Raw genomic sequence first — 60,948 nt, 5'->3', positions numbered from 1 at the left:
GTCTCTACATAGCCGTATAATTGATGACGTCTACACTTTGGCTATGGTTAGACGTCTACCAAATTTTCACTAACAGCCCAAATTCAGCCATGATTTAGCCTAGACGTCAGGTCTTCATGTAGACGGCTATTAGATGTTTTTTAAACCAAAAAATGCTTGCTGGGATTAGTGAACAGTTCATTTTAGTCTTTTAAATCAATCAAATCTCCCTTTTTCGTGCAGCACATGCATTGAGCACTTTATTAGGCTGTTGAACTCAACAGGAAACAGTAAGGCCACCTTGGACTCTGCCCAAAGAAGAAAACCAAACAAGAAAGAAATTACAAAGTCAAGTGATCCATTTTATGAAAGAACTGAAGAATTATAAACAACACACATTACTATTTGCATGTTTACCAGTTTATCTGAAACTAAACTTCAAATCTGTTTCTATAGATTCTGGTAATAAAGAGCATTTGAATTAATTATTCATGTAAAACATAAGTGGGATTAAAAGTTATTCTTTAAAAGTCGTGCATAGGAAATTGGGACACATAGCGATAAGGGAAAAAAACTAATGAAGATGAGAGAAATTTAGCATGTAAAAAAAAAAATTCTATACTCTGCAACAGTAAGATGTTACTTGTCTTCCACATCTTAACCAAAGACATGCAGCTAGGTCAGTCCTGACAAAATGAGAGCTGTGCTCTCACACAGGTAGTGCCGCTTGCCACCACAAATAATGTCATCCCACGAGTTCAGCCAGTTCTCCTGTCCAACATGTGATGGTGGGACAATAGCAACACAGTCCTGCCCTGCCCTGTCTTTGTCCCAGAAGGGTATGGCGTTGTTGGGCTCCAGGGGCCGCCAGTACTTGACATCTTTACGGGCTGTCTTGCCATTGACCCAGATATAGACGCCCTCCTTCACCATGTCCTGCAACCCAATCCACGCTGAGAGGAAGTGTATCTGAGGGTGCTGCTGTACAAACTCAAAAGTCATGTTGGTTAAGAATTCCTGGTCTTCTGCGTTTAAAACCACAGCCAGGTCACCTCCCATGTCCATACATATCCTGCGAGCTTTTTGCCACTTCTCTGGTGTCTGGGACATGAAGAAGCAACGTGAAGCGTGCTCGACCCAGCCAGGCAGGCAGCGGGAACACTGCAGCGTGTCCTTGTCGCAGAGTCTCCAGAGGAAGGACAGTTTGTCTGAGAACAGGATTGAATGCTGGTGTTGATTCTTTGCTTCCAGCTGATTGGAGGTTTGTTGTTCATCATGTAAAAGCAGGTGCAGCTGTTTGCTTTCTGCAGACACCGTGTTGATGATGTCCAAAGATTCATTCAGAAGCAGGTCCAGTTGTCTGTTTTCCTCCTCCAGAAGCTCACAGTTATCCAGGGTTGAATTCAGAATCATGTTCAGCTCTGTGTTCTCCACTTGCAACCGAATTTTTTCTTGCAAGAGCAGGCTCAGCTGTGCGTTTTCAGCAGACAACAAGGTGAGGTTGTGCTGTGTTGCATTTACAAGCAGCTTCAGTTGGCCATACTCACTTCCGAGAAGGGTGAAGTTTTGACGAGTGGAGTTCAGAAGTTGCTCCAGCTCACTGATTTTCATTTGCAGCTGCTTGGTGTTACTTGCCATGTGCTGTCTCTCCGCTCTCAGACGTTGCTCTTGGGTTATCTGCGCAGTAAGGACGCCCACAATACTACCAAGGAAGAGTGCTATCAAAATCCCAGCCAAAAGAACTTGCCACATGGATCGCAGTGTCTTCATGAAGTTGTTTTGTTTCTCTTCTCTAGGTATTTCATCTTCAACTTCTGTGGTAACTTTTGCTGGTTCCTCGTCAGAATTTTCAGCTACAGAACTAAGAGCAAAAAAAGAAAAGGGATCGTGAGTTTTGTGCCAAATATCAGCACGAATGTGATTATCTTCAACAGGGCCACATGATAGACTCACCACATATTTCATATGGATTAAACTGCATGTGTTGTCATATTCCTGTAAATGCTGTTGTTAGCGAACAGCAACAAACAAACCAAGTGTGCCATGTTGTATAATTTCCTTTACTCCCCCTCCCTCTCATGTAGTAGCTCAATTTTATCATAAAACATTCCCACAAAGACTACCTTGTCTCATGTATTATTGAATCCCAAAAAATATGTTGTTTAAACACTTGCAAAACTTTTAACAGACCAGTGTAAACAAACCAACTGTAAACCTCCTATGACTGTGCTCTTATAAATAAATAAATAATTAAATTAAAAATTAAATATTAAATATCCTTACCTTAGTGACACTAAAATATTTTCTGTGTGAATCATGCCGTCTCTGTGTCAGTGGCCTTTCTTCTGGCTTTTTTCCATTTTTCCAGCAACAACTACAGCAGCTCCACCATGCAGCTATAAAATGTTTGAAAATGAAAAGTTTATTTTTTGAATTTTGATTTGACCCCCCAAGTTGCCATAGCAACTTTATGCTGGAGTCACGGGAACGAGATTACGTTTCTATAGCGAGATTTGGATTAACCTTAGTTAAGGTTCAAGGTTAATTTATAAATAAGTTGTGCGACCAAACATTAATTAAAATGCAGGCGCTCTGACACGACATTATGACATTATGACATTATGTTTTTAGTATTCTGTCGTTAATGACAGTATTTATGTTATTTCCAACATCCCTTCCTCCATGACAGTTCAGACAGTCAGCGGTCGAAAGTTGTAACGTTAACGTTACTGTCCTCTACACTGTGTCCATTTTATGCTAGGCTACACATTTATTCTACTCCACTACATATTTTAGGGAAATATTATATTTTACTTAATTGCCAAAGGTGGACGGATGGTTCGTTTCATTTAACTACTTCTCCCCAACTGGCAACCCGCGTAAACTAACGTTAGCTCTATGTTACGCCCAACGTTACCTTTGGAGCGACCCTTCGGTCCAAATTTGCATCCATTCCTGAATTATTCACATCCCTTTAGTCCGTAAGGCTCCAACGATCAAATAAATCAAAAAAATGATAAAAAATAATCCAAGTTGTGGATATTGTGGTGTAAAGTCCATTGCTAACTGCGTATGCTAACTTCGCTCTTCAAGCTATTCGGACATTTTTTTCTTGTCTTCCTGTTGTTGGGTATGTTTGTTTTATTGCCTTGTCGGCTACAAAATAAAAGTGTCCCCCTGCTTTTCTGGTTATTTTTTACTCCGGGATAGCCCCTGGTATACAGCATGCGCTCCCAGTTAATGAGGCCACTAGACAATACTGCCAATTTTTAAGGGTCTAGTTTTCCCCAAGATCACATCCTGGTGACAGTCATTATGTGCTAATGTGACATATAGAAATAAAAGCTTAGATTTTTTTTCCTTCCAACAGTGTAAAAAAATAATGAAAATGCTTGTAATTATTATTTTATTAGTTGTCTTTATATTTCCACGTTTATTTGTTATGCATTTCCATTTTTATTTATTTCTCTTTATATTTACACATTTATTTACTTATTTTATTTCTCTTGATATTTCCAAATTTTTATTCACTTAATTTTTATTTTTCTTTATATTTCCACATTTATTTATGCACTTTCATTTATTCCTCTTTGCTTGTAATTACTCTTATATTTAGTTGTCTTAATATTTCCACATTTTTTATTCACTTATTTATTTCTCTTTATATTACCACATTCATTTATTTTCTTATATTTCCACATGTATTTATTTCTTTTATTTCTCTTGATTTTTCAACATTTATTTACTTATTTCTTCTCTTATGTTTCTTTATATTTCCACATTTATTAATTCATTTTTTATGTATTTCCACATTCTTTTATTTACATTTCTACTATTTACTTATTTTTTATATTTCTCTTTATATTTCCACATTTATTTATTCTTTCATTTCTGTTGATATTTTCATTTATTCCACATGTATTCATTTTTTCATGTATTTTTCATTTTTTATCTACTTACTTTTCTTTATATTTCCACATTCATTTACTTGTTCATTTATTCATTTTTAATATTCCCCCATTTGTTTTACTTATTGTTTAATTTCCCTTTATATGTATCCACATTAATTACTTATTTATTCTTTCATTTATTCCTCTTTATAGTTCCACATTATTCTCTTATTAATTATTTTATTAACCACATTCATTTACTTGTTCATTCATTTATTTTTAATATTCCCCCATTTGTTTTACTTATTAACTCATTTATTTCTCTTTATATTTCCACATTTATTTTCTAAGGTGTCAGAAGAAATACAGTTGTGTTTTGTGGTTGGAAGATTAACAAGAAAGAAATTGCAAAGTCCAGTAATTCATTCTGTAAAAGAAATGAAGATGTATTTATTTACACTTTATGGGGAACAAAAACAATTCTATTTGCATATTTGCTAGCTTATCTGAGGCTAAACTGCAAATCTGTTTCTGCAGATTCTGCTTACAAAGAGCAGTCGACTTCTTTATCTAGAATGTAACAAACAAGTGGGATGAAAAGTTATTTTCAAAAGTCAAGCATAGGAAATAGGAACACAAAGCAATAACAGATCAAAACTAATGAACACAAGACAAATTAAGCATGTCAGAAAAATATTCTGAAAGTCTGCTAACATTCCTGTTTTCCTCCCAACACCAGTGATTGTGCTTGGACTTTAAGTAAACACCAGCGAATTTAGCCTTAGAGAAAGAGACAGGATGTTCTGCAGGTCTGTTCTCAGCACAGGGCGAGGCACGGCGGGCAAAAGTGTACGAGTTTACTCAAATGGTTAGAGAGTCAAACAATTCATCGCACATATGAAATACATGTACTATAATGAACAAATGATAAAATACTCTGGGAAGTGAAGTCTCACACATTGACAGGTTGATTTAAAGTGTTCTATAGTTTAAACATGTTTTGCTTGGGCACATTGTCGCTCAGCTTCAAAATTGTTGAGAGCCGCTGCTGAAGAGTAATGTATGCATGTGACAGTCGATGAATGTGTGTGCTAGTGTCTTTGCAGGATTGGCTCTTTCAGACACAGTTCGCTGCTTCCAGAAATGATGGGCATCTGGTTCTCCATGTGAAAACGCACCAGGTGACCAACGCTCAGAAACACCTGATCACGGGTCCGCACCTGACCACACGAAAACACAGATAACAGGGTTAAGCATAAGGGGGGTTGGTCCGTGTTTTAAAGTGGTGGTGCATGAGGTACTTATCCACAGGAGGTGTGTTGCCTACAGTTGACGTCAGCACGCCTGCAGTTTGCACAAGCAGGCAGGAATACCATCATGAAAGCTAAGTAATTGACTGCTATGGACAGGGCAACAACAAAATGTATTTTAGCCACCCAAAAAAGTCAATATCAGTTTAAGTGTACGCTATGTTCAGCACAGTAGTGCAGTAGTTAGCATTGTTGCCTCACAGCAAGAGGGATTCTGGTTTGAACCCAGGGTGAGGGGTTTGAATCCCGCGGTGGTGGCTCTAGAATATGGAGTTCTATGGTTGAAAAAATGTAGTGCCAAAGAAAAGGGCTCTCTGACGGTAGGTGAGGCAGTGAAAATATTCTCAATACAGTGCACACTTAAACTGATATTGATTTTTTTAGGTGGCTAAAATTCACTTTGCTGCTAATTCCCATCCACAACACAGCTTGGCTTCTGTGTCGGTACTCCTGTTTGCCTCTCAATACTGGGAGCTTGCCGACTGACATCTACTCAAGATAATACCCTAATAAGTACCTCATACAACCCCACTTCAAAAAATCAAAACTATCCCTTTAAGGCCAGCTGCTGTTCTCCTCTCCTCATACTTTATGTATTTAAAATCCAACACCACAACCCTACCTGTCCATGTGGATCCACCAGCAGTAGATGCCGCACAGTGGCTCCTTCCATCCCGCTGAGAACGTACTGACCAGAGGCAGAGCTGCTCTCTCTGACCAGGAAATCTCCACTGCAGGTGAGAAGTGACTCCGCCTGCTCCCTTCCTAACCTAGGATGGAGGACACAAAATTATTGAGAAAGGAAAAAGGCAATGTACATTAGCAGACGGACTTTAAAGTTGGTGATTCAGTAGGAGTTAAAGTACAGGGATGCTGATTATTTACCTGCCGTGGAACCAGCCTTCCTCCCGGATCAGTGTCTCAGAGAGTGGAGTACTCTGTTCAGCAACGTCCTCAGATACCACTGAGTCTGATAGAAAATATAATAGAGGAAGAATACACAGTACATAAAAAAGGGTTATTCCAACCAGCATCACCTCTTCTTCTTCTATGGCTTTAACTGTGTAAAGTGCTTTTTGTATTCAAATGTAACTTGTAATCTAAGTGATGACTTATTATGGGCTTCTATTCATGATTGTTATAATCTGTATTTTTATTCTGGCCTATAATGTGTTCAAGCATGGTTTAACCTGATATTTCAAGTTAGTTTAAACTATCTAACTGAGTTTTAGTAAATGAGGTTTTAATTGAAATTATTCAACACAGACGGGATTCAATTTAAATCTGGTTTAATCATTTTAAACAAACTTTACCTGCGCTGTAATTATTCCTAACCTTAGTTTAAACTATGCTTTGTCATGCACGTAGCCACATAGTTACAGTTACAAACATGCATATAGAAACACACAGCACATAGGCACATTTTAAATTGGGCTGGCAGTGTGTGAATGAGTTTTACCTGCAGGTGGAGCTGGAGTTTCTTCTGCGACGGAGCAGTTCTCATACAGTGAAACAGGCTGAGACGAACAAACCTGCAACAGCACGAGATGAGTCACACACAAGACAGAGATCTGTGCATGTTTGTGTGTGAGTGTGTGTGTCCGCATTCAAGTGCAGTGATGGCTTTAAGGTTAGAGACATGTGCTCATGACCAGGAAGTCACTGTCTTAATTCCCAGACCAGTACAATGATTCAAGCAAAATAAGTTCATACCAACAACTGAGGTGCCCTTGAGCAAGTCAACTACTTCTGCTCAGTGGCCAACAGATAAAATTTGATTGTTAATTTCTTTTAAAATGTAAAATTACCTTTTGGATCATGTAAAAAACAAACAAACAAAAAAAAAACTTCTGAAATATAATTCTAACCTACACATATGAAATCACTGAGACATTTACAACTCCACTAACCTGGAGTAAATACAGAGTGTATACAATACACTATCTGCACATCCAAGGACTCACTCTAATCACTTAATGTCACAAAAAGAAGAAAAAGGCATTAACTTAATGGCATTTGCTGATACTGACTACAAAGTGCAGTGGTGGAAGAAGCATTGACTTTAACTTAAGTAAAAGTTGCAATACTTTAGTGCAGAAATACTCTGTTACAAGTAAAGCCATGCATTCAAAATTTAACTTGTAGAAGTCCAAAAGTATTATCATCAAACATAAAAGTACTTTTTATGTAGAACTGCCCTTATCAGAAGAGTTTCTATTATATTAGTGGATTATAATTAGTGATGCATTAATGTGTTAATCGCTGTAATGCTGCAGCTGGTACATGTGGAGCTAATTTAATTAACTTTATACTGCTGCATAGCTCATTCCACAATATATAATGCTTTTATAGTTGATCAATACTTTGTCTTTTTTTCTTCTTCTGGTCAAACTGCTGTTGATTAAATATTGTTCGTGTTCAGGTGTTAAAATGAACTCTTACCCTCTGTACGTCAGCATCCTGTTTGCTCTCCTCCCTTGTGATCCGCAGGTCCTCTATTCCACCAGCGGGTGGCGTCTTTCCTGGGATCACATTATAGTAGTCATGTTGCTCACTAACTTCAACTTCCTGCTTGGCCTTTCGATTTGTTATCGTCTCCTCTGGGCTCCATTTGTGACAGATCCTCACTGCTGACCTGCACACAGACAGTCACATGATGTTCACCTCACAGCACTGGAGAAGCTGTGGCATGAAGAACTTGCCATACACACACTGACAAAAAAAAACAAATACAAAGAGAGACACTCGCTCAATTCAAAATCATAGATTCCTTTGTGTTTGCTGAATAAAAGTCCTGCAGTGCGTGTCAGATGGATATCAAATTTGAATACATTTATCTTTATTATTGATTAATCTGCCAATAATTTTGTGAGTGAAAATTTTAAATTGCTTGTCTGTTCAACTAAGATCAAAACCCAAAGCTATCCTGCTACTGTCTACTATAGACTTATAAACTAGAGTATCTGTCTGTAAGATAATAAGAAGCACTAAATGCCCACATTTGGGTGCTAGAACAGCAAATCTTTGGTGATTTTGCTTAAAAAATTACTCAAAAACAATGTCTTGATTATCAGATTAGCTGTATTATAATTTTCTGTTTTCTAACCAATTAATCAACTAATCTTTCAGCTCTTCACAAATACACAAACACAAAATTGGATCAAACTCATTCATAAAAGTCAGCAAAAAAAGTTTCTGGCCAGTGTAGAGTTGCTTAATTGCACTCCTGACCAGATGATTGAAATATACAGAACATTAAACATACCAAAACTACAGCTACAGTACCAAGAAGGACAACCTGGGATTGGTGGAGAGGAGCGATGGTGTGTGGCTGAGGAGTTGGCGGAAACGAGTCTCAAATGCCTGACCGATGCTGTTGATCACCTCACTGGCTCGACCCTGAGGACACTCCAGGATGTGACATGCTGACGCGGAGAGAGAACATAATGACGGTAAAAAGTTGTGTGTTTATACAATGAAGCCAGAAAATCTGTCTCATTAAATGTAGAATTAAACTCTTACCTCTCTGATTGTTGTGATCCTTGGCAACATAAGCAATGTAATCTGCCATTTCCTGTAAAGAATTGAGAGAAAAAAATAACAAGTGTGACTTAAATGTAACTGATCAGCGGCCTCTGTGGCCCCAAATGGCAACTACAAGATGCTAAATGCTAAAATAAACATAACATACATAGATTAAAGCTTCAGTTATACTTTATGGACAGTTGCACAGAGACGAGCTGATGCAGGATCATGAAGAGGAAATGTTTGGATTTTTTGTAGTCTGTGTGGTTTCTTCAGGCTACCAAAAAGACAATATGACATAGTGGTGGAATTGTTTAACTCCAAGTTGTGGGTCCTTCACGTGATTCCACTGGGCCCAAAAAGTCTTTTTTCCATAGACTTACATTAGGAAAGAGACGTCTGTAAATCAGTGAATCAATTTTTTTGAGCGTCACAAAAAAAATTGACTCATTTCATTATCTGAATTTGATTAATTCGGTCTGATATCATTTCAAAAGTCTGGAAGAGCTGTAAGATTAAATAATTTTACCCCTATTCAAACTAGAGAAGAGAAGTCTTGCTCTAGGGGCCAAATGATGCGGAAGATCTGGGTAAATTTAAACCCGTAAAGTCAACCTTTTTTTGGCTTCATGCGCCACTGAGCAACTTTCATAGGAATGAAAAGGGCCCTGCCTCCAACACTGTATCAATTACTTTTTATACATCCATGGGTTGGAACTCATGTTAACAGCATGGCTGTCCACCCATCAGCGCCTGCGTATTTAGAAAATGTTGGATGTGTACAGAAAGACAAAAACCCGCTGCACAGCATCCCTGCAAAGGGAGAGTCTGATAGTGCCACATTACTGTGGTTGTGTGGACACTTGCAATCCTTGCAGATGCATCAAGCACAAATCTAGCATAACAGCAGCACAAGTAGATAAGAAAAAAAAGGCAACACATTCACTCAATAATGTACACAGCAGTATTTGTGTAGGGTTAGCTAACATTAGCCACCATAAACTGCTGGTCATACCAGAACAAGTAAGGCTGTAGCAGCAAAACACCTGCAGGTACTGGAGTGAGCAAGCTAAATTTTATTGCCCATGATTTCGATTTTTCATTTGTGAAAACAACAATGTTATTCCTTCTTCTGAAAGTTACATAATCTCGCTCAAAGGTTTTCTCTGTTTTTCTCTGTATGTGCACAAAGTTAATAATAAACCTTCTGACAGTGTTGTTGAGTTATAACCTGTGCAACATCTGGTGGGTTTTCTGCTTGGTGGCAGCACATTTAATCATTAAAACCACAGCAGACATTTTCAGTTATTGGCCATCCATGTGTGTTCTCTGTTTAATTAATTCACTCCCTATCAGTGGTTTTTCTGATACTAATACAAGAGCAGAGTCAGCTGAATATGTTTCAGCATAAAGCCTCTGTGACAGATTGATTTTAATTCCCCCCGCTATCTTCTATGTGTCCAAGCCAACTGAGCCGAAGCTTAGAGCGCACTACAAGATTATTTTAGCTAATTAATTAAACAGCGAGCTATAATCCCATCCATAGCTGCACCGGTGTTGTGTTTCCTAGAGAGAAGCTGCCTTCCTGTTCTCTCTAATCTTTGGCCAGCGCGACGTCGCAGTATCAAAATGGCAAAGCAAATCATAAAACAGTTTTTGTTAGTCAGCAGGGTTTGACCTAGTCAGCAGCTAATAACTGACATGTCCTGTTGGCTGTTCGGACATTAATGGAGCAGCATTGATTTTTTTTTCTCACTTAGGATGCATAACCCAAATTCTGTCATATGGAAATAATGTGGGCATGGAGGGACAGGGAAGGAAAATAGATAAGAGTAATTAGTTTGAAAGGGAACTGGCGAAGTGTAAAGTTGACGAAAGAACATCCCGGCTTTGACAGCTGTATTAAGTCTCAAGAAAGGACTTCATGACTTAAGACTTAAGAAGCCAATCAGAGATGAGAATTTACTCTACATCTGCCATGTTGATTAATCTTTTAGAAAAATACAAAAGTTTACCTGGTGAGATTCTGTCAATTTTAAGCAATTTAATTATAATACACAATAATGGGAAAATGTCTGTGATAGAAGAAAAACAAAAAAGTGCTGTAACATCCAATCAAATGTTAGGCTTAAAGGGACAGTTCACCCCAAAATCAAAAACACATATTTTCCCTCTTATCTGTGGTGCTGTTTATCAATCTAGATTGATTTTGTGAGTTGCTGATTGTTGGAGATATCAGCCTTAGAGATGTCTGCCTTCTCTCAAATATAATGGAGCTAGACAGCACTCGGCCTGTGGTGCTCAAAGTGCCAAATAAACACATTTGAAAAACTCAACAGCAGTCTCTTTCCAGAAATCATGACCTCGTAGTGAGCAGTTTCATGTAGGAACTACTTAAACGACATCCGCCATCAATATCACTACAAAGAAGGAAGCGTGCATCTGCTGCTAGCTGACCATTGAGCTAACATTTCAGTTCAGTCTCTGGTGCTGAACATCTTGCTCTGCATTGAAACTATCTTTTCCTTGAAGCACGTCTGTAAGCTCTTTCCGAACACTGATAATAGTGTGCTGTAGCCAGTATGAAGCTTCATTAAAGGGACATTTCACCCTAAATCAAAAATACATATTTTTTGAAGATATCTGCCATAGAGATGTCTGCCTTCTCCCCAGTGTAATGTAATTATATGACACTCAGCTTGTGGTGTTCAAGGCATTTTAAAAAAGACAGAGAAGGTGTATGCTCACTTCTGTTTTTGTACTGCAATCTACTCTCGAGACATCTTCGAGGCTCTCTAAACTTTCTAAGTTTTTTGAATTCATAAGGAAATCTGACACTTAGCTTTACTCCTAACTTTGCATCCAAATTTTTTCTTGGAAGCTTGATAAACACCCGCCCTGACTTTGCACTACCAAGTAAAAGTATAGAAGGACCAAGAGGAAATAATTCAATCCTCCACGAATGTCAGCAAACCAAGTAATCAAGCAGTAATTAAACTAAATCAAATTACTGACTGTGTATGTGTGTGTGCGTGTTTGTGTCCCTATCTGCCCATGTTTGTACATGTGAAACATTTGAGAATATGAACATACTGGGTCTCCTCCTGAGGCAAATGAAATGGTCTGCATGGGGTGGTGTGCAATCTTCTGAGGAGAAGAGAGAAGAAAAACAGAAGTACAGGTTTCTTATTAATACTCCATACCTCAAAAATTCAGATGTGTGACAGTTTGGTTAAGCATGGTTGAAGCTGTCACCTGTAAGGAGGAGGCAGCGATCAGAGTCACACTGTCTGTGGAGACAGTGAGGATGATCCTGCTCCCCGAAAACTGGAGGTTGATTTGACCCAGAACAGCAGACAGTCCCTTGCATACAGGCTGATGACGACAAAAAATCACAGTTATTCTAGTTATATCATGTTGATTGCGTTGGTTCGTGTGTGTGTGTGTGTGTGTGTGTGTGTGTGTGTGTGTGTGTGGTTGCATGTACCCTTTTAGTTTTCACTGCTGTCTTGGCTGAAGTCCTCTCACACAGTCTGCTGATTGCCTCTCTGCACACACAAACACACACACACATATTATAAACATGTACGCATACACACACCAAACACAGAGATACCTTTGTAAATAACTGATCCAGTGCATCCTGCTAACAAATGACTTGCATGTGAGAACATGAGGAAGGAAACCACATCACAAGAAGCTCATCTGCAGTATATCAGTGAAATAAAATACACTGTAAAATTACTTTGAATAGTAATAATTCATGCAGTGGTGAAGTGTAACTAAATACATTTGCTTATATGATACGATGTAGTGCCATATTACTAATCTACACAAAGCGTCTAAAATTGGCTCCAAAGGGTAACTTTGATCTTTTTCAACCTTTGTTTTCAGTCGGTTCTCATTCCGAAATAGTCAAAGGTCCCCTTTGTCAGTGATTTCAGAGACAGACACCTGATGCCAAAAGCCACCTTTGGTCAGACGTCACCTAACACTGCAGTTTTTTACGCGGGTGGGCAGTGTCAGTTCATAACACTGCTGGACGGCACCTGTCACCTTATGATACACTGCTAGACTTTGTCAGGTTGAAACGCTGCCATTACCAATGTCATTTAAGGAGCTGGAAAGCCCCTATGAGCCAGGTAGAAGGGTTTGTGAGACCTCAGATGCTTTACCTGGAATCTGCTGGAGCCACTCTCCCAGTTTGCATGTGTCACAGCCCCCAGTGCTCCAATTACGACCGGCACCAATGTCATTTTTACTCCCCACATCTTGTCTAGCTGCTATTTCAGCTTCTGGTGTTCCTTCTTCCTGATGCCTGGTTGTCTAGCCATCACCAGTTTGTCAGTCTGGATCTGGAAGTTCGACAGGATCTTAGCTCTGTCATTCTCAACCACCTTAGGAGGTGTCATCCATTCTGACCTTGGGACTTCCAGCCCATACTCAGTGAAGATGTTCCCGTGCACTATGCCAGCCACTTGGTTATGGCGTTGCATGTACGGTCTTCCTGTCTGCATCTTACACCCTGCTATTATGTGCTGAACTGTCTCAGGAGCATCTTTGCACAGCCTGCACCTGGGGTCCAGTCTGGTGTGGTAGACCCCTGCTTCTATTGATCCTGTACTAAGTGCCTGTTCCTGTTCTGCCATGATTAGTGCTTCTGTGCTTTCTTTCAGTCCAGCCAGGTAGGATTTCTTGATGTCGGCCACCTCTTCAATCTGTCAGTGGTACATGCCGAGCAGGGGCTTGTCCTTCCATGATGGTTCATCCTCCTCTTCTGCATTCTCGGGTTTCTGCTGCCTGAGGTAGTCACTTAACAGCTCATCTTTGGGGTCATCTTCCTGATGTATTCCCCCCCTTGCTACTCTCAGTGTACAGTCTCATATATGTATATGTACGCATATTATATCATATGTATGTATATATATACACATACATATAAACAGAGATAGATTCGACCCAAAAGAAACACAAAAAACTGTTTGAAAAATAATCAAAACAACATCTTTAGTCAAAAAAAAAATCTGCTTGATCTATAATTGACCACAAATATACTCCTGGTATGTGTGCCCATAGAAAGACTGTAATTTTTCAGCTGCTTGTTTTCCAAGAGCTGATGCTCAGGTCAGAGAGGCCAAACTATACAAACAGCCGCACACACACAAAAGTAACATCCCATTATCTAGGAAGCAGGACTTTTTTTCCAGGAAGTGCTTTTCTTCTCCTTGAAAACAAATTGTATGTAATGGATTGAGGTCCCTCTCCCTCTCTCTCTCTTAATAAGACTATGAGAGATCATTAGGAGGAAATTCATCTAATTGGATTTTCTGCCCCATCATTCAGCAGTGTTGTTGTGAACAGAAGTAGCTGTGTCCTTCGGCGTTTTGGCATCCTGCACAAGGATGTCAATATCAAATGATGAGGAGAAAGCTCCGCTTTATGAAACATTATACATCTAATTTGATTTCCCTCTTTGAAACATTTTTATAATAAATCTCATATGTATTGCTCGGCAAATATATGCTGTAAAAAAACTTCCTCTTAACTCTTCCTTCTTCCATGCAAATGCAAAATATGAACTCATTCATGGATAGTTTTATTCTGAGACCACGTCAGCACTTAGATGTTCATTCTTAAGTGTCTTATGTTACTGTGTGTGTGTGTGTGTGTGTGTGTGTGTGTGTGTGTGTATGCAGTGGGACGTCCTACCGTGTGACTTTCATTCTCGTATCAAAGTCGAGGGTTCTCATGGACTGGGTCACCTCCACACTGCCCATGTACTAGAGAACACAACAAAACACCAGTCACTCACTGATTCCAGTGTAAAATATCTAGACACAGTCATAATAAAAGTCTTAAAGAGGATCTTTTATGTTCATAATGAGGGTTGTACTTTGGGTTTCTACTAGAACATGTTTACAGACATTAATGTTTCAAATATTGAGCACAGCGTTACTTCAGGCAGGACACGATGTCAAGCTCAGCTCACATCCCAGCTCACAGTCCAATCAACTGATGGAGCAGCTGATTGATGAAAGGGAGTCAGCTGACAAATCACATGATTCCTTTCTATGCAACCAACTGGCATATCTCATTCAGGGCGCCCTATTTAAGCTGCTCTGGCCTGCCTACTGTTGCTGCTTCCTCTACAAGCTGCTTTGCAACCTGCCTCCACTACAGCTCCTCTTTTTCATGTTGTGTCTGACTTGTTAATGTCATTTCTGTTTTCTGTCACTGATGCTGCTCTGTTCTGTTTCAGGGGGGTCTTTGCTGCTGCTCTCTCTGCCTTAAGGCTTTCTATACAGGCACAAGGAAGGGCAGAGAGGTGTGCTCTCTCTACCTTAGTCTTTCTGCATAGGCCTAGGAAAAGCAGAGAGGCCCCAGTACAGAGCCATAGTGCCAAATATAATACTGCAAATGGAAATAAAGTTTTCTTTGCTTAAAGTAGTCCTGACAGAAATACTACGTTCAATTTTAACGCCTGTCTCTTTAAGGCCCCCTACTGAAAAAGCCCAGTCTGCTCTGACTGGGCAGTATTTCCAGGTCTTCCGCTTCTGCACTCTCGGCACCTCTGCACCATTATTGCAGCCAGGAAATGACTGTACTAGAGTTTAACAGCACTTTCTACTGTGAAAAATCATTAATAAAAGCTTCTAAACTAAAATCTTCACAAGCGGACATGTTGCAGCAGAAATATGATCTGAAACTGGGGAGAATTTCACAACATAGGCAACCAAATTTACATGTTTCCCTGAGGCTAGCATGTAGCTTCATGTAGCAGTGTTCACCACCCATGAATGTCTGTACAGAAAGTGGTGCCAGTTCATCCAGTAAATGTTCAAATATTTTACAGTGTAAGAAAATTTTGGCCTGTTAGTGGTTCTAAGGGAGAAATAATCAAATACATTACATACTTTATTCTCTGGGCAGAATAGTAATCAATACCAAAAGAATCCAAGAGTTGTCAAGCCATAACAAAAAAACAAAAATTTCAACCTCAAGGTGGCGTTAAAGAAACAATCAGGACATCCCTAGGTTTCATCCTCTGGAGACCATGACAGTATGTATGTAATTTTCATGCCAATCCATCCACTAGTAGTTGAGATATTTCAGTCCACACCATAGTGGTGGACTTGACCAACTTTGCCATCCTTTAAGGTTGCTAGTATAACTAAAAAAATCACATCACAGCTTCATTTTCTCCGTGCCAAAAGGTTGCACCTGAACACACTGCAAAGACAGCCAACTAGGGCATATATTCTGCGCCTGCGCAAGAGAAAATAATTCTCCATACCAGTAGGTCACTGTGATCTGTATTCGCCATTAAAAAAGGGAAACTGGAAGACTGACAGGACGGATTTACGATGCTAGTTCGTCAGTTAGCACATTGATAACACAACATGATATTTACCATGTGCTAGTGAACAGTACCACAAACAATTACGAACCATTTATGCTGAAGAGCTCAATGGCTAAAAACAAATTCTCAACTAATAGAACAAGTTTCTGTCACTCTCACGCCCTCTTATTTAATAAATCATAATAATAATAATAATAATAATAATAATTATAATACATTTTATTTATTTCATTTGCTTTCCTCACTTCCGTTTCTCTCCTTGTGCACTGAGCTGAACCGCCAGTCAGAATGATTTCATTCAGAGACGGGCTCCGCCATCTCCGAGACCAATTCAACATGCTGAACTGGCCAGACAAAAAAAAAAAAAAAAAGGTGAAATGGGCCTACAAGGTACTACAAGGGCCAACTAGTGCTGATGGTAGGGGACACATTTCAAAAACTAGGGCAACAAATGGTCATCGATGGCCAACACTGACAAATGGTTTAGTGTGTCAGGGACCTTAGAATTTAAAAAAAAATTGTTTTAGCACCTATATGCATATATGACTGTGTCCTCTTTTCCACTCAAAACTGCTGGCAGAGGTCACAGAGCGCTGGAGTATTAACGTACATGCAATATTGCCTGTGGACCAAAATGATGCAGCGGCCCATCCACAGTTATCCAACATGCAACTTCAGCACTTAAGGAATCGTTTCAAACATTCTGACATGTATTTAATGCACCCAGGCAACCTTTAGGCCACATGCTCAGATATACTTTGGCCAGTCCCACATCTATTGGCCGTGAGCATCAGCAGAGCGGACCCTATAGGCTGGAGGCAGGATGAGTAAGTCCACTGATGAAGACCAGACTTAAATCAATAGGTGTGTGTGTATACTGTATGTGTGGGTGGGGTGAGTGGGCGAGAGTGTGTAATGTATGTGTGTACTTGTTTATAGAGGACAATCAAACAGTCCGTTCTCATTTCCATCAGTGGCCAGCTCACAGGCCCTGCTCCTAATCACCCATGCGGACACACCTCCGGTTCTAGGACAGCATGGGCTCTGCTGATACCGGATACATTCACTCACACACACACACACACACACACACACACACACACACATGCAGAAGCAGAGCAGATCTAGAGAGGAGCAGAGAGCCAGGATGAGTCACTACTGCCTACACAGAGAGCTCTATCTGAGAGGGAGGGGATGAATGTACGAAAGTGAGTGTGATGGTGTGGATAGAGCACAGGCAGACAAAGTGTGTGTGTGTGTGTGTGTGTGTGAGTGTGTGTGTGTGTGTGTTCACATGTATGTGTAAGTATTGGCACTGGTAATTAAACTGCGTACCTCAACTCTTGGATGGGACCCTGAATATGATGTTAGCTGCACTTTCTTGCAATGCGTAAAGTGAAGAAGCTTTACTGACATGCAATTATTTTTTTTAGTTACAAAACATGAAGAATTTTAATCAAATTTTCGAAGGAAAATTGTCCGGCAAAGAACATCCCACACACTCTTAAAACCTGTCTAAACATGTGATAGGTACCTTGATGTGATGGTGAACCGCTCTGTTTGCTGTACAATCATCTGCTGCAGATGAAGGCTTCAGACGGCACAGACTGTCTCTGTCTTGTGAGCAGGGAGGACAGTCGGGGGTCCAGGGGAGGCTGGCCATCCGGTGCAGGGTGATGGGTCTTTTTGTGCAGCGCAGAGCCGAGTGAGTTGGGTTCTGGCTGGTGGATGGGGGCACACTGAGGGAGGGTTGGCTACAAAATCTCTGGTTAGGCCCTGAGCCCCACTCTGCTCTGGACAAAGGTCCGTCAGTGTCAGTGGTTCTATCCTGAGCTGTTTGTCCCCTCAGGCCCCTCAGGGAAATAGGACTTTGCAGTCGGATGTTGGCCACATGGGGGATGAAGTCCCTCAGGGTGGACGGCCCGTGGTGTGAATGCGTCCCCGGATTCAGCTGGGCAAAATCTAAGTCTGTGCAAAGGTCGCTCTTCAGGGGCTGATCCTCCAGAGACGTCAGCGAATCGTTGCGCAGACGGCTGTATTTGGTGCGCTTCAGCATGCCTGGGGAAAACAAAACAGAAAGTGTGACAATCAGATATACAGCACAGTGATCCCCATTGTCAGTATGTCTGTAAAGTGATGAGCTACCTGGTAAGAGTCCTTTCTGTGATTTGAACCTGGGTATGGTTTGCTCTCTCATAATCAGGGAACTGGACAAAGGACAGCACTGGGACAAAGTAGAAAAGAGAAAAGGAAATCCTGCCAGGAATTAGACCAACAGTCACAGTTATTACACACCTCATAATGTAGATATGGCTACAGACAGCAAAAAACAGGAGAGGCATGAAATGCATTAAGTTGATCAGCTGATATCTTGGAAACTATCTTAGCATGTAGCGTACTATGTCCTCAGATAATTACTGTTCGTTACAGTAGATTCAACTCACCAGTGTGGGACTGGGGATGTCCTGTGTAGTCTAAAGTCCAGTCTGCTCCGCTCCAGTCACGCTGAGCACAGTCCCATCATAATGACCCATACACTTTCTCAGTCAGTAGCCCGGCTTCCAGGTCTGCTTCACCTCCACATCAACTTTCCTCCCCTCTGTCTTTTTCTTTCTGAGGCACAGCAGCTTTTATGAATGAACTTTTCTCTTTTTTTTTTTTTATGAATGAGAGGCTCTCGCTCACTTCCTCTGTCTCCCCTATGACGGTGCATGCAGATGAATGTGTGAATGGAGCGGAGGAAAGATTGACAGACGGCCCCTAAGGCTCTCTTCCCCTCCCTCACCCATAAACTACCATCCAATCACAGGCGGGTAGGGTGACTCATGCTGTACACACAAACACACTCACACTTATACACTGAAGCAGAGCCAATACAGTACATGAGTGCTCTATTCTTTTATTCTAACATCAGTTCCACCTCAGAGATGCTATTAAGGAGTGTTATACTCTGGCTTTCCTCCTAAAAAAATGAGGATTTAAAATGTTTTGATTTGCACAATTACACAGTGTACAGAATGCATGTAATATTAAAATGACCTGCATTAACACACAGGAGGAAGAGGATTTAACTGTAACATTTGCATTTCCGTTTGATTCCAATCAGAGCATAATGCCAGGCGCCTGACCAAAGAGTGTTTTACATACTGTACTCATTCCTGATTACAAGATTATAATCTAACCACCGCAAAAAAGGCAGGCAGAGCGTAGAGGGACTTCTACATGTACAGTAGGCCTGGAAATACAGGTTAAATTTCAGAAATATAAGAGTGTAAAACAATTTCTTACTTCAGGATTTTTCTTTAAAACAAATTATATACAGTTTTTTTTCTGATTGCTTTGGCAATATCTTTGAAACTATATGCTAATTTTGCAAAACTTGACATTATAACCACAAAACCTTACAACAGACCAGTAAAACATTATACATCTGTTGCAAAAGCAAACAATTCTTGCAAACCTTTTTTTAAAAAAATGTGTTTTGCATCAAAAGAGCACAACTACACAGTATAAATAAGAAACACGTAACATTTCTATTAGAAAGGAAAAAGTGAAAAATTAGGGTAAATCTCTCCTTCTCTTTGGGTCTAGCTGTAAGACTTTATCCACATCTCTCTGTCTCTCTGACCTCCATTTCTGTCAAAATCTTTACCTGTGGCCTATTTATAGTGCTCAAGCTCGGATTTGCAAGCGAACTCATTATCTAAAAGTGTTTCACATGTGTTAGTGTGGAAAGGCAATAAGCAAAATAGTGTAGCAATGTAGAGACCGATGTTCGCAGTTTTGCTAGGCATTAATTATATTGCAAACCATCTTATATCGTATATCTAGACTCCCTATCACCTAATGTTCCTCCATGAACCCTGAGATCCTCCACAGCTGCACTTTTAAATGTCCCTAATGTCACTACAAAAACCTTTGGGGATGCTTCCTTTAGTTACTCAGCCCCCAAAAATATGGAACACCCTGCCTTAAAATATTAGACTTGCTGGCTGGACAGTTTTAAACAACAACATATCTTTTTAATATAGCCTATAACTAGCAGATATATGTTTTAATATTTTAATAGGCTATGTATTTTTCTAATTACGTGACTAATTGATTGATTAATTTATTTATTTATCCCTCCCAATTTTCCTTGAATGGGTGTTGTATAATTGTATGGTTTATTTGCTGTCTGTCTCTGCTGCTGAATTGTAAAGTACTTTCTGCGCTTTCATGCATTCTGTCCATGAAAGTTGCAGTATAAATAAAGTTAATTAATCAATTGATTAATTTAAGGGTAACACAGTTAAATGTGTTCACAGTTTTGCAAAAAGTTTGTTATAAAGTTACAAACTGAGTGTAAAGCAGATAATGTATATTCAGTTTGGCACACTTGCTACCAGTGTTAATGGTTTCAGAAATAGTGCTCACTGTTGGTGTGTAAGCATTCAGAAAGAAACTATATTACAGATTACTTGACAATTGCATACTAGGCAAGTCTTCAAGTCTGAGTGCAATAACAGTGTACAGCTGGGATTTGTCTCCTCCCAGTGGACGTTTGGCAAAACTGCAATCTAGGCCTACAGTAATAATTATTTTAATGAGCAATTATCTGAGGACTATTTTCCTCAATTAACTAATGCATTGTTTGTTGCAAAATAGTAAAAATGATGAATAAAAAAAATGATAAGAGATATGATTCAACAAGAATGTTTTAGCCAACCAACAGTCCAAAACCCAAGGATACTAAATTGACTATCAAATACAAGTTGCAGTTGTGTAGCAGTTTCATCAATACCATAGTCTAAAGACTGACGGTTAGCATACCATGTACATTTGCTTCATCGATGGTATTCAGTTCTACCATTTAACTGTTGCTTTTTCAAAAAAATATTTCAAGATTATACTCAGTTTCATGTCTGTCTGGACAGAGTATTTTGTGAAATAAAAAGCGTTTATCATTTTCGTCATGTAGGATTTAGGGGTATATGGCAGAAAATGTAATATAGTATATAATAAGTACGTTTTCATTAATATATAAGCACCTGAATATGAGAGTTGTGGTGTTTTCCTCACCTTACAATGAGCCGTTGATATCGGTAACAGGTGTCCGCCATATTGCTCCGCCATGTTATTTCTACAGTAGCCCAGAATGGGCAAACCGGGCCAGCTTCGTTTTCGCGTCGGCTTCCGTAGTTAGAAGCCCCTCCGCTACGAATCAGAAAAACACTGATTTGTAACGTAAAACTTCTTTATTCAGTATTTTTTAAAATTTGTAATCACCTTGTCCATTTGTTTTCGACAGTATAAAAGTGGAGTATAAATTGGCTTCTGAGAAAATCAAATTCTGAATGTCTGAGTCGTAAGTTATCAGAGAAAAGGGTAAATCACATTAGCGGGTGCTTGCTAGCGACTAGCCAAACAGGGTAGGTGAAAGACTGATTTGTAATTTCAAACTCAGCGTTTTCACCGGTTTTAAATCACCTGGTTCGTTTAGTTTGGAAAGGTATAGTCCTCTGCGGATAATTCAGCTCCAATCCTATCTGGGAGTTCACAGGGCCATTGTAACAAATGAAAATAAAAATTCAAACCTTAATATTTTGGAAGAAGGTCATCATACTGTGAAAAATCTCATACCCTTGGTTACCACTGCCATACTGTAGCTATACCCACCTATTAGCCAAAAAGCCATTGGAGTAGATAGGAGAATATACCCACTGCATCTACCTAGTAGTATGCCTACATTATCAACTACCACTACACTGCTGGTTGCAACACTGTATACAAACCAAGAAAAGCATTATATCTTGACATTTTAGGATCTGGAAAAATATCATATTTGGCATTTTTTTGCTTGAAAAGTGACTGAAATTATAAATCGATTATCGAACTAGTTTATTTTTCTGTTTTGAGGATGTAGGACAAGTGGATAGAGAATAAGACATCAGTCAAAGGATTTACTTAAACAACATTTTAATGATGTTAATCATCAGTCCATATAGGTTAAGAGCAATAACAGGATTATGAGAAACAGCCTATAACAATGTTGCTAGTGATGTACAGTCTGAAGGAGACGGTCTTAAATATCCATATAAAGACGAGGAACACACTGAAAAAAGTACTTCATTGAACCGTTTTTTCTTTTTTCTTTTTTTTTTTGTTCACATTAGTTACAAGACCTTTACCAGTACTGTCTTTACATAGTGCAAAAAAACACACTTGCTGTCAATTAACATACTTCAAACACTTTGATGGAAGTCATAGCAACAAGAAGCCTACGCACAGCATACCTTTAATCAAACTAGAAATACTCTCATTATCCCAAGTATGATATTCAGTACACTGTCATCTCCCATCTCAGGGCTTCACATTGCATACAGCCCGACATACTGCATTTACACACACCGCACCATCATCGACTGGCTGAGATCTCACTGTGATTCACTATCAAATACCATGATCAAATTGGATTCCAACTGTTAACATGTTAAAACTATCAAATGGCTTTAAGAACATGATGATTGTATTTTTTTAATACAATGCAAAATCAAAATCTCTTTTGTACACTTGTATTTACAAGGGTTTATCATTAGCATGTGCATGACTGTGACGACTTGTCTGCCCTCCGGTGGTGACTCCACCCTGATGAGGGAGCCTTACAGCTGTGGTGAACTGACTTGAAGCTGGGGGTTGCAGCTGGGTGCCCACAAAACCTGTCTATAAAATCAGCAAGAGCTCTACAAGGATTCATATGTAAGCAACCAGATCTTTTTATTTGTAAACTTGGATTTTGTTAAACGTCATGAATACCAGCAAACACCTGCTTGTCATACTAGTTAATTTAAGCAGAATTTTTGAAGGAAAGAGAGTGAACACTGGTGAAAACAATGATTTAGAGCAACTTTCTAATACCCTGATTCTTTCAAAATGTCGTAAACTAACCAGACAGATCTAAGGCTGTAAAACTAAGTTCTCTGTCTAACTGCTTATTTACCAGAACACTTGCAAAATGTCTTTGTGGATGGAGGAATTAAAAAGATCTCAATGTTTGGGCTTCTAAAAATGGTTAGAGGCATCTTGAGAGTGCCCCCCCCCCAATCAGATAACAAACACCACTAGCGAGAACAAAACAGGAGCACTTTTTTGTATGAAGCACAGACAGCATCAGGGAACTCGAGACAATTCCAGTCAGAGGAAAACAACCAGAATAGTTTCACACTAGGCAAGATCAATATGACAAACCATTATATACTGTAGTAGAACCACATAGACAGGTTATATACACAAAGCTTGTTTTGCTTCTTAGAAGTTAAAGTCATCTGAATCATCTGAATAAAGAATGGGACACTTATTATTTGAACATTAAAAAAAAACACTCTATAAAGACTGACAGGGCGGGAGTGGTTTTGGTAGAAAGACAGAACCCCTGACACTGTAATATTCTGTGAGGAAAGCTAAATACCAACCAAGAAGTAATTTAGAAATGCATGTCTCTCCTTCCCTTGTGGAGCGGGTGAAAAACACACATTATTTACAAAGATAAAGCCAAAGAACACAGCAAAAATAAATGCAAACTATGTGCCTGTAAACACACACACACACACACACACACGCACAAGCACACAAACACTTGCAGAGCTGTAAACCTTCTGAGCTCTGTATAAAGTAAGATGGAAGCTGAAAGGTTCCAACCTTCCTCCTCTGTGAGCTAGAGACAGCAGTTCAACTTTTTTTTTTTTTTTTAGCGCTCAACACTTGCTCCCAGAAACGTCCCTGACTCTAAAAGAGTTCAGCTTCGGAGGAGGAAAGTCACAAACTTCCCTCTGGATTCAAGTGTAGCAGGTTATGGGCCAAAGAAGTGAGGGCGTCCTTTCTAAATTACAAGAATAGTGTTGAAGTCAGGTAGTGTCCCTCAGACTGGTTGTTGTTTGGTCTGCGACGCTGTGAGTTGGTCAGGTTGTCTGTAATGTGTATGAGTGTTGGTCAGTTGGTTGGATACCTGAGATTATGTCTGGTGTCAGGGGTTAGAGACAAAGGAGAAAAGCTGCTGGTTGCTGTGACAACAGATGTGAGAGCAATGAAGGACAGAGGGAATGAGTATATGTAAGAGCAGACTGAGGAAGAGGAGGAGGAAAGGTGACATCAACCAGTGACCTTCTTTGCCTCCACTTGCTCTTTGCCCTCCGTCCTCGTCTCTGTGATGTCCGCTGAATCGAGGTCCTCCTCCTCTTCACTCTGCCCTCTCTCCTCTTCATCCTCCTCCTCTTCCTCCTCCTCTTCTGTACTCTCTTGGCTCTTTCCCAGCTGCAGGTTTTCCAAGGTCTTTGAAACCCAGGATTCGATGCGGCTACTGAGGGTGGGCACCTCCACAGAGATGGGTTCTGGAGTGTAGTCCTCCTCCTCCTCTTCTTCCTCCTCTGCCTCTTCCAACATCCCTGGCACCAGGGTGGAAGTGGTGGAGGTGATGGAGGAGTTCAGCGGGCCCCTGCAGCTCCCGTCCAATGAGCCCGTCTCTGTGCTCTGCTGAGAGGCTAGTTCCAGCCGGTCATCGACCCTGACCTCGTCTCTCTCGCTGGTGCCTTGTGTTAGTGTTGGAGGTGCCGCCCTGGGCTGGGGAGCGGTAGGGCCAGGCGTGGTGGTGCTGGTGGGGGCTGTAAGAGTGTCACTGTCTTTCTGGGTGGCTGTGGGAGGTGCAGGGCGACTCGGCTCAGCTTCAACAGGCTCCAGGGCATCTGAAGTCTCCACCATACTCCTCCAGTTGGTCTCTGAAGGAATGAATGGATTTGTTATGCTCTATAACTGGTACTCTTACTTAAAGCTGGAGTTGGTAACTTTTATGAGAAAGTGACCCGGCCACCATGTTGAAAACATACCAAAATCAGCCAGAACATCTTACAGGTTAGCAGCACACTAAAATGTTTATGAAAACATTTGACGCAAGAAATAAGCAATGCCGTAACTGAATCATGGTTCATATTTGATCAGCGCTGCCCAGTTTGGCAGTTTGACCACAGTTCATGAGCAGTGAACATTGACATGATTAACAGCTGTGTTGTGCTGTGTTCACACTAAACGTGACACAAATTTTCAAGTCCTGTTACTCGCACGAATACTGCTGCTGGTATTTTTACTCTCCTAGTATTTAGCAACTGGCGAATATTCACTCTTAACAGCAGTGCTAACGTCTGTGTTGACAAACTGGGGAAGGCAGCTCACACATAACTTGGTTTTCAGTAAAGTACAACTGATAGCAGTAATCAAGTGATGTGAACACGGTAAACATGGAGGCTCCCTGCTCTGAACCAGTGTGAACAAAGACAGCAACACTATTTATTATCACTGCAGCACATTACCACATCAATTCTTCTGTTGTTTACTTTCCACAACTTAAATTTCGCCAAGCAACTGAACAAAAAAAAAAGCTTCCACAAGTTATGACCATGTAGTGTTATGGCTTTGCTCAGTAATCTCCAGCCCTCTCCACTCTGATTCTGTCTCTGTGCAGTGCTGATGTTGAGTGGTAGAGCTCTGGGTGCCAACAGACAGCAACAATACGTTTGTCCTTTATTTCTGATTAGCGGTAACGTCAGGTGAATTTCAACTAGATCTCAACACCGATAGGCTCTTGTGACACAGCCTCACACAAATGTCTTCAGTTGTTTCATTCACGTCACTCGCATTGCCCGGTGTGTATTCACATCTTTTTGCACCTCTGCATTGATTTTGTATGAAATATCACGTGTACAGTGTGAACACACCATACGAGACTCCTCAGCTCTGATTGGTTGTTTTCATTCACATGCAAAGGATTCTTGCAAACACGTTTTTTTTCCACAGGCTATCTGTCTCATGTACTTCTGTCAGTGTGCCGTGACTGTTTCAGCAAATTCGACAAAAAGTTATTTTCATTAAATTTACCCACTGTAGCTTTAGGTAACGAATCTAAATACATCTTCAACCACTGATTACAGATAAACCTAAAAAAAAATGAGCTCACCATACTCCTTTTCATTGACCTCTGAGATAGGCTCAGAGAAGATGGAGCAGAAGGAGATAGCTGAAGCGGCAGAGTGGTTGCGGGAGTGCCCCATGTGGTGTGGGACTTTCTTGTCATTTTTCAGAGCCTCCTCTGCCTGCTCCTGCTCCAGAGCTGACACCATGTCCTTGTAGGCCTTCCTAGCCTCTTCTGTCAGAGACACCAAACGGTTGAAGAGACCCTGAAGGAGGTAGAGGGATTTAACCAAGTTAGTAAAACACACACAAATGAAAAAAATCCATGAGGTGCTTATAGATGATCCTGTGTGGCTAAGGTCCCTATATGTCTCTACTGTACTCTGCTGACAACTACTGATCGATTAGGTGGATAGATCATACAGTACTAAGAGTCAAAGGGTTTTAGTGGATGGGAGCGACTTACCTCAGCTCCAGAGTAGTTGAAAATGCCAACCACGCTAACAGGCACTAGTTTATTGACGCAACGTCCAAGAGCTTTCCTGCCCAAGGCAAATACAAACGGGATCTCCTGCTCCCTTGCCATGGCAATTACATTGTACAGAGCTTCATCCAGACCACCTGCAACACAGAAAACAATTAATGACACAAATGTATCAAACTTGAGAAAATAAATTAACAAAAACAACAGAAAAACCAGCTAATGACTATGCAAAAACATACTGTGTTGGGAATATCAAAGTTTGGTCTGGTAGCTAACAACTCAGCATCTATTAATATGTGACTACTGGGCTTGTGAAGAGTGTATTTACTGTATGTATTTTTTTAAATGAAACCTCCAATTACTTAGTTGTTGCCCACTTTGGGGCAGCAGAAACAAGTTGTGAGCAAAACACTGACATATCATCACCTTTTAAAATGATATGATGAACACTTATACTTATTTATAAATCCAGCCGTTATAGAACAACATTCTCATTCAGCAACAGTCATATTTCTGGACACTTGGTGAATGTAAATCCAACATTCACCCGCCGGCGCCTTCATCTTTTTTTTCAGCCTCTGCCAACTCTTTAAGTAAATATCACTATGTCCATCAGCTAGTCTGTCTTAAGGTGCTAAGCAGATAACATACAGTAGGTTTTTAAAAAAAACTTTTTGTTACTGACAACAACTCTGAGAGCAGCGAGAGTGAACCAACACTGTAAAATTGTGGGCTGGACAGTTAATCAATGAGCTGAAACTTGCTATAAAGAGCAGTTAAGCTGAGGTACGCTGCAGACTCAGGTGATAATTCTTAAAGGTTCATAACTCCAGATGACTCCTTCACATTATCTTTGATACATCTTAAAAATATCTATTTTAGCCGATATAAACATGTTTACAAGCTCAAATGGTCAGACCTAGGACAATTTGATAAGATATCTGATGCAGGACGGTCTTGCAACATTCTTTACCTTTGGCCTGGATCTTCTCACAGTTGGGAGAAATGATGACACACTTTATCTTATGCAGCTTCATGTGCTTGGTTACTTCTCTGAGACCCATGACAAGGCGGCGTTTGGATTTGGCCTTGGTGGGGTCCTTCTGGTAGACCCGCTCCTGGAAGCGAACCAGTTCCTGTAGCAGCATAGTCACGCTCTCGTCGATCTCCTTACTCAGCACTTGATTACAGTACCTGCAGAAAGAAGAAATACAGGCAGAGGAAAAAATAATGGAGGTTACAGATGTTCAGAACAATGTTTTTGTCTTTTGGTTGGTTGCCAAGCCAACAATGACAGTTGATTATTAATGCTGACTATCACAAATACTGCTGCAAAATGTTAATAAGAACTCGTTTAAGAAATCGTTTAGTCCACTGAAAAAAATAGTTTAATTGAAAAAATAACTTTTCAAGCAAAATGTTAAACATCCTTTGGCGACAGCCTCTTAATTGTCATGATATGCTGGTTCTCTTTATCAGTTAACCAAACAGCTTACAAGCAACATGATGGCGTCACTGGTGTGATTTAGAAAAATGTGATGTGAATTTTCTTCTTTTTTGTAACATTTCAATAATCAGACAACAATTCACTGGAAAAACAACCATCAAGCATTCTGACGAAAATAACTGCCAAAGCCCCAAGAGTCTTTAATCTTTGTTGTTCTTTTTAAAATGACTCACTCAAAGTTTATACAGCTGTTAATGACAACTGTTTAACGTCTTGTTGGTTATTCTTATACTGTTATACTTTGTTACTATTGGACACCTCTTCTGAATCAGGATGAGCCTTGAAGCCTCTTAGAAAAGCAGAGCCATCAGAGAGCATGTAATTCGAGGACTGTCAAGCACTATTTCAATTTTTTTTTTTCTTCATTTTTTAAAGGACTTTACCTAAAGCAAGTTACTCATTTTCAAATATTTTTTTAATCAAAATTAATGTTGTGATCAATGCCTCTCTCAAGGTACTACAGTACTTGATTTAAAATCAAGCAATTCAAGGACCTCATGTGAACCTTGTATCTATCGGAAGACCCACGTAGTGTGGCCTGAGGAACAAGGGTCTTGCGGGTCGGGGCTGAGAGGAGGAGCATGGCCACAGAGGCCTTTTGGAAGCTTTAAATGCAAAATATGTTAGAGAAGGGTGGGCTGGGACAATAGGCCTACTGCAGAGGACACAGAGGGACAAAGCTGTGTTTGTGACCGCTGGCATACATTTTTGCTGGGAAGAGACAATGTGCTTGGCATCTGTGCCATACTCTACAATTCTTTATTGTACAGTCCCGCCCTTAAAAACACCCGTTAGCTTCTCACAGCCAAAGCTCTGGTTTTTGAGTGGGACAAGTATCTGCTTTGCTAAATATTCTTTGTCACCACATGGTGCATTTTTTGGGACATTTCGATGCCAGGGATTCCTACAAAAGGTCTTCCCCAATCAATATTCTGTTTCCCACTCTGTGTTGGGTTAGTGTGTGTACTCACTCTCTGAAACGTCGGCTGTGGATCTTGGTGATGGCGTTTGAGGCCATTGGACTCCCGATGCCAGAGCTGGCAGGAGAACCTTGGGACACGGGGGTGATGCTATATGGAGAGTTCTGACTGGCCGGGGAAAGGGATGCATCGCTGGGCACACTGAGACCATTGTCTGTGGTGCAATCAGCAGACCGGAAATAACAATTAGAAAATGTATCATGGATAAAAAAAAAAACAAAACATGGGTACACAACTGAATCGTTTTCATTGATCAATAATAAATTACCCTCACCTTCTTGGGAGGCAGGCTCTCGTGCAAGATCATCAGTGAAATGTAAACACTCATCCCCGTGCTCCTCCTGGCCTGAGGACTCTTGCTCTACACTTGTCTTCCCTTTCTTCCCTTCACGCTCCTTCAAGATAATCTATGAGAACACAGAACAAAGATATCAGAGCAAGCACATGTAAGTATATTTACCAGTCCAAAGATCTCCATTCCTTGTACCAATTTTAATGTAGACTAAAATAATCTTCCTCTCCAAAACGATCAACTTCAACTAAAATCATTAACCTTCTTAAGGGCTGTTGGCCGTTTTACTTTGGGGATTTCTCTCTCCTTCCCTCGCTTGATACGGGGCGCGGTGGAATCCAGGGAGTTGTGTGGGGCCGAGTATGGCTGCTGATGACCCTTCAACATGGACGGCAAGCTGGTCGAGCCTGAACCATGGAAAGGAGTGGTCGTTCCAACTGGAGAGGACAACAAAGTTAATGCACAGGCAGGATGTAAATATCTCTCTCAAGTCTAATTTCCTGAGGCCTCATACAGAAGGAAATTATTCCATTACAAACATTTCATAAATGATATCATACCAGTTCTCTATAGATTGCGTGTCTTGGAAACACAACTACACTCAGTACTCCAAATCAGTATTTTGTTTTAATGTTTGATGTTGAAAGTAGGGTTTCAAAAAAGAGTTTCCCCCACTTAAATGTAAGTTGTGTCTCAAATATAGTCACTGATTCAGTATCAATCTTGCGCCAAAAAGCATTTACTTTTGAACAGGCCCAAAACAACTGATAGCGGATGGATTCCTGGGAGCCAAACTTCCTCCAGCAGCCGGAGAAACCTGAGTGGTTAGACTTCTGAGCAGGTGTAATAAAATATCTACTAAACTGTTCTGGCCAAACACTCTTCAAGAAGTTGCATTTCATATCTTCCACTGAAATTCACAATTTTTTTTCAGACCTTCTCTATAACTCAACTGTTAGTTTCCCTTGACCATTTCTGTTTTATGTTGGTGGTTTGTTTATTTTTTTATACTGCTACCACCCAGACACTGCTTATTAATGTCTGACTTTATGAATACCTGTAAAAGACAGTGGCTTGGTATTGGTCAGTTGTCTGGCCTTCATAGCTTGCTGGTGTTTCTCCAAAGCTGCCAGCATGTCTCCCAGGTCCAGCTCCACAGAGGTTTTACTCTTCTTCCCTGCTGCTTTGGTGAAGGCCTCCTGCAGGGTAAGGAAAAAAGGCACCAATGAACCAGTCAAATACAACTTAAGATCAGAATGGCTATCATACACCAGGCAGTGGTGAGGACTGGAGATGATGAAACAAGGCATAAAAACACAACAAACTGTTGAGTCTGAACCCATCCTACAGGACCAGCTGACAGTGCAGGTTTATACCTGTAGTTTCTTCTGTTCCATGCTGATCTCTGAGTACTCCTGTGCAGTGGCCAATGCAGCAGCCAGAGCTTTCTTCCTCTGGCTCTTGGCCCTCTTGGGAACAGAGGTGGTGATGGGGATGGGGGTCTGCACAATGTTGATAGGGGAGTTTTCTGGCAGGTTATCCAGCTGTGATGTGTGCAGAGACACAAATTATTATTTATTAGGGTTGTAAAGATTAACAAAAGAGCCAGATATTCGGCTACATAGGATCACAACCATCTGACCCAAATTCTGCACAAAAATCAATGTCTGTCAAAAAACTTTTCAAAGTGCTCTGTCCTTCTTCCTGAGATTCTTTCTAGCCTTTGTGTGTGAGTGTGCCTCTCCTAGCCATTTCCTCATCACACACTACTTCAAACATTCACAGCATTCACACTATAAAAGAAATAATAATACCACTTTGTATATTGCTGCCTGATGTTTATATCACATTAACAGTCTTCAAAATATGCCCGACACACCACACAATTTGCTACTTATTTTAGAAGGCGACAGGTCCACTGACAGTAAAGTTAGAGAGAGAGAGGATGTCAAAACAAGATAAGTAATGCAGCTAATGATGCTTCAAAGTGTATCCTGGTTTAAGGGAGGACTGTTACTGAAGCTACAGGTGCTGTTTATTTACAGGGGCATGCACCAATACAAAGTTATTACAAAATTCAGAGGAATGACTAAAAATGACCTAAAACTGAGATGAACAATACCCAATCAGCAGCATTTTAGGGGAAAAGTTCTGCCTCCTTGTGATGTGTACACACTATGAGTAACACAGCAGAAGGCTACGAGTCATTTTCAATGGAAGCTGTTGACAAAGCTACAAAAAGACACCCAACACTTGTCAATGCGGACGGGCTTGATGGGTTACAAATCAAAGCTGATCTGGCCTCAATTTTTTTCAGGGCTCCGATGATGCACTGAGGCATCAAACACTCATGTTTCTGTTTCTAGTTGTGGTCCTGACTGATGTTATGCTAACTTTATGTTCACTGTGGTGCACACAGGGATGCAATGAAGAAGCGCAAAATATAATGTTAAAATGGGGCTCAGACACTGATCAAAAGCACAGATATTTTTTTGACCATGTACAAACTGTTGATGACAGTCAGTTGAGGTGCTCCGTGGCAAGTAGCAGACAAAAATTAGCTCCTGACACTGTAACTATGTGAACAACCGCTTGAGCAACACTTCAACAGTGACTCTGCAATAATGTAACACAGCATTAGGGATTGGCCATAATCCAGTGCTCGTGTTCACTGCTCTGAGTTTAGCATAGGACATAATTTTATAATTTAGTTTTTGAAATAATAAATATAATTACATAAGAATTATTTATTAGTAGCATTATTCATTATTTATTTTTTTTATCAAACTTATTAAAAAAAAAAGAAAAAGAAAAGAAAAATATCAAATCCTCTAAGAGCAGCTGAATCGAATCGTTTTGAATCTGCTATATGCTGCTGTTATATTGTATTATTACAAATTTCTATGCATCATTTTTCATAAGATGATGAACAAATAGAGCCTTCAAAGACAGTCATCTTTCCCTTACCAGGTTTTTGGGCAGTTTAGGTTGCGTGTGTGTCTGGGCTGCAGCAGAATCTGGTTTGGTGCTACGTTGGACGGCCCCTCCGGTGGCAAGATCTGGGAACTCGTCTTCATCCTGACAAACATGTAGAAAACAATTTACCTCTACAAATAACCTCTAACTAAAATAAAACTATAATGTGTGAGATGGTAACAGTGCAGCAATGAGAATTCATTACAATATACAAGAAACCTTTTCTCACCTCGAAGTAGAGGGGCTCTGGCGTGAGCTCAGTGCCAGGGACCACTGCTGGCTGCAGCCTTTGTTCTGACTGGTTGGGTGGCACACGCCCTGGATAGCCACTGTGGAAATCCTAAAAGGCAGAGACAGAGGGAGAACACAGAAATCAAACAGGTACCACTGGTATTTGACATGTTGATTACCCCCGTGTGTTTGTGCATACGTGTGTTTGTGCACATACTGTCAAATAAGGGAAACAGTAGGAAAGGAGGTGAGAGCAAACATAGCAAAGTTTCTTGAAAAAAAAAAAAAACCATTTTCAATGTGGTACAAAAACTACTTGCTCTCCCTCTTGCTGCACACAAAGGGAGACTCACACCTGTATTACCGGGGCAGTCTAGCAGCAATTTTGCAGCATCATAAATAACAATTATTTATTATGTTGATTTAATAAAAAAGACTAACTCACGTAATCAAATCATTTCATTCAAGTTAAGTTAAGTCAAGTTAAGAGTAAGCTAGTTTTTTTTTTTTTTTGAGAATTTTTTTTAGGGTGATGATGTCATAAAACATGACAATAGACATTTGAAGCATCCTCTGAAAACCCCAATAAAAGCTTTAAATGTTAAAAATGACATTTAGTACAGTGATACCATGTATTCATGTAACTGTACTACTACATATATTTGAAGTACTTCTCAAAATGGTCAGGGTGTTATCAGATAGTATTACACTGCCTGAATTATCATACCTACTTTCAGCTAATTAAGAATGCTCATATCACCCATAACTTTCACGAAGGATAAGAAAATGTTGACAACAAACTGTCTAACTCCTGTGCTTTTCTGTTCACCTGGCTATTAGTCCTATCGATACCACTGTCTTCTGGTGTTGCTTAACTTCTGCTTATTTACCGTCCAAGTCCATTTTTGTTCCCTCCAACACCAGTATACACACGTGGGCTCTGTTCCTCACAGTTTCAATGGAGAGTTACTGTACATTGATCCCTACTCATCTGCTGCTCAGTGAGCTTTAGTGAAACTGAAAGGACAGAGCCTTACAGCAATTCCATTTTACATATTCTCATTACGTAATAACTGAGTTGCTCTCCTGACCAACAGCTGCCTGTTATTTTGTGTCTACTCCAGTGAGATCTACTGTACCTGTGAGAAGTTTCTCTGTTCAGGATTCTTCCTCTGGTCTGCTCTGTGAAACTGGCCGTTCCTGTCCCCCCAGGACTTGGGGGTAGCCTGAGAGGCTACATTCACCCAGGTACCTGCTAATGTACAAAAACAATTAATAGTAATTCTCAGGTAAAAGAAAGGATGTAATGGGTATGAAAGCATGGTGTAAAGATGTTCAAAATATGTTGCATCAAACATACCTGTCATTACACCAGCCTCTACTCCCTATGCACCAGAAAATATGGAGAGGGGAGAGAAAATAGACAAGTTGAGATATCTAGTGTGTGTTGGACATGTTAATAATACCATGAGAGTCAAGAGCAAGGGGAATTTAAGGATTACATTACATCTCCCACATTAGTATTTGCTATGTACAGTGATGATGCCAAGCAGGAAACTGCGGGGCAGAAAAATGAAGCCAATGCGGAAGTGCCAAAAACTGCAGTTCCTCAAATGGCCACTTGAGGCTGGCTCCGAAAATAGGGATGCACCGAATATTCGGTAACTGAATATATTCGGCCGAATATTGCAAAAAAACACACATTCGGTATTCAGTGGAATAAGTTAAAAGCAAGGCCGAATAATAGCGGCATGTTTTGATAACGCAATCAAACAGCGTGCCGTGACGCGCGGAGTAAAATGTCGGCAGTGTGGCGATCTGTCCCTCACTGCACTCGCATTTGCAACTAAAAATAGTTTTGAGCGAGCAAAATAGGCTTAAATCATTCAGCACGCTGTGCGAGCAGCCTACAGATTTCAACCAGCAGCAGAAACGAAAGGCGAATCCCACCGATTGTGGGTTGAACAGGGGTCACAGACACAGACAGTAATGTCTTCCTGTCAAATACGGCGGCCATCGGCTTACCAGCGACGGATAAGTCGGCTCCAATAATATCCTCTTCTTGGCGTGTGGACTGCCCAGAAGTACCTGAACAGCCGAGCCAGCCGAACACAGGTATGTGACGTGTCAGAGGAGAAACGAGCCGTTCACGGCCCACAAACCTCACCACACTTTAGGGACTGTTCTTTACTTATGAAGGGGAGGAGGGTGGCTGGTTGATTCTTATTTTATTTATTTATTTTATTTTGATCCCCCTATGTTCATCACTCATTGATGCTGAAGTATGAATAAGTCAATAAGTAATTTATTCCATTGAAATATCATTGATGTAGCCTATAATAGAAAAGTGACTTATCTTTTCATAAATGACAAAAGGCACATCTGCCTCATTTTCGCTGTGGTATCGTGATACTACTCAGAACCATGATATTTTCATTGGTATCGTACAGTGGGATCCAATTTTGGTACCGTGACAACACTAATCTGGAGGGGGTTCATCTGCAAAAACTAATGAAAAACTAAACAATGATATTTGGTATTCGGCCAAGCGTTTAATATTATTCGACTTCGGCCACAAATTTTCATTTCGGTGCATCCCTATCTGAAAAAGAGCCAATTCCCATAAACCACCAAGTTAAAATGCAAAACCTTACAGTACACATAAAGTGAATTATAGACTGGGACAAAAAAACAGTTTTGGTCTCTAATGTCCTCATTCATGACAACTGTATGGGGGGTTCATTTTTATATAACTCACCTGTTTGTACTATATTTATTACTTTTAATAACATAATAGCCTGCCTCGATCTCTATATAAACTGGGTGTTTTGGAGCAGTGTTCAGTTTGGAGCAGGCAAAGCACTACCAGACAGACAGACTTAATTTAAGAAAATATCTTACATAAGACATTTCAACTTCCGACTAACCGACTTGCTGTCTGCATAGCCATCTTTATTTAAATAAATTCAGCAGTTACTGTTATGTCTGCTGGGTCTGAAGCTGATGCCATGTAGCCAACTTACTGTGGGTGCTGCTGTATTCTCTGCAGTTCGTTGTGTTACTCCTGCTGCTTGGTTGTGTTTGGGGCTACAATAGCCGCTGTCGCTGTCTATATCTGCCTCACTGGCGCCCTGCTCATTGTAGCTTTCAGCTGGATGGGACGCCCGTCTTCTCTTTGTTCGGTTTTTCCACAGCAGGGGACTGGCCCGCTCACCAGCACACCGCCCTGACACCTCCCCTGGGAAATCTGAGGACAAAGTAAGACGAGCTCAGACCTGACCTGAACTAATTACACAGTGTTACAAAGTGGAGTAAAACTGCTACCATGATAATAATAAAGTACTATTAATAGTGTACATGAATCAATAGAGACTCATTAAACACAAACTTGGACCAAGGTTACTTTGAGTCAACTGCCTGGCGTTTTTATGTAACATAAAACCACAATTAAGTAACCAAACTTTTTTTACACAGGCTCATTAGCGTTCTCAAGAACCGAGATATCACTGGTGACATCATAAGCTGCACACATTTACCCCTCTAACTGGAAATTCTGCATTCCACTTCTTTCAGAAGTTCAGCACAAGCATCATCAACATCAACCTGTACGACAAGACACTGCTTTACTGGCATGGTGACCTGCTTCCTCTCTGACAGGAACGATACTTGTTCACAGGCAAAACAGAGAACTTTAACAAAGTCTGGAATGTTTTAAACATCAGCTTCCTTTTGACTACAGTACTGAAGAACATCAGTGACGTTAGCCATACACTCAGCTGGAAATTCATGTTCAGAATTTCCCCACTGCTACAACTAACTAACTACGTAGTTTCTGTCTGATTCTTTTTATTGTTAAAAAATTACAGTCTGCATGGTAGGACTAGGTAGGACATATCTTTAATTACTGTCATTGTATTCTTACCAGTCTGTTGTGCTGCATCCACCAACATGACTGTCTTGGTTCTACCATCAGGCCCCAAGGTGCACACCTCCTTCTGCACAGCTACACTCCTAGTTGGAGGCCGGCGGCCCCTTGGAGGCTGGCACATGCCCAGCTGTTGCTTTAGAAGAAAGAAAAGAGGCAGGGCATGTTCAGTAAACAGCTTGAGGATGAGGAGGGACACTTTTCAGTGATACAAATAACACATGACGTCAGTGTGACAGTATCACAATAAGGCATTGACCCTCTGTACCTTGGGGAGAACATTAGGGCGGATCATGCCTCTCCCCCTCTGACTGGCCATCCCATACGCTGGCCCCAGAGGCAGTGGCCTTTCACTGACATCTGCTGAGACAGGGTTGACCACTCCAGCTTGCACAGGACTGGCATAGGTGCCAGGGAAGGGCTGGTAGAAGCCCATCACAGGTGGGCATGGAGCAGGCATAATCTGATAGTAAGTGTAGTCATTGGAGACAGGGGGCTGGGGCGAAGACAAGATGGGGTAGGCCAGGTATGAACCACCAGGGCTGGGGTTAGGCTGCTGCCAGCGCAGCTCCCCTCCATTATACATAGGATGTTGCCTGTAAAGAAATAAAGAGGTAACATGTTAAATTATATGATATTCTACTCTTCAAGTAAGGAGAGCCCCTAAAATCAAATAATTTGTCTCTGCCAGGGCTTTGAGTGATTGTGGATTTTAAGTATTAATTTGATTTTTGTCTGTTTCATTGAAATTTTCACGTAAAAGGTGCTTTACAGATGCTGGCTGGTCGATGACTGCATTTTTACTATTAGTGGTAGCAGGGGACTGAGAGTATGTCCAAGTCCAATCCAAAATTTTCTGCCATGAAATGAACAGAATGATACTCCTCTGTATATTACACAAAATACTAGCGGACTCTCTATAAAACATATGATACCATAAAAGGAAGGCTGTGATGCAGGTTATATTGTTATATTGTTGTTGTATTGTTATACTGGCAGACTCTACGTCACCCATTAGTTTATGGGCTCCCATTTGAAAGCCTCGACTTTAACATTTTGGGCGTCACCATCTTTGGAGCCAGATGTGACCATGTTTGGATGAGTGTGTGGAGCTGTGGAGGAGCGAGGGTTGGTTGGATCTGACTAAGAACGCAAGGACAGTATCTGCAGACAGCTTGTCAATCAAAGCAGCCCACCCTTAAAAATGCTTAACTTGAAGCTTAATAAAATGTAAAAGGATGAGTTACATAACATTTACCCCCCTGTACAGTTGTCCTGAATGCTTCAGTTGTAAAGGCCAAGACCAGTTTGTCTACCAGGCTGAAAACATGTTTATTTCTGCTGTAAAGTTGGGTATTTTAATATGAGGGCCTTTGGGGATTGACCCACTTCTGGAGCCACCCTCAAGTGGCCATTTAAGGAACTGCAGTTTTTGACAAAACTGTGTTAGCGTCATTTTTTAGCCCTGCAGGTTCCTGCTTAGTATCATGTTGAAGCAAATACCAACTGGGGAGGTGTAATGTAGTCCTTAAATTACCCTTGCTATCACGTTGGCTTTACTTTTCAGCCCTGGGAGTTGCCACTTGGCAAATACTCAATATTAAAAAACTCACGTACTCCAGTGTAGAGAAACTTGATTGTATTGTATTTTCCAAACATGCAACACTGTTGGGGAGACCGATTAAAATATGTTCCACAAAATGAGATTAAAGCCCCCTTTTGCAGGAGAGCGGCTAAAGAGAGGGCTGATGTTCCATGGGTTAACATCTGTGATGTCGCAGTGATGTCCATGATGGCTGGTTTGTTAGGGGGTGTGTACATGGTATGCAGAAATGGTGATAAGGATCCAGATGACATTTTCACAGCCAGTCTACTATAGCGGGCATTTCCTTGCATTCAAATAGGGGGGAAGGAAACAGAGAAGCGGATGTGTGCAGGATACACAAGATCACTCTGGACAAAGAAAGAGCCACTGGAAACATAGAGTGTGGTTCCATGTACACTCTGTAACTCTGGGGAGGTTTCCATTCATAATTAAACAGTCTTTAACTACTAAGCAGTCTTTAATGGCTTTAACTCAACATACTATTTAAAGGATTTCATCGTGATCTCTTTTGAGAAACACGACATTAGGGAGGCTGCTATCTTCTTATTATAGTAAACAGTTCAGTGAATAAGTTATTCTGAAAATAGAAAGGTCCAGATGAGAGCAGATTGTTCCTGGGCGGTTCAAAATGGGGACACCAGACTTTCCACAATGCCACAAGGAATTGCATTATTTCTGCCAAAGTTGACAGCATCGGCAAAATCCATAATTATCATGAACCAGAAACGCTGGTGCCATTAGCTCAGAATTAAAAGGGGCTGTTGCAGCTATCTTTAGAGTTTCACCCACTCCCCTAACCCCCCATTTCCCCAGCTGTAACAGAGAAACAGTACCTGTTAGGTTGGTTCTCCTGGACGAAAGGGTAACAGGTGATGAGGTAGCTGGGTATGGGAGTGGTTTCCACCCCTCCACCGCCTCCTCCCATACCTCCACCCCCTCCTCCTCCGCCTGCTTCTCCAGAAAGACTCATACTGACTAGGGATCCTTCGAGACCTTTCTTCTGTGGGATGAATGGTTCCACTTCGGCTGAAAGCTTCACATCCTGCACGAAAAGACAAAATGAGCAGCCATTACTGTCAAACTGTGAGCAACTGCAGCCTATTAATGACTACATGGCTCATTTAAGTGAGAAGCAGGTCTACATCTAAGAGCAAAGATCCATTTCTCAAATTGCTCAAATAAAGTTGCTTAAGTCAGTCACCATATTCCCTGCTTGTAGTGTATCAAGCCAAATGTTTGCTTCCTCTGTATCTGCACGGTACAGCGGATCATATTATCTCATTATTGTAATTGCCATCCCACACCTATCAAATGGGATCATTCTAGGGTGGAAGCAGCAATTCATATCAGCATGGTCATGAAAACGCACCTACGTTCTTCCATAAATTGCCTTTATTGATCTAGTAGGTTTGTGTAATTCGTTAAGCTTTATCTCTGGGGCTTAAAGTTTATAAGACTACTGACACAACTCACCAACATCGACTCTTAATACGCTGTAAGAACTACAACTGTATGAGAAGAAGGCATGTGTGCCATTAAGTGTTGTTGGGTCTGTGGATATTCTCATTTATCCAGGTCAATTCCATTCTGGCAACAATTAAATCGTAGGCAACTGGACTTTGATTTTGTCTAGAAGACGTTTCGCCTCTTATCCAAGCGGCTTCATCAGTTCTCAACGCATCAGTTGCGTTCACCCAATGAAAATGCTGTTGTAATAATCAGGCACTTTTCCTAAAGATTTATTTTAGCTAAGGAATATTGTATTCAATAGATGTTACTTGTTGGCTTTAATTTTGTAAGTTGAGGTTATGTTTTGTAGGTTAAGAATAAGGATTTGTGATATTTTTTTTTTCACATTTTGTAGGATAATGCACACACCGTGCAAAGTGTCACACATTTCAGCAGAACTAACAATACAATTTATTTATTGAAAAACATAATTAACGATTTAAAATGGCTCTTAGATGCATTTTTTTGGCAATGTTTAACCTTGTAGATTAAATTGTACAAAATTTTCCAGAATTTTCTCACCTTTAGACGAGTGGACTTATCCAAATTTAATCCTCTGATTAAACGTCAAGTACAGGAGTCGTGAGGAACATCCCTAAAAAGATGTTGTTAATTTTTAGCACTGAATGTCTAACAAAAAGAAAAAGGGAGCAATCTCCTGACCAACCTCATATGTTTAGTGGTAATCACTCACAGCTGAGCACTCGTTTCCTCATACTGTTCCAGTTAGTTTACAGTCTTGAGTGTCAACCAGCATCAATAAAAAGGTATCAGGCCTTAACACAAGCACATAAAACCTTTTGGAGTTCAAAGATGACATTACACCCAACTGCCAGAGGATCTAGGCAAAGTACACAACACGTCAAAAAAGAGCTCAAGCTATTTTTGACAGTCAATTTCTCATGTGACTAACACATCTGCAGCTAGATAAACAGAGGTGAAGAGTATAAACAATGACGGGCTTCTTGTTAATGTGGTCTACAATGAGGTAAGTCTCTGTACCTCAAAGCCAAAAACAAGTTCATTGTTAGTTTTTCTAAACATCTATTTCATAATGGCTATTATCTATGGCTAAAAAAACAGTCAAAATTGATATGTAAGGTAATAGCAGATGTGCATTTAAAGCAAGTGTTTGAAGCCTTTAATGCTGTGTTGTTTAATTCCCTTAAAGCTGTTGACATACAGTGGCTCCAAGGGACAGACGCCAGACTCAGACTTGTTGTGAGACACAAACTGCAGATTATTTTACAAAATTATGGACTTTGCTAAACAATTATTAAATTCTAAACAGATCTAAACTCACGAAAAAGTGAGGAACAACAGAAAGGAAACTGGACTTCATCATCGTTTGTGTGGCGCCAAACTGCTTCACACAAACATCTGGATTATGGCCAAACCAGCACTGGTAACTAGCAGGAAGTATGACTTTTGATGAGTATTAGTACTATTGACGGGTATGAGTATGACTACAATTGACTCAACCTATACAGCATATGTTCAAAGCAATACAGCTGAATTGTTGAATCTCAGCTAAAAAGCTGTTAACACTCTTCAAACTATCTGTAGGTGAAATATCCAAATAAAGTCTCTGTATTGTCCCTAATATATAAACACTGTGTGTTGTGATGGGTATGTGATGACATATTCCCAGTGCATTGACTATACTGCTGGAAAACTTTTCTTGAAAGGAATGAAAGCAAGCCAGAAAAAAATGACCCTTAAGCACCACTTTTGCATTACATCTCAGGCAACACAGAGCTTCAGTGCACTCAAACAAAAGGTAATTTCCTGTGTACAACTTGCCACAAGACAAACATACAATCAAAAGCTAAACAGATCAATTTGGTTAAAAAAAACTGTGACACATTTACAGCAGGCAAAGGCACAATCATGTCCTCTCCAAGTCCCTGTGCACTAAGTCGATGTCTTGTTCAAGTCAGTCAGCTTTAATGGGTTCCCAGATTTATGGCCCCAACACACACCCAACAGCCTGTGATGCTGTAGGAAATGGTACAGCAGGCCACAGAAAGGCCAAAGATTAGAGGTCTGGTGCATCTGAAGGCAGGCTTTGGACTGAAACACTGAAGTATTTCTGAGCTCAATCAGCCACTTCAGACAACTGTACTGTAGAAAACTAGGGACAGCCTCAAATGGATAAGGCATGTGATAACACTATGTAGCAGGCAGGCCTACATATCCCCTTAATAAATCACAAGCAAAAGTCAAACCAGAATACAAGCCATTACTGTATACTAAATGTAAAAACCAAGAGAGCAATGCCTGTAGAAATCCTTGTTTTAAAGTCATCATATGTGTAAATTATGATTATTATGATTGTTATCTTATTAGTTAAAAGTTCTTCTTTAAGAACCATAATATGTCTGTCAGTGTCTATATAAACTATTCAATTTCCTTGCATTAATGCATGTCAGACAGAATAAACTATCAATAAATCCTCCTGAAAATGAGCAAAATATTGTGACTTAACTATTGTTTTCTCAGGTTACAGTGTCAAAGAATTATTGTTATAATGCCATAAAACTTTAAATCGTGAAGCATTTGAAATCACCAATTTGTAGCAAAGTGTCAAAATATTTTTCCTAATTGAAGAACAGGACAGGAAGGGCAGTTACATTATTTTGTCATTGTCTTTTTCCACTGCTGTCTGGGATGCACCTTTACACCACTGAGTGCTCCTCATTTAACATCATGGTGGCACTGGTCTAACCCGAGGTGGCAGCTCTGTCCAAGAGGTCCCATTAAAATAATCTGCTATTTTGCAAAGGATGAGGAGAGGTGACAGGGTTCAAAGTACAAAGGCGCCCCCTCACTTCTCTGAAACAGTGGTCGGGATGCATGAATAGAGTATCAGTGCGGCCAGTGGATGTCACACACAGACAGCTATTGTCTCCCACTGCTACTGTCAGTGGGTGGTTCTCTCACTTTTCCTTAGATAATCTATAGATCCCATCCTATCTCAATAGAATCACGGTGAATGGAGCCTGCTCTACCAGTTCAGCAAAGACTAAACTAGAGTTAGAAAAGATTTTTACAAATCTCTGTAATCTCACCTGCATGTGTGCATCTGCTATCCTCCTTGACTGCATGTCAGACTTCTTACACATACTTTCATGTTTTAAAAAAATGGATTCAGATTTCATTTATAATAAAGCCCCCCAAATAATTATATTTTTGTTCCTTTAAGAGTTGCTGTAATTGATACTAATCAATTAATTATAATTATGTAACACAGTATACTATGAAACCATGATGTTTTCGGAGACGGTTGTCTTATCGTGATAATCTCATACTGTTGCAACCCTTCTCCATGCCCATACTGACATGGCTGCAAGGGTCTGGGACTACAGTAATTAGTCTGAACCTGTAGGATGGTACAGTATGGCTGATAGGGTGTTGTTATAGGATTAAGTTTGAGAGGATAAAGTAGGGACAGTACTACAGGATAAGCTAATTATACATCAAGCCGTAGCATGGATACCTCGTGTGCACTTGTGGTAAATCGTGAATTCTGAACAGTAGTGGAGCCACTATTAAAAAAAAAAATCAAGACAAAGCTCTAAAGGAAGGAAAACGGAGCTGGTGAGAGATCTGTATTTTGAATAGGCCATGTGTGTCTTTGTAGTATCTGTGTGTTAGTGAGAATAGCTGTGATTGTGGAAAAGGCAATGAGGTCAGAGCCCAGATGTGCATTCGTTGTGGATGACAGATCTCGGACTGATTAGACTGGGGGCTACTGATCTCACAAGCCTCTGTTTGTGTAAGCACTTACTCTCACACCAGTTGCTTTCAAACACTAACAGACAGTATCTGTTTCTGTGCTGAAAGCCGGATGGGCTGTGTAGAAAGCAGAGCATATGCATTAAAGCTTTCACATGAATGAAGACAGAACTTGTCAATATCACTGGATTACAAATTTTCAGACGCAGGAAGCTTGACCTGAGGAGACCCCATGCCCCCAAAACACACCATGTTCAACACAGGTTAATATGACGCACTGGCAATACGCCCTAGGACACCAAACCAACCACAACCTGACTAAACTTTCTGCATTGCAACCAGCGTCAGAAGAATGCCATGCATGCAGGATAACCAGATATTCTTCTGCTGACGACCCACGACACATCTCCGCCTCCCTTGACAACAACAAAGCTCCAATGCACACATTCCTACCGGACTGACACCATCTTGTTAAGTCAACCTCCCCAGATTGTGACAAAACAATACAATTTCCATAATACTGCTAGCTGTAACTGTCGCTCTGCTTAAAATGACAACCGTCAGATGACAGCTGAGATGTTTAGCTTTAACGCTAACTAGCTAACCCAGCTAACACCTAACACCACTGTCTTTCTGGGCTTATCGAATAAAGATAATGTCACGGAGATAAATCTATATCGTTTAGTGAAATGAAAGAAAACAAATGAACTGTGACAGAAGACAAGAAATGTATTATTTGGTATCTTTTGTAATGAGTCACCGTTAGCCGTTATAACGTTAGCATACTAGCCAAATGGGATAACTGTTTGATTGATGCCTCACCGGACAAAACACCAAAACCTACCGTGCTATTTAAATGGTTAATGTAACTCACCAAACAGCAACGCTGCTATTTGTAATTATAACAACAGAATAGTAGGTTTTGGATAACATTAACAGGAGTGCGATGTTGGGCCTCGGTTGCATAAAGTAACGGCTAAATCTTTAGCCAGACCCCAACCGAAAAACAGGTAATTTTAAAATGAACTGTAAGTTACCTTATTGTCACTAGCGTCCATGTCAGTCACCGACACCGCGACAGGCAGTCATTGACCAAAATGTGGACGTCAGGATGTGGGTCTTTTTAATTTCTTCATTGTGAACAGTAATAATCACCGAAGGCTTAGGAGAGACTCACACCCAGTTCCCAGTAACCGCTAACTGCACCCCTCCGCCGACTGTTGCTGCGTCAGCTGGCTGCGCTCTCCACAGACTAGCTTGTAGCCTGAGCTCGCTGCGAGTGAGCTAACTGCTGTCACAGTGGAAATGGGAGTCACCTGGAACGGAAGCCGTCGAGGCTCAAAAAGGCTTTTACTTGCTGGCAAATGCAGTGTGTAACCAGCGCAGTTATCATCAGTGTGATTTAAATCAAGTAAAATAAAGATTTCTATTTGTCTTCATTATGACAGTTAAAATGTTTTATTCAACTCCTACCCGCCAGTCACAGAGTTAAAACAGTTGCTAGTCAAAGGCAGTTGAATCCTTTTAGTGCTGAGAGAAATCCGTTTATTACCAACAGGCAACAGTATACATTAAAATACTGTGTACAGGTTTTCATACACATTTGGACTTTTTTTAAACAACTGAAGCATTTGTGTGTTGCACATGGAAGGATCTGCCAATTGGGAGCACGAAAAACAAAAATAAGTGTTGGTGATTTCCTCTCATCACGACAACACAACACACTTTGAACACGTTCTTGGGGTTCCTGAAGTCTTCTTGAAATTGATGGTGGCATTCTCAAAAGTTGTGCTGTGCATCTTGTCTCAGAGGATTTACTTGAAGAAGCACAGTAGCATACTTTATGGATGTATTTGAACATGCCATTTTCCTTGTCTCTTGAGTTTACATGCCATCATGTGAGCTTGCTGACAATGGCTTGGTTGAGAGAGTTCAGCTGATTTGTCCATTTGTCTAAAGCTGTGTAGCGAGCCCCTCCTCTCTTCTGGTAGTCCAGTTCTAGTAGCTGATTGACTTGGTCAATTCGGCCGTGGATTGTGCTGAGAAAAAGAAAGAAAGAAAGTAAGCAGAGAAGCCACACATGTTGCATTATCAGAATATTCTCCACACAGTTTAGTAAAGCTCTTACAATTAAGCTTTTCATTTCATTTATATATTTATACAGGAAAGGGATGAAAACTAACATTGTGTTTAACAGTTAAAACTGGCCTGACTCAGCTAAAAACTGGTTTTCAGCAGGTTCCTGTTATGCAACAAAACACATTACAATGCAAAATAAAAACTAAAAATCAGCAGAGGCAAAACATCTAACCGTAGGCAGCTACATAGACATTGCAGAGTAGCGGACTGAAGTGGAGTTAGTAAAATAGGACATGGGATTTAAATCAGTGGCTGCACATCTGTCCTTCCATCAGAGTGTTTATATGTGTGTTTGAAATGTGTAATAGAGGTTATTGCTTTCATGTAGTATGGGATCTTGTTCCAGATCTCAGCATAAGTGTGACAACATGATCTCTGACCCTAACCGTTTTTGTAAGGCAGTACAGGATTAAGTGCATGCGAAACTGATCAAGTGACGTGTTGCTGTCTTGTGTTGTGACTTGGGAGAAGAGCATTAAGTGTAGGATTGGAGTTGTTTAGGATCTGAAAATAGAATTTAATGGCTATATTATTTGTGTAGTTTTGAAAAGTTAGGGCTTTAAAATGCCAATTCAACAGTTCTCAATCTTCTTGTAGATACAATAGCATATTTGATCTGGCTGTTAACTCTGGGATAATGTAGTTAAGACAATGAATGACAATGAATGAGATAGCCTAGATATAAAATCCCCCAAATAATCTTAAAGAGTCCACTATAAAAAATATTTTTTGTCTTTCCAGTTGCTTATGCTTCCAAAATGAGTGCCATTAATTAAAAAACACTTGCATAACACACTAACAAGCAACATATCAGAGCACGATGGCAACTATGAAAAAAAAAAATCAACATTACTGGTTTAAACATTTTTACTGAACAGCTTTGATGAGATTATTTGGTGTTTTCACCTCCTAGTGAAAGTCATTTACATCAGAGAACCAGAACAGCTGGGACGTGAAGCTGTAAATAGCAGATTAATTTAGTACAAGAAGATAGTGAAACTGTCGATTCATAACACCTGACTCTCTTAACGTCAAAGGATGCAAACTATGAGGAACAACAACCGTTTACAGGAAGGGAGCTATTTTTTTCTTTGACTTCTCGGCAGGCACATGAGGGAGAAACTTACTTATCCAAGATGCACTGCACCAGCAAACTCTCCACATCACACACATCAATGTTGAGCTCCTGAAACACAAAGAGAACAGGCAAGATTCAACCTTATCTGTAAAGAAGTGTGTCAACAAGGAAGTGCAGAACACACTACATACACAGACTACATATTGCGTTGCAAAAGACCTGTGCATATAATCTATAATGCAAGTATATAAACTAATAAGTAAATAAATGAACAAATACAGAGAATGTGTTGAAAAAGCATTAACAGAATACCATCCATGCCAGTCACATGTACGGGGAGATTAACCCAAGAAATACAATCATTACTTCCTTAATTCAATACTTAAACTCCTCTTGTTGTTATTTTCGTCTAAGATACACCCTCAACTTTGCTTTGTAAATCCGCACAGCTGAAAAATTATAGTGATAAAAAAATAGCAATACTAGTGTGGAAAACTAATTTAGAAGAAAGCTACTGTAGAAAATAATTAACACGAAAAAACCTCGGTAAACTCTATTCAAAGCTATGAGTTGTCTGACATGGGTCTCAACATTGAGGTGGCTGACCCGGCAGCTAGCTGCTAACGGTGCTAAATTGATAAACTGTGGTTAACAACGGCAACAGAGCTGATGGAGTTAACAGTGTTAATCGAGGGGAGCTGGAGGGTGGGTTGCTATGCCATCCCGATATCAGCCTATCTGCCCTGTGAGTGCAGTGCAAAGCCAACGCAATGAGCTAGTCGGTAGGATACCCACATGCACTGATATGCAGATGTAGCCAAACTGGCTTACCACAACAAACCACAGAGAAACTTGCCAATACAAAGAGAGACTGCAGAGTAAATAGTGGTTTGCTGCTATATTAATGCTATGAATGTCACATACAGAACCTTTAAGGTATGTCACTAAAACTCTGCCTCTGCTACCAACTGCTAACACTGCAAAGAGACCAAATCACCAGTTTTTTCTTTGACACTTGCACCTGGAAGATCGCTTTGTGCTTTCTTCCAATTATATCTTTATCTATCTTTTTTTCTCAATTGATATGACTGATACGGACCCATTAAAAAAAATAATCCATTTACAAAGACCCAGACAAAGTAACAAGCCCATCAGTGCAAAATGAATGCCTAATAATACTCCAACAGAACGTGATCAGAGAGGAAAGATAACAGCTGAAGTCACTGTGCCGGACATGTTTCGATCACGTGGACTTACCTTAGAAATGAAAGGGATGTGTATTCTCGTGTACGGTTTGATGAGTTTGATAAGTACTTGAGTTCTAATGTTCCGCAGGAGCTCTGCAACACAACATTAACGATTAACTACACTTCAGAAAAATGTTATTCCAACACATGTATCACACACATGGACTGAAGTCACGTTCACCACTCACCCTCTATGTGCTCTCTAATGAAGGGGTCGTCCATTATGTTACTGTGATTTGTTTTCAAGATTTTCTCAAATTCAGTGATGTCATTGTTCTGGTAGGCGCTGTAAGGAAAAACAGTCAGTGTTGTTATAATATATATATTGTGTCAATGTGACCCTCACTGAGACTCTCATCCTGATAGCTGTCAAACACATTTCAAAATATCAGAGTTTATGTAAACACTATTCTTACTACAGTTTCGGGTGTGCGTCCTTAGTTTCTTGTTTATGCAATAAAAGTGTCACATTTATGCATGGAACCTGAGGAATCTGACAAAGTGCCAGTTGTTTATGTAACAATGAGGACAAAAGAAAGCAAACAAGGAAGCAAACGCAGGCTTGGGGAAGACAATAGTCATGTTCCATACTATATACAAATACTGTGAAATGTACACTAATGTTGACACGTCATTGTTTTGGCAAATGGTATAAATGATATCTAGAACTTTATTGTTGGTAACGTATAATTTTGTACTAAGAGGAAATACAAGGCATCCATTGAAAACACCAAACTGTTAGAACTAATATGCAACTGGAACACATGGAATGACAACCACAGCTGAAACAGTAAAGCATCTAGTTTCAAGAGATGACAATACATTCAAAATATTATGGAAACGTGTTTCATTTCCAGCACTCCTCATCTATTTTTATAGTTTCAGCCACCAACAATTTCACAACAATATTGTTGTGATACGAAGATGCAGGGACACAAAGCACAGCCAAGTGCACCATGTACTGTATGCTGAGGGCATGCCAGCACCAGAGGTTGCGTCAGCCGAATATATAGTCACTGACTGAATTTTTAAACAATGATGGAAAAATCTGAAAGCAATTTGTCATTTTGACAGATAAGAACACTGATGGTGATCTACTTTCAATTTAAGTAATTCACACCCCTGTCCAATTGGTGGCATGTGCCAGTAATGAGCTACTGCCTAGTTCAGTCTTTGATCTTACATGACCTCTTTGTCTAACTGGCTTTAGCCACTCTTATTAGTAGGCTATATCATGATTGCAAAATGTCACAGTAGCTAAGTGTCCAAAGTTTCTTTGCATGTCTTTTCTCCCCATGCCCTTATAAATGGGAGTAGTGCTGTAGAGCACACCGGATAACAACATACTGCCCCTTTTTTTCTCAAAGTGAGGAAACAGAATGTTTGCAATCCGCATAATGTGGTTGAAATTCATATAGATCTTTTAAAGGCTGTAATATCCAATCATTTCTAAAGCATATATCGTGAAAGAGGGACAATAACAACAAAGGGATGTGTCAAAGTTGTTGTATTGTTTAAGTTAACTGGTTTACAATGCACTGAGTAACAGGCAAGACAACATTCCACCTTATAAGCTGCTGGTAGCTGCTGGTAGCCTTTGAGTGGCACAGTGATTTCAATTAATTTTCTCAGTCTATAGCTCACTGTTAACTAGTAAAGGTGAAGTTAGTAAACATCCTTTCATTTTAGTTATATTTAGCTAATGTATGTCAACTTTCAACCATAGCAACAGTGTTTACATAACCTTTGAAATGAGCCACATCATGCGTGCACGCGTGTCATAGTTGCAATGTAGTACTTGAACAAATACCACTACACCCCTGCTTAGAAACGCTTGTTGTGTAAATTAAAAGAATGAAAATTAAATGCTATTTAATATGTAATATTATCAAGAAATAAAAATGACAGGTAATAATAGATTATGATGGAACTTTTACAATTATATCCATCAAGATGACAGACAAAGAAAAAAATCTAACACAACCTCTGGCAAGCACACACGCACACGGTGCACTTAAATAAAAAGTGGGATTCTGGAGAAGTCATTATTGCGCATAAAATAACAGGTGACATGTTAGTGACTGGTAACATCTCTCCATTCCTCTCTTGTAAAAGTCCTTACAATAACATACAGAGGTTTAGTGATGGAGCAGGATCTGAGTATAAAATTTGTGCATTAAAATGTTGTAATAGGTAGAAAAAACAGCCAAAACTATAATAAGAAGACGTTTGAGATAAACAAAGAACTAAAAACACATCACTGTATGCTTACCTTACTAAGTTTGTCATTGCTAAGATCTCCGGGTCATTTTTGTAGGGTTTGGCCTTTGGAAAAAAAATATGAAAAGTTATGTCAGACACTGTAGCTTGAGTAAATGTCAACTGATAGAGGACAAAAACTCCAAATTCATTGAGCAAATTATTGTGATTATTGCAAAGACATTCTGGCTGTGCTTTATCAAAAATTAAACTTCACAAATTATGTGGCAACCACTAGTCTGCATCTCTCATGGTTTATATTCTTACACACAGTACATGTTTTGTTATTAAAAGCAAAAATTTCAAAGGGTAACAATTACTTTCATACCTCTTGAGAGTCAAAAGGGTTTATTCCTGACTTCATCAGCATGTTGGCTAGGACCAGGTACTTCAGGCATGTCGTCCTTCTTGGGCTTCCGGACTCGTCATAGTTTTTAAAGGCCTCAAAGAAGTCTGTGTGAGCTTTCTCAAACTCACCCTCTCTCAAATGCATCTTCCCTCCACACTCTGGTCAGGAGCAAACAAGCACAGGTCATTCAGCAAACAGTTATGATAGTACATAGAGTGACAGTCACACTTGTCAAAAAGCTTATCTATGAATGGGGGAGAGATGTACGCCACCGTACCTCGGATAACTCCCATTATGAGCGGGTGAGGAATGGCAGATTTAATGTGAAGTGACTGCTCATACAGGGCTTTCAGTTTCTTGTTGTTTTTCTGTGCTGTGTACATCTGGATCTCGAGAGCATAGATCTCCAACAGCTGCGTGCCTTTCTTCAGGTCATCCTCTCCATCATCTGTCTGTAGATGGAAAAAAAATAGAGCAACCAATTTCTATATGTGTATATTGTATATACATGAGGAAAAAAAACACATGATTTCTATTTCATTAAAGATACACTGCAGGATTTTCCTACAAAACAACCTATAGACTCATACAGAAGTAATCCTTCTAAATCATGAGCTACAGCCCACTAACGGCAATTTGGCATGTTTATGGGTGTGTACCACCAAAACACTGCAGTCAGGCTTTATAAAAAGGAAGCAACAAGGTACCTATACTTTCACTTTCACTGGCGAGCATGTTTACAAAACTGATAATTCTGCAAAGCATACTTTTAAATCATTGGTTACATGTTTGAGAAAGAGCTGTTTCAACACAAGAATAATTTGGTCATATAAACTGAGATACTGACACTCTTTACAGATCATCTTAACAAGTTGAGTGGCCATTGTATATCTAATGAGATCTGCAACGTAAAACCTCTGATATTTATCAAACCAAAAAAACATATTATTCCATATGCAGTAAAAAAAAAAAAGATCTAGTTACCTGACATGACTGGTGAAGTTGCCTAAGGATCTTTTGCAGTTTTCCATACTCTTCTCTCTCTAAATACAGCTTCCCCAACTGTAGAGAGGGACAAAAAGAGCATGTTCGAGCATCTGTTTCACTGGGAAATGACGTATAAAAACTATCTGGAATCAGTGAAGAAAATCTGTGTACCTTCGTGTTAGTTTTAAACCACAGTCTGTCATTTTTTGCATCTTTCAAAGCCTCCAACGTGGTTTCGTAGAACTCTTGTAGCAAGTCCATCTAGTGACACAGGAAACACATTTCAGACAAATTTATAACACGTTGCAGTGCAAGATCCAAGGTCACACTATTTGTAACTACCAGCTGGATTTTCCTCTGTTTCATATTGTCTACCCATACCTGTTTGGAGGTAGAGATGTAATCCAGAATTGAGTTGATGGACTTCTCTGAGTAGTTCCTGGTGACAGCACTTCTGATGTATGTAAGGAGCTGTTTGTACCTGTTCATCATCTCTGGAAAGTTGGTCTGTGAGGTTTGAACACACAGAAAACCACTCAAACACAATTCATGTGTGGTGTAAACAAATGATGTAACATGGTGCAGAGCCTACCAGCTTGAAGTTGATTTTGATCATCTGTTTCAGTGCTTTGAATCCCCATTCTCCTTTCTCTCCTTCAAGTTCCAACACCTGGATACATGATAAAACCAAAATATGCCAGTAAATATTGTGCTTTTTGATAGCTAAGACAAGCAGAAAGCTATAGAGAATAGTTAGTTTTTATGGAGTATCACTCAACCTTCTGGAAACTGCTGAGTGCTGCTTTGGGATCATCCTCCTTCAAGGCTTTGGAGTTGTAGTACTGGTTCTCCAGGTCCACATTTGGCTCTGAGTTACTGTCCTCTGAGTATTCCTGAGTTTAAACATACATCAAAGTTCATATAACAACATTCAGTTACAACATACAAGTTACACGTTTGCTAACAAAGCATATCAGAAACCCTAGGCTAGCTAACACAAAGGTAGGGATAGCAGGTTGCCCCTGAATATTATTCTGCAAGTATGAGCCTTGAGCTAACGTTAAGTTAGCTAACGACATAGCTCGCTAACTAGCCGGTCGGTTTGCTTTGCATGCCTGTAATGTGAATCTAACGACAGCGCAACGCATGCAGCATTGGTTAGCTGTTCAGCATGGTTAATGTTTATTGATAGAAGCAAACTGCATGGTAGCTAAAGCCAACTGTCGTTAGCCAGCTAGGAAGCTAACGCTAGTCACCCGCTGTCAGTATTAGCCACCATGCTAACTAAACAGCTAACGTTAACGTTAGCTAGCCCGTACTGTGGGCCCTTCACTGTCAGCGCTCAGCGGACAAACGGCTAAAATAGAAACGCAAAATAAATAATTTCAGCAACAAATACCAGGTCGTAATCTTCTTCATCATCGCACATGAAATCGTCCTCCATGTCAGACATCTTGAGGGTCTTCCTTGCTCTTATTCAGGGACAGTCAGTAGCCCGGCCTGTGCTGTGTTTTGCAGCGGTGGGGAGGTGGTGTGTCAGGGTGGCAAGAAGCAACAGCCGGGTCTCCGTCCAAAGATGGCGCTGTTGGATCACCTCAGATACATGAATAACGTTCACACTGTGAATGTTTCACCAGCCGCAGCTCTTTTCATGTTGCAGCATGACATGGCTGTATCAGATGGACTTTAAAACAGTGTGCTATAATATTTTAAAAAAAGTGGTATAAAGTAACACACAAGCATGTGATGTGTAATATGTTTATAAAATGTGATGCATTATTACAGATCAACCTGCATTATGCACATACCTCTGCAAGAAAAATCAAATAATATATAATGATATAACACTGACAAGGGACATTATGCTTCATAACAACAGAAAAATAACATAAGAATATGTTTTTGCCAATTAACTGTAGGACTTTTCTTGCAGTAGATTATTTTACATTGTGGTATGGCTACTCCAATAATACATACCACTTCTCACAGTACAGTTCTGCTACAGAAACAGAGTTATTTGTGTAAGTAGTATGATGGGTCAAACCATAGACATGTAATTGTTGAGATATAATAGAGCTCCTTTACATAATGTGCACATTTGTATGTATGTAGAGCTGTTAAAATACACACATATGTGACGTGACCACCAATGTACCCATCGCTGACTTCAGTGTCTTAAGCCACAAAAACTGTGGGGGACATCACAAGCAGTGGCCAGGCTGAAGTAACCACACAAACACAAACACACACAACAGCCACCACCACCACGTTACGTATCCAAGTGCACTAGGTTCATCTGAACCACTGGTGGTGTGAAAGGTTTTCAGACAAGGCTACATGACCGAAGCAAAAAAGAGAAGATTTTCTTCTGCCCAGGTGGAGTGTATATATAAATACACCAAATATCCAGCAAGATAAAGCTGATTGAGTCAGAGATGATTTTAATGACTTTGTATACTGTTGAGCATGTTAATCTACAACTATGCATATTTTATAACGTTTTGCATGAAGAATCTTTATCTGTAAAGTAAATATACTTGTCAAATAAATACAGAGAAGTGGAGAATCCCCCTCTGAAGTGTAGAGTATAAGTATTACGTAGCAAAACTTGGCAAGCACTTCAAAACCGCACTTATATATAATACTTGAGTGACTGCGGTGATGGAATGCAAATAAATATATTTACTGTGGGCCACTGTACTTAAGTACAAATTTGAGGTACTTGTGTTTCACTTGAGTTTTATCTTCCCAGGCCACTTTCTACTTCTACTCTACTACAATTTGAAGAGCAATATTGTACTTTTTACTCCACTAAATTTATCTGACAGCTTTAGTTACTAGTTACTTTACAAATTAAGATTTTTGCAGTAAAACACTAATGAGAAAACAATAAGCAGATTCATTCAAAACAAAAAAAGGTCAACATGAGCTCCACCTCATCCAACTACAACAGTTAAATCCTGTTTGTAAATAAATGCATGAGAAATATTAATCTAATGATATAATTAATGTAAGCATAACAATCATGGAGGACATTTCTCTGCATCGGGTACTTTCTCCTTAATACTTTAAGATCATTTTCCTGGTTACACTTACATACTTTTACTCAAGTAACATTTTCATTGCATAACATTTACTTGTAACAGAGTATTTTTACAGTGAGGTAATTGTACTTTTACTTTAGTATGGATCCGAAAACATCCTCCACCACTGAGTAAATGTATTCTGTTAATTTCCACTGCTGAAAATACCCCATGAACTCCAGTTGTGCGTGTCAGATTTCAGTCAGCCCCGTGAATCAGGTTCATGTCAAAAGGATTTCGTGACTGTTCTCTCAACAGTCTTGGCTGCCATACAGAGAGACCATTGGCAGTATCACATCCCTCTCTAGCCTCTCTGCCTCACTTGGGGAGTCATTCCACGCTGAACCCTGTGAAAGATTTTTTATTACGTTCCTGTTCCGAAAATTTACGCAATCAGCTTGTGTGTCATCAAGTTATGTGTCATAAGTTTATTTAAAAAAAAACTGATGAGTGTGGTTGAAAAACCATCATCCTACGCAGTCAGTTTGGCCATAATATTTATAATATCCAGACATGAATCACCAACACCAATACTAGAGGGAGAATGTATTCACAGACTGAGCTATAATAACTTTAAAAGCATTAAGAATGTTCAGAATAATATTACTTGTGGGAGTGTGTGTGTACAAATGTGTCACAGACAGCATACTTTCTTCAGCCATGTGATCTATCATGTGTGCACTGACAGAGTTATTGCATCTCTTACCTAAAGCCATACTGTGGCTGTCTACTGGTTTTTACAAAGAAACCAAAATATTCTAATTGCTCTGCATCAGCACTGGGATGGTGACCTGTGTGTGCGTGTGTGTGTGTATGTGTGCACACTGTAGTGACATAATACATTATGTACACACCCATTTGTTGCATGCGTGAGATACAGCAGTGGTGCGTGTGCAGTGTCTGTCAGCATGTCATTAATTGCACTGAGTTTGCATCAACACAAAGACTTAACGAATGAGCAGCACTTCTCTGCTGGAATCAACAACGCCAGAAAAGCTGTGGCTCTGAGACAAAAGACACATGGGTGTTGATACACCTCGATTTGTCATCACAACACCCACACAACCCTCTTCAAATTATATGGCAGCAGGCTTCTTCACATACCTGAAATACACCGTTATTGCCACAGACTGACTGATCTGTCAACACACTGACAATCTCTAAAAGAAGAAGGCATTCCTCAGCTGTGGTGGGACGATACTGCTGTACTTGAAGGGCAAAGGAGGACCCTCCCTACCCAGCAGTGGCGCCCCAAGGGAGGCGCGGGGGGGGGGGGGGGGGGGGGGGGCAATAGCCCCCCAATGCAATTGTTGTTCCCCCTCAACCGTGTCAGCATAGCGTGTCGGGAAAGAGGCTAAGTAATGCTCCATGGTTAGGTAAAAAAAATTTGCAAAGGAACTGGCGTGGCCGTTTTCAGAGGGGTCCCTTGAATCCCCCCCTCAAAATATCTGAATGAAAATGGGTTCTATGGGTACCCACAAGTCTCAGCAGGCTTATTTGAAGAACACGAAGAACACTAAATGACCTAACATGTATAGATACATAAAACATTAAAACAAGATAGTTGTGGAACTCAAAATGTTAACTATCAGTATTAGTCTAGGCAAATTAAATAATTAGTCATTCATTCATTCATTCATTCATTCATTCATTTTCCGTAACCGCTTCTCCTGTTGGGGGTTGCAGGGTGGCTGGAGCCTATCCCAGCTGTCATTGGGCGAGAGGTGGGGTACACCCTGGACAGGTTCCCAGACTAACGCTGGGCTAACCTATAGAGACAGACAACCATTCATGCTCACATTCACACCAATTAACCTGCAAGTCTTTGGATTGTGGGAGGAAGCTGGAGTAGCCGGAGAAAACCCATGCTGGGAGAACATGCAAACTCTGCACAGAGGGGCTCTCCACCCCGGGGTTCGAACCCCCCCACCCCGGGTTTGAACTAGGAACCCTCTTGCTGTGAGGTAACAATGTTAACTACTGCACCACAGTGCTGCCCATAATACACTACAACAGCATAAGTGAATCCTGAAATTCACTTATGGTTTTTGATTTGGGTGTGCCACCCCAAGATTCTCAGAGGCCCCCCATGAAAAATTTCTGGGGACGCCACTGCTGCCCAAGCTTAACACAACTCTATCTCAGGCACCAACTTAGCGCCAAGGACTTATATTTATCCGAATGAGTCAGGGGGATGGTGTGATAAACACAGGTTCATCATGTTTAACCTTGTCATGTAAACCTACTAACCTTATTTAGAGATCCACAAGTGTGGTATTAAGTCTTATAAACACCTCTGAGCAGTCCCTCTCCTTTCAGATAATCTTTGATGATTCATTTGATAAAATTAGTACACTGATATTATTCCCTTGGCATCAATGTATACACTTGGTTTCATAAGCCGTTTAATTTTTGGTTGCCAAAAACAGTTTTATGCCGAACCTAATAACCTTGATAGAGTTAATATAATCTAATTTCTGACAGTTCCTTAAACATTAGACAAGAGTCTTTCATATATCTCCAGCATGGCATCTGGCAGCAAAAGCCTGTGTACCTCTCTCAGCAGGCTGCCTGCTTGTATACTCTACACAAATGGCTCTCACCACTAAAGTGCTAACACAAGGGTGCTTACCCTCGTTGTATCGCTGCCAACTCCCATGTAGATCATTACTCATACATGCACACAAATGCACGCACAGTCACACACGTAGATATTCATATAGTGTATATATATATGGTCTAATATACACACCTGCTTAATTATATGTGCCTCTGCACGCATGCTGTTAAATGTCCTGAGAATCTGCAGTTGCCAACCTTGTACAACCTACCCTTAGGTCATCATAGCAGCTCTAACTTCTCAACTTGTGCAAGATGCGTGACTAGCTTGTTTGTTTTTCTTTTTTTTTTTGTTGTTGTTGCTGTTTTCATTTTTACAAGGTATGTAGAAGCGTGTCTCAATTTTATGCAACAACTTCCATCAAGTGAGGCTGTTATTACAGATGAAATCCAACTTCCAAGAGCTGAAACAGCCACCGCAGCCAAGTCCACACGCACCCCACTCTGCATCACACGCTAGCATGCTGTGGTATGTGTGTGGTATGTGCTTTGAGTGGGGTAGGTGGGCTGGAGTTTGAGGGTGTTGGGGTATAGTTTGTGTATATTATACATGTATGGAGGTTAGAAAAATACTACCCAGCGAACACTTTCATGATTTAAGACAAAACAAAGCTTGGCTGAGCTCATCGGGGCCACTGCGTTGTGGTTTGGGTTAAGGACTCCTGTCCATTTCAGATCAATATGCATTGTGACAGAAAAGCCCCAAATTAAAGGATTATTTCAACATTTTGAGAAAAATTGTGAATTCACTTCACTTTTATTTGGTTTTATAAAGCACTTGGTAAGTGTGTTTTGAAAGGTGCTATATAAATAAAGTTTATTATTGTTATTATATTTGTACAGGAACTACGAAGCTGCAGCCAGCAGCCGGTTAGTGTAGCTTAGCATAAAGACTGGAAACAGGAAGAAACAGCTAGCCTGGCGCAGTCCAAAGATAACATAAACCCCCTATCAGCTCCTCTGAAGTTACCTCATTAACATATCATAATGTGTTTGTTAAATTTTTGCAAAAACCAAACTGTAAAAAGTAGCATAGTTTTACAAGAGGTTATGTGGCCTGCTATGTCTTAGCCTAGCCCAGCAAGGCTCCAGGAAATTACTGCAAAATAAGCATACTTCTTACTATGTAAAACTATTCCTTTAAAGATGACTCCACATCCAACACTCATTAAGAAATGTAACAAACTGTGAAGTCAGACATTTCTGTGGTTTCTATCAACTTAAGTTGATTAAACCTCTTGACTTGCAGAGCAATTCTCCCTACACAATTATAGCGTTAAGGATATTGCTTGTTCAAGTAGAGGGGAGGTGGGTAAGAGTTTATTGTTCTTTCATGACTGCAAACATGTCACGAAGTCCAGCCAACATGGAGCACCAGAATATCCCACCAACTCTCATTGATGTGACGTCCCACCAGCCCCATGCCAGCCCCCACCAGCCCCCCACCCCCTGGACAATGGGATGGCAGGCTAACAGCTCTGAGCTGCCCTGTTTTTAATATTCTCTGCTACAGATAAAAATCAAAACAGATGTGGCACAGCACAAAAGCTAGTCCAGCTTTAAGGTCAGATCCAGGATGCAGAGTGCAGGGTGGGACTGTGTGAAATACAGATTGTCCCCCCTGCCCTCTCCTTTCTCCTCCTCCTCTGTTGAGCCATGTCCTCTCTGTCTCTCCTGGTGCACTCATCCCTGTAAGTTTGGTTTCGAGAATCAAACCAGCAGACGGGATATATTTAGATACCCTTGCATATTTCAAATGCCAAAGTTGAGGCTATGGGATTGGTGGTTTCCAACTTCAGGTTTATGCAAAGCAACAGCAGCACATTGAGTACCAGCCTGACAGAAGATGCGTGACCCTTTCGATGCTTTCATTAACATGAGACAGTGTCAAATCCCTTGGCAGACGGCATGCTGGTTCATACAGAGTGAGACCGTAGGAATGAACTTACCTTCTGTTGTCATTGTTTTGACCTGTCAGTTTGAACAGAGTGATTTATGCCCTTAGCTGACAGCCACGCTCAGAGGAGCCACAGCTGTGAAAGTGCTTGTCAGAAGTGGAGTAATAAAACCTCCATTTGTGCACAACTCTGCTCCTGTTGAAAGGCTTGATGTCTCACAACTTCCTCACACTGTAAATATAGATCAAATACCGTACCTATTTCGGGAAGCTCTCGGCATGCCTACTATCGATGGATTATTGTCTTCTTGAAGGTCTCTTTCTCTTCATGCAAATTTCACCTCGTAGAGTAGTTTGACCTTCTGTTGCCATCTGCCCTGATTGTGACTCCTTCACTGGAAACGAAGATGACAAAGATGACAAAAATACTGTAGGTACAACAGAGGCATGGAGTTCTTTGTGGTGGAAAAACTATAATATCAATCTTACAAGCTTTACTGTAATATTACACTTTTCTGTGGGTACAAAGGTTCTAGGAGCTGTTTCTTCCCAACACAATGAAGATTTGGAAGGAAAATGATGTTGTAAGTTATATGCTTTCTGTGTGGTTTCCCTGGAGCACAGGCTATTTATTGTATGTTTCCATAATGTTAGTGGTAGTTTTTATTTTGTCAATTTGAGTGCACTTCGATGGTGCTTGGCTCTCTGTAACACACTATGAATTCAGTTAACTGTTTCACATGAGGGATAAATACTGTAAATAAGACTCAACAACACTAATACTAGTTGTAATATTAATATAACCATTGTCTCCCAGTGTGCTACTGAGTATCAGTACACTGTGTCTTCTATGTGACCATGCAATATCAGTAAGACGCAGCTTTGCTATTGCGGAAATCCCCCAAAATAAAATTCATCGAGGATTCAACCTGCATTACTTTTGCAACAGATGAAGCGTTCTGACGCCGGGCTCAAACTACAGGACTTTTGGGCTGATTTATCCATGACTCAACCCTGCCGACAATCTGATGAGAAATCTGGTGTTGGACTTTGGTTGGTACCAATGTTCAGCCCAAATTATCCGGTAATGTGAGACGCTTACAGATCCATTCTGAAACCTCCTAAACTCCTCACAGAGTCATCGGGGCCTTCCCAATAATTTCATTCAAGCCCTTCTTCAGTCCATGCTCAAGACAACAGACAACCTGTGTTGACGGCATCTCCCCAAACATTGTCTCATCCAGACTTGTTTACCCCGTTTGCCTTTGTTTTTCTCACTGCAAAGCATTGTTAACATTACAGCATTTTGTCACACCACGTCAGTCTCCATGTTGTTTAAATGTACTTTCCCATGAGATCATGTGGTGTATTCATGCTTCCTCTGGCACGATAATATTAATAATATCCTGTAGTGTGTGATGTGCCATAATTTTCAAATCTTGTCATGTGTGCATGTTTGAGACTAGAGAGAAAACATCTGTGAAGTTTCTCCTTATTTGCATGATGTAACCAGATTTCAAAATCAGTTAGGATTTTAAAACTCCTGTAGTCTGAGCCCAGCTTAAGCTGAATGAGAAGGAATGATCTTAAAGGACAAAGCAATAAAAAGCCCCAAAATGTTGTTGACAAGTATAAAAACCAAAGTTTACGAGTGCAGTTAATTTGCAATAACACAGACATTGCAGTGACTGAATATACATTGTATATATGACAGGGAGTCTGTTATAGCCCCATGCGTGTCTGACCTTGTTATGTCTAAGGCTAAAGTCTATGAGCATTCCCCGGATCAAATAAAAGCCCTCACATTCATCCATTAGGATCTACTTTGTTTATTCCTCTGCAAGTGAGTCGCCCATATTGTGAGCTTAGACCGGTGGTCTACTACCAGGGAGGCATGTGAGATTTTCCAGTCAGTCACAAATAGTAACTTTCCATTGCATGGAACCAGGGTCCTTGCTGAGAGATTACTTTGATGTACCTTATCTGTCTCTGAGTGCCCTCAATGTTAAATGTCAACAAATTACAGTTCTAGGAAAGGCAGA

The 60,948-nt window shown here is 40.3% G+C and overlaps 4 protein-coding genes across 7 annotated transcripts; all 4 read right to left on the bottom strand.

Annotated features, from left to right (window-relative positions):
• Positions 1-230: 230 nt before the first annotated feature.
• On the bottom strand, positions 231-2,377 carry LOC117260761 (uncharacterized). Its single transcript, XM_033632845.2, has 2 exons — positions 2,263-2,377; positions 231-1,840 (listed from the first exon to the last, which is right to left on the bottom strand). Exons 1-2 carry the CDS (start codon positions 2,295-2,297, stop codon positions 655-657), a joined length of 1,221 nt encoding a protein of 406 aa, XP_033488736.1. The 5' UTR covers positions 2,298-2,377; the 3' UTR covers positions 231-654.
• Positions 2,378-4,290: 1,913 nt separating this feature from the next.
• Positions 4,291-21,172, bottom strand: LOC117251476 (SHC-transforming protein 1-like). 3 transcript variants are annotated; one of them, XM_033617805.2, is made up of 15 exons: positions 21,126-21,172; positions 18,509-18,677; positions 18,210-18,288; positions 17,599-18,122; positions 14,414-14,484; positions 12,192-12,252; positions 11,960-12,079; positions 11,798-11,851; positions 8,702-8,753; positions 8,478-8,604; positions 7,622-7,814; positions 6,639-6,711; positions 6,065-6,149; positions 5,802-5,949; positions 4,291-5,089 (listed from the first exon to the last, which is right to left on the bottom strand). In XM_033617805.2, exons 3-15 carry the CDS (start codon positions 18,259-18,261, stop codon positions 4,961-4,963), a joined length of 1,689 nt encoding a protein of 562 aa, XP_033473696.2. In that variant the 5' UTR covers positions 18,262-18,288; positions 18,509-18,677; positions 21,126-21,172; the 3' UTR covers positions 4,291-4,960. The 3 variants fall into 3 exon arrangements, with proteins under 3 accessions (XP_033473696.2, XP_033473703.2, XP_033473688.2); XM_033617812.2 differs by lacking the exon at positions 21,126-21,172 and having other exon boundaries at positions 11,798-11,848; positions 18,509-18,855; XM_033617797.2 differs by lacking the exon at positions 21,126-21,172 and having other exon boundaries at positions 18,210-18,320; positions 18,509-18,853.
• A 2,804-nt stretch (positions 21,173-23,976) lies between these two features.
• On the bottom strand, positions 23,977-44,503 carry secisbp2l (SECIS binding protein 2-like). 2 transcript variants are annotated; one of them, XM_033624445.2, is made up of 18 exons: positions 44,286-44,503; positions 38,835-39,043; positions 36,664-36,991; positions 36,393-36,531; positions 35,494-35,717; positions 33,831-33,855; positions 33,610-33,725; positions 32,469-32,579; positions 32,231-32,341; positions 30,640-30,807; positions 30,321-30,462; positions 29,525-29,700; positions 29,246-29,378; positions 28,963-29,125; positions 27,458-27,678; positions 26,467-26,621; positions 26,047-26,266; positions 23,977-24,814 (listed from the first exon to the last, which is right to left on the bottom strand). In XM_033624445.2, the coding sequence occupies exons 1-18, from the start codon at positions 44,304-44,306 to the stop codon at positions 24,192-24,194; spliced, it is 3,285 nt and encodes a 1,094-aa protein (XP_033480336.1). In that variant the 5' UTR covers positions 44,307-44,503; the 3' UTR covers positions 23,977-24,191. The 2 variants fall into 2 exon arrangements, with proteins under 2 accessions (XP_033480336.1, XP_033480345.1); XM_033624454.2 differs by having other exon boundaries at positions 33,610-33,722; positions 44,286-44,502.
• Positions 44,504-44,770: 267 nt separating this feature from the next.
• On the bottom strand, positions 44,771-52,866 carry cops2 (COP9 signalosome subunit 2). The gene is made up of 13 exons (XM_033624951.2): positions 52,707-52,866; positions 52,087-52,200; positions 51,900-51,977; positions 51,689-51,814; positions 51,479-51,568; positions 51,305-51,382; positions 50,598-50,772; positions 50,300-50,478; positions 49,985-50,037; positions 47,901-47,998; positions 47,723-47,805; positions 46,515-46,573; positions 44,771-45,287 (listed from the first exon to the last, which is right to left on the bottom strand). Exons 1-13 carry the CDS (start codon positions 52,758-52,760, stop codon positions 45,143-45,145), a joined length of 1,332 nt encoding a protein of 443 aa, XP_033480842.1. The 5' UTR covers positions 52,761-52,866; the 3' UTR covers positions 44,771-45,142.
• Positions 52,867-60,948: the final 8,082 nt, after the last annotated feature.

This window comes from Epinephelus lanceolatus, chromosome 2, assembly GCF_041903045.1.
Source record: "Epinephelus lanceolatus isolate andai-2023 chromosome 2, ASM4190304v1, whole genome shotgun sequence".
Classification (NCBI taxonomy): domain Eukaryota; kingdom Metazoa; phylum Chordata; class Actinopteri; order Perciformes; family Serranidae; genus Epinephelus; species Epinephelus lanceolatus.
This window is presented reverse-complemented; position numbering and strand designations above follow the sequence as displayed.

Excerpts from the sequence above, each read along its gene's own strand:
- LOC117260761 (XM_033632845.2), bottom strand. The coding sequence starts at position 2,297 with ATGATTCACACAGAAAATATTTTAGTGTCACTAAG. Across the intron at positions 1,841-2,262 it reads AATATTTTAGTGTCACTAAG|TTCTGTAGCTGAAAATTCTG; the intron begins GTAAGGATATTT and ends TTTTGCTCTTAG.
- LOC117251476 (XM_033617805.2), bottom strand. The coding sequence starts at position 18,261 with ATGAGAGAGCAAACCATACCCAGGTTCAAATCACAGAAAGGACTCTTA. Across the intron at positions 18,123-18,209 it reads ACAGAAAGGACTCTTACCAG|GCATGCTGAAGCGCACCAAA; the intron begins GTAGCTCATCAC and ends TGTTTTCCCCAG. Across the intron at positions 7,815-8,477 it reads CTCCTCTCCACCAATCCCAG|GTCAGCAGTGAGGATCTGTC; the intron begins GTTGTCCTTCTT and ends GTCTGTGTGCAG.
- secisbp2l (XM_033624445.2), bottom strand. The coding sequence starts at position 44,306 with ATGGACGCTAGTGACAATAAG. Across the intron at positions 33,726-33,830 it reads AGAGGCTGGTGTAATGACAG|CAGGTACCTGGGTGAATGTA; the intron begins GTATGTTTGATG and ends TTTGTACATTAG. Across the intron at positions 30,463-30,639 it reads TGGAACAGAAGAAACTACAG|GAGGCCTTCACCAAAGCAGC; the intron begins GTATAAACCTGC and ends CTTACCCTGCAG.
- cops2 (XM_033624951.2), bottom strand. The coding sequence starts at position 52,760 with ATGTCTGACATGGAGGACGATTTCATGTGCGATGATGAAGAAGATTAC. Across the intron at positions 50,038-50,299 it reads ACCCTTTTGACTCTCAAGAG|GCCAAACCCTACAAAAATGA; the intron begins GTATGAAAGTAA and ends TTTTTTCCAAAG. Across the intron at positions 45,288-46,514 it reads GTGCAGTGCATCTTGGATAA|CACAATCCACGGCCGAATTG; the intron begins GTAAGTTTCTCC and ends TCTTTTTCTCAG.